This window comes from Saccopteryx bilineata, chromosome X (genome assembly GCF_036850765.1).
Source record: "Saccopteryx bilineata isolate mSacBil1 chromosome X, mSacBil1_pri_phased_curated, whole genome shotgun sequence".
In the NCBI taxonomy this organism is placed as follows: Eukaryota; Metazoa; Chordata; class Mammalia; order Chiroptera; family Emballonuridae; genus Saccopteryx; species Saccopteryx bilineata.
The window spans coordinates 117,216,068-117,288,156 of record NC_089502.1 but is presented as its reverse complement, the minus strand read 5'-3'; the positions used below and the strand labels follow the sequence as shown (position 1 = coordinate 117,288,156).

Sequence of the window (72,089 nt, the reverse complement as noted above, 5' to 3'; positions counted from 1 at the left end):
AGTTGAATTTTAGAATTACTGTGGACTCTTCTTCCTTGAATAGAATTTTCACTTAAGGCTATTTCATAACTATTTTAGTACTGTGTATGTTAGATGTGAGGAGGGCAGAATAACTTGTCTCTTTATGCCACAGATCCTCTGATTACGAGGAATGAAACTCGAGGAACCTGTACCTGAAGAGTCTGTTTTGTACTTAGGCCTAATTAAAATAAAAAGGTCCTGAATGTTCATACATTTTTATAAGGAAATAAACTTTTTGGTGGGGCCCTGGTCAGTTGCCTCAGTGGTAGAGCACTGGCCTGGTGTAAGTCCCAGGTTCGATTCCCAGTCAGGGCACACAGGAGAAGTGACCATCTGCTTCTCCACTCCTCTGCCTTCTCCCTCTCCCCCCCTTCTCCTCCTACAGCCATGGCTCAAATGGCTTGAGCAAGTTGGCCCCAGGGGCTGAGGATGGCTCCTTGACCTTGCCTCAGACACTAAAATAGCTCAGTTACTGAGCAACAGAGCAAGCCCCAGATGGACAGAATATCACCCCACAGAGGGCTTGCCAGGTGCATCCTGGTTGGGGCACTAACAGGAGTCTGTTTTTCTGTCTCTCTGGCCTCACATAAAAAAATAAAATAAAATAAAATAAAATAAATTTTGTTGGTCTTAGAAGGGGGTGAATGTATTTTTTTATGTGAGAAGAGTGTAAATTTATCTGTTCAGAAGACTAACTGTGGTAGATTAAAGATGGCTGCAAATTCTTCACATTTTTTTCATTGAGAAATTTTTCCCTCCCTTTGAAACTGATCTGGCCTATGGTTACTTTGAGCAATGGACTATCCTAGAAGTGATACAGAACTGATTCTATATAATGGCCTGGACTTAGACTTTAAGAAGACTGGTACTTCTACTATGTAAGCAATCTCACTAGACTAGAAATCTGCCAGGTTAACTACATGAAGTGGTTCTGGAAAAGGGGGGGGGTATAGATGGGAATCTGTTGACACTCAGCAGTTCCAGAGGAGCCACCTGTCACCTAATAATTCAGCTGATATAATGGAGAAGCAAGTCTTACTGTTCCATCTGAATTTCTGTGCCTTATAATTGTAAGATAACATAATGATAAATCATTATTCTCAGCCACTGAGTTTTGATGTAGGTTGTTATGCAACAGTGGTCAACCAGAGCTCCTACTAATTATATGCAGAAAACACTGTGGCTTGCAAAAAGCACAAAATGTTCATTGAAGATGAGAAATACTTAATAAAATATTATTTCTTATGCCCTATCATTGTCAAGCTCATTTACTGTAGTGCAATGGCCATTATTCATCAGAAAGGATGTCAACAATTTGATGAAATATAATTATTAATCCTGAAAGTAATTTTTAAAATGAAAGCTACATCAAATGAACTTACTCCATCAGATAGTAAAATGGGTCAGTTAAAAGGAAGCAGTAAATTCTAACAATCTGCATTATATTCAGTTATATACTTTGGGACCACAGATTATGAAACCTTTGCCTCAATTATTTTTTTCAAGCATAAAAGGGGACCCATATTGAGTTTCTCATTATAATTCGTGCCTTGTTGGTAGCTCTTAATCTCTCTTTGCCCATTAGTATTATTGGTTACCCTATCTGTTCATGATTTATTTTGGTTTTTTGTTTGTTTCTGTATTCAAGTAGACAAATAGTTCCAGCCTATATGAATTAGCATTGCAAAGTATTTCAAGTCATATAATTGTATCTATATAGATATACTTTTATCCATAATTACAACCAGGTGTTTAGCTATATATACTGGAAATGTTACAAAATGATAAGTTGCAAACATTCATTCTGTTTATAAAATTGTATGGAACTGTTTTTCACTAGATCTCAGCTCTGGTGATAGGTGGAGCTATGTACAATATTATTTTGTTGCAATTGCACCCCTGTACAGGAGCAGAAGGCAACTGAAGGAAAGAGGAAAAAACAAGATCAAAGAAACAATTACAGCTGTTGGCACCATACTTGCCACCTTCCCAGACTACCAATTTCTCAGGGCTCGGTTTGGCATAACCAAGACAAACTTTCAAAGGCCATGAGTTACTGTGCCCTCTTCACACTGTGGTGGGCGTGGTCTCTGTTAAAGTGAATAATCTGAACTATTGCACCGCAGCCAACAGCCTGTGGCACATCTTCCAGAATTATGGGGAGACTGGCAATGCGTATATCCCACGAGACTGCTTCACTAAAGAATCTCAGAGCTTTGCCTTCATTCTTTTTCACTGCAAGGGCCATGCTGAGGAGGCCATGGATGCCCTAGACAAGGTCATGCTGGATGACTATGTACTGCAGGTGCACATGACACGCTATGGCAGCCTCCCTATACTTCACCGTGGCAGCCACGGGAAGAAGGCTGCCTACAGGTATAGACATCGGAGCTGCAGTCCAAGGGGGCCAGGCCAATCCGGATCTCAGAGTAGATACCGCTCCTGTCACAAGAAATCTTCATCTCACTTCCATGATACATCTCCATCAACCTCTAAATCCACATCTACCTGCTATTTCAAATCCAAACTCTACTTGGTGCTGAGATCTTCCTCACTAACAAGGTCCAGGTTGAGATCCAGAATACTTCCACCGGAAGAAAAGTCCAGAATGCCATCCAAAAATCCTCCAAGTCTCCTGAAGGGAAAGGGGCTGTACAATGTTAGGATAATGAATAATTACCAAGTAACCTGACCTACGCCTGAGGAGAGAAGAGGAGAAAACGGAATCAGTCTTTGGAACAAGCTACTAGCTGTTGAAAAGGTTATTCTTGGATATGTCTAAGGTTTTACGTGTTTTAAGTTTTGCTTCAAATGGTAAAATTCATTTTATGTAGTACTTTGTTGCTGCTATTCAAACATCTAAGTTAGTGAAGTGGACAACTTCAAATTATTATCGGTGGAAATATTTTAGGTGAAATTTCATTTTTTGTTACATACTACTTTTTGCTTGAAAGTGAACAGATAGTTAATCTAATTTGTAGCCTCTTGATTTTAAGAAAATATGTGAGCAGCCTTTTCTTCAGTAGTCAAAAAGTATCTAGTGATTGACTCATCATTGCCATCATTCTTGTAAAAACAAAGACCTACTAAAATTGCTGTAAATTTATTTACATGTGCTATTAACCTTCAGACAAAGGGTAATCTGGACCTGCATTTGTATAAAAAACACCTCAGGAGGTAAATATTTTACTTTTTAAAGGATTATTTATCAAATACAGTTCTAACCTCTTACGTATTTTTGTGTACTAGACGTAGTTTGTATGGCAGTTAAGTAATGTTGGCTAGCTGTTAAGGTGCTGTTTCACAGGACAGAATGCTTGGCTATTTCATGTTTTATCCTAATTGCTTCTCTGTAAGGGTGATGTGCTGCTCTGCAGAAAGAAGTGACTATCCAGTTTATTAAAAAGTCTGACAGTTGTACTTCCTGTTACCCAGACCTTGTATATATACAAAGGAGCAGACAGTAAACATATCCAGCAGATTATAAATAAACCTTTATGTGTTCCTCTTATCCCCAAAGTGGTAAAGCTCATCATCATCTCTGAACTTAAATATATAAAATATTAAGGAGCAAATGATTTATAAATTTTTAAGTACCAATAACATGCTGTATCTTTTTGCTTATGTATATACAATACTATAACCACTTCCTGAAGTTTAATTAAAACATATTTCCTGGTGTTTTAAAAAATTAAAAATTGGTTGCTGGGCAAACCAATGTGTTCTAAGTGTGAAACGTGTGTTAGGTTTGCTCACTTACATTTTGTCTAATTATTGCATTGGCATGGGGCAGCCACCTGTGTATGTAGTCTGTGAAAGGCTGCAGTGCTTGCTCTCAGGGCAGCAGATTGCAAATTGCAGATTGCCTTCCTGCTTGGGAGGGGCAAATGTTTGCTTTTGTTTGCTGGAGAAGGGGTTTTCTCCCCAGCCTGTTTTTGCTGGAGAATGCAGAGAGAGAGAGAATCCAGATGATGAGTCCAGAGAAAAAGCCGGGTTGTGGAATCAGAGACCAAGTCAGAGCTTTGGGAGCCCTGATTTCCACATGGTCTGTTTGGCTGGGGAATGCAGAGACTGGTGAGGTCCTGAGATGAGAGAAGGGGAAGTGGTCTTCCCTGCCTGTTTGCTTATCCGCCATTATGAGACTCTAATAAATGAAATGGACCACCCTCTTCTGACTCCACAGTTCCTTTAGCATCTGCCAGAGTCCAAAGGGAACCTGCATGATGACGGCCACTGGCTTTACAATTGTGATTATATTTTCATTAATAAAATAAAACAAAAGATACGGAGGTCATCTGTCTCAAATATTTTATAAATATTAAATATCAATTTATAAATAAAATAAAAATATCAAGACAACTGAGTAAGAACCTTCAGAGATTCAAAGTGTAAATATTTTAATTTATCAAGCTAAAATCAAAATCACATACATCTATTTCTACCTCACACCTTTGATCTTCACTCTTGTCATGACCTTACCCTAGCTCTGCTCTGAATCTTCTTGAATTGCTTTCTATGGTTCAATACTCCATTTCAACTTATTGGCTCTGAATTAATGATCTTGGAGACAGTTATTTCCATCCTGACTTTGGAATTTCGATCTGCTTTGATTCCCTTGCTTTTAGCTCAGCATTGCTGATACTATTTCTAGCCCCACTCAACCTTTCCTCTTTACTTCATGATTGCCAATCCACAACTCTGGTTCAGGCATTATTTTCAAATTGCACTGTCCACTTCTCTTTGAGCAACTGACTGAATTAAACTTTAAAAAAGAGCTTTGGCCCTGGCCAGTTTGCTCAGTGGTAGAGCATCAGCCAGACATGTGGATGTCCCGGGTTTCATCCCAGTCAGGGCACACTGTAGAAGCAACCATCTGTTTCTCCCCCAACCCCCTTCTCTCTCTCTCTTTTTCCCTCCTGCAACCATGGCTTGATTGGTTTGAGTGTGTCAATCCCGGGTGCTGAGGATGGCTCTTGAAGCCTCTGCCTCAGGCACTAAAAATAGCACAGTTACAAGCATGGCCCCAGATGGGCAGAACATTGGGTCAAGATGAGGGTTATCAGATGGATCCCAGTTAGGGAGCATGCAGGAGGAGTCTGTCTCTCTATTCCCCCTCCTCTCACTTAGAGAAAAAAGAAAAAAGTAAAAATAAAAAAACTAAAAAAAGATTCAATTTTCTCATAATAGAATTTTAAAAAATCAGAATTTAGAGACTAAATTATTGGGCAAATAAGGGATCAATGATTGGACTTTAGCTTGGTCCTCTAAATTCTCAATCTAATCCACGTTCCTGTATTGAATATCCCCAGTATATTCTTTTTATTTCATCTGTTTTGTTTTGTTTTGTTTTGTTGAGAGAGAGACAGGAAAGGGGAAGAGGGAAGAGAGAGATGAAAAACATCAATTTCTAGTTGTTTCGCTTAGTTGTTCATTGATTGCTTCTCATACATGCCTTGACTGGGGGGCTCAAGCTGAGCCAGTGACTCCTTGCTCAAGCCTATGACCTTGGGCTTCAAATTAGTGACCTTGCTCTCAAGCTAGTAACCTTGGGATCATGTCAATGATCCTGTGCTCAAACTGGTGACCCTGTGCTCAAGTTGGCAAATCCACACTCAAGCTGAAGAGTTCACACTCAAGCTGGCGACCTTGGAGTTTCAAACTAGGGACTTCAGAGTTCCCTGTTGATGTTCTATCCACTATATCACCGCTAATCAGGATATATTACTTTTAAATACATTGACTTGAAATGATTTTTCTGCAGTATCAATTGTAATGTTTGGGGAAAATATTAAAAACAAGTCTTTTAAGTAGACAATCACTATAATGTAGGAAGTAGATATTTGAGACAAAGGACTTACATTCACATTATACAAAAAATTTCAAAACAAGTGAAAAATTGTGTAGGTTTTAGGTGCACACTTCTATAACACATGTCTGTATACCATATTGTGTGTACAGCCCCCCATATCAAGTCTCCATTCATCACCATTTATCCCCCCATCCTCTGTCTCTTTATGTTGATTTTCTTCATTTTCACATACATAAGATAGCCATGAGCATCTTTAGATTAACATCCTACCAGTTTAGCAACCACTTGGAAAATAACTTCTCATTTTCAGTAGTTTCAGCTAACCTTTCAAATTAACTCTTAAATGTACTTTTGCTCACATGCCCATGCTTAAAACAATTACCATAACCAGCAATTTGGGATTTGTTAATTGGATATGGATGTATCACATGCCTTTCCTTTAGTTATGACAGTGAATTCAGTTAAATCTAAACCAAATGGGCTAAGATTGGAGAATGGATTTTCCCCCCAGAAAAATCAGGATGCTATTATCATAAATATGTTAGGTGGATGCTAAGCAGGTAAAAATAAAACCCACCACTTTTTCTCAAAAAATAACATCTTAACCAGTGTCCTCTCAAAAAATCAAAACTCAATTTATACTCTGTGTCAATTATTCCTTATGAAATTAATTTCACAATATTTCTATCCCAAACCCAAAACTGTGGCCAGAGTAGCCCATACTAGCCAAGGTATTTTAAGTCTATTCCTTCTGTCTGACATAGTGTCTGTTTACCAAAACATACCCAACTGCCACTTTCTATCTGTAGAAACTGATAATAATATTTAAGGATTCATATTTAATATAATACCTCTGAGAAACATTCCCTAACTCCCATTAAATAAGCATCACACAGTTTTCACACTTATACAATACCATAAATATCTATCTATCTATCTATATCTATATATATTATAGCATATAATATATTGTATTTTGATAGTTTCTATGTGATGGTTCCCTCAGCTGAAGTGTGGATTACTTGGGAATACAGAGGGATGCAACAGTTAACATATCTTTAGTGTCTAGGGCAGTAACTGGCTCAGTTTATGATGAAGGAAATAATTAAATAAGTCAAATTCAATAATACTGTATCTCAAATTTATTAGCCAATCTCATCTTTTTTATTTTATTAATTTTAATGGGGTGACATTAATAAATCAGGGTACATATGTTCAGAGAAAAAATCTCCAGGATATTTTGACATTTAATTATGTTGCATACCCATCACCCAAAGTCAGATTGTCCTCCATCACCTTCTATCTGGTTTTCTTTGTGCCCCTCCTCTCCCCCCTTTCCCTCACTCTCCTCCCTCCCCTGCTCCCCCCCCCATAACCACCATATCCTTGTCCATGTCTCTTAGTCTCATTTTTATGTCCCACCTATGTATGGAATCATGGAGTTTTTAGTTTTTTCTGATTTACTTATTTCACTCCGTATAATGTTATCAAGATCCACCCATGTTGTTGTAAATGATCCCATGTCATCATTTCTTATGGCTGAGTAGTATTCTATAGTGTATACGTGCCACATCTTCTTTATCCAGTCATCTATTGAAGGGCTTTTTGGTTGTTTCCATGTCTTGGCCACTGTGAACAATGCTGCAATGAACATAGGGCTACATGTGTCTTTACATACAAATGTTTTAGAGTTTTGGGGGTATATACCCCGTAGAGGGATTGCTGGGTCATAAGGTAGTTCTATTTTTAGTTTTTTGAGGAACCACCATACTTTCTTCCATAATGGTTGTATTACTTTACATTCCCACCAACAGTGGATGAGGGTTCCGTTTTCTCCACAGCCTCTCAAACACTTGCTATTATTACCTGTCTTGTTCATAATAGCTAATCTAACAGGTGTGAGGCGGTATCTCAATGTAGTTTTGATTTGCATTTCTCTAATAGCTAATGAAGATGAGCATCTTTTCATATACATGTTGGCCATTTGTATTTCTTCCTGGGAGAAGTGTCTGTTCATGTCCTCTTTCTATTTTTTTATTGGATTGTTTGTTTGTTTGTTGTTGAGTTTTATGAGTTCTTTGTATATTTTGGATATTAGGCCCTTATCTGAGCTGTTGTTTGAAAATACCACCTCCCATTTAGTTGGCTGTCTGTTTGTTTTGTTGTCAGTTTCTCTTGCTGAGCAAAAACTTCTTAGTCTGATGCAGTCCCATTCATTTATCTTTGCCTTCACTTCCCTTGCCTTTGGAGTCAAATTCTTAAAATGCTCTTTAAAACCCAGGTCCATGAGTTTAGTACCTATGTTTTTTTCTATGTACTTTATTGTTTCAGGTCTTATATTTAGATCTTTGATCCATTTTGAATTAATTTTAGTACAAGGGAACAAACTGTAGTGGAGTTTCATTCTTTTGCATGTGGCTTTCCAGTTTTCCCAGCACCATTTGTTGAAAAGGCTTTCTTTTCTCCATTGTGTGTTGTTGGCCCCTTTATCAAAGATTATTTGACCATATATATGTGGTTTCATTTCTGGGCTTTCTATTCTGTTCCATTGGTCTGAGTGTCTATTTTTCTCCCAGTACCATGCTGTTTTGATTGTCATGGCTCTATAATATAATTTGAAGTCAGGTATTGTAATGTCCCCAGCTTCTTTCTTTTTCCTTAGGATTTCTTTGGCTATTCAGGGTTTTTTATAGTTCCATATAAATCTGATTATTTTTTGTTCCATTTCTTTAAAAAAATGTCATTGGAATTTTGATGGGAATTGCATTGAATTTGTATATTGCTTTGGGTAATATGGTCATTTTGATTATATTTATTCTTCTTATTCAAGAACAAGGAATATTTTTCCATTTCATTGTATCTTTTTCGATTTCTTTAACAATGATTTGTAGTTTTCATTATATAGAAACTTTACATTCTTTGTTATGTTTATTCATAGGTATTTTTTGTTGTTGTTGCAACCATGAAGGGGATTATTATTATTTTTCTGAGTTCATTTTCTGATGTTTTGTTGTTGGCATATAGAAAGGCTATGGACTTTTTTATATTAATTTTGTATCCTGTGACCTTACTGTATTGGTTTATTTTTTCTAGTAATCTTTTTGTGGGGTCTTTGGGGTTTTCGATGTATAGGATCATATCATCTGCAAAAAGTGATACCTTTACTTCTTATTTTCCAATGTGAATGCCTTTTATCTCTTTATCTTGTCTGATTGCTCTTGCTAGAACTACTAGCACAACATTAAATAGGAGTGGAGAGAGTAGACAACCCTGTCTCATTCCTGATTTAAGGGAAAAAGTCCTCAGTTTTATGCCATTTAATATGATGTTAGCTGATGGTTTATCACAAATGGCCTTTATCATGTTGAGATATTTTCCTTCTATACCCATTTTGTTGAGTGTTTAAAACATAAAATTGTGTTGTATTTTATTGAATGCCTTTTCTGCATTATTGATAAGATCATGTGGTTTTTGTTGTTTTGTTTTGTTGATATGGTGCATTACGTTAACCATTTTACATATGTTGAACCATCCTTGAGATTCTGGGATGCATCCCATTTGATCATGATGTATTATTTTTTTAATATGTTGTTGTATTCGATTTGCTAATATTTTGTTTAGCATTTTAGCATCTGTATTCACTAGAAATATTGGTCTGTAGTTTTCTTTTTTTGTGCAGTCCTTGCCAGGTATTGGTATGAGGGTTATGTTGGCCTCATAAAATGTGTTTGGAAATATTGCTTCTTCTTCAGTTTTTTGGAAGACTTTGAGTAGAATAGGAACCAAGTCTTCCTGAATGTATGATAGAATTCACTATTATAGCCATCTGGCCCTGGATTTTTATTTTTGAGGATATTTTTAATAGTTTTTTCTATTTCCTCCCTGCTTATTGGTCTGCTCAGGCTTTCTGCTTCTTCATGACTCAGTCTGGGAAGTTGCATTGTTCTAGGAATTTATCCATTTCTTCTAAATTGTTGAATTTGGTGGCATATAGCTCTTCATAGTATTCTAAAATAATTCTTTGTATATCTATGATATCTGTGGTGATTTTTTCCTCTTTCATTTTGGATTTTGTTTATATGAGTCCTTTCTCTTTCTTCCTTGGTGAGTCTTGCCATGGGTTTGTCAATTTTGTTCATCTTTTCAAACAACTAGCTCTTTGTTTTATTAATTTTTTTCTATAGTTTTTCTGTTCTCTATTTCATTGATTTCTGCTCTGATTTTTTTTTAATTTATTTTTTATTTATTCATTTTAGAGAGGAGAGGGAGAGACAGAGAGAAAGAGAGAGAGAGAAGGGGGGAAGGAGCTGGAAATATCAACTCCCATATGTGCCTTGACCAGGCAAGCCCAGGGTTTCGAACCGGCGACCTCAGCATTTCCAGGTCGACGCTTTATCCACTGCGCCACCACAGGTCAGGCTCTGCTCTGATTTTTATTATTTCCTTTCTTCTGCTGCTTTTGGGTTGTCTTTCTTCTTTTTCTAGTTCCTTAAGATGTGAAGTTAAGTGGTTTACTTGGGTTCTCTCTTGTTTGTTCATTTAGGCCTGTAGTGATATGAATTTCCCTCTTATTACTGCTTTTGCTGCATCCCAGAGATTCTGATATGTTGTATTGTTATTTTCATTTGTCTGTATGTATCTTTTGATCTCTGCGCTTATTTCTTCTTTGACTCACTCATTTTTTAAAAGTATGTTGTTTAGTTTCCACGTTTTTGTGGGTTTTTTAACCTCTTTTTTGCAGTTAAATTCTAGTTTCAAGGCTTTATAATCAGAACATATGCTCGGAATAATTTCAATTTTTCTGAATTTGATGATGTTATTTTTGTGGCCCAACATATGGTCAATTCTTGAGAATGTTCCATGTACACTAGAGAAAAATGTATACTCTGTCACTTTGGGATAAAATGTCCTGTAGATGTCTATCATATCCAATTGCTCTAGTGTTTTATTTAAGGTCAATATTTCTTTATTGATTTTCTATTTCGATGAACAATCTAGAGCCATCAGCAGTGTACTGAGGTCTCCAAGTATGATTCTATTTTTGTCAGTTTTTGTTTTTAGGTTAGTCAGTAACAGTCTTATATATTTTGGTGCTCCTTGGTTTGGTGCATATATATTAAGAAATGTTATGTCTTCTTGATTCAGTCTCCCCTTAATCATTATGAAATGACCATTTTTGTCTCGAATTACTTTTGCTGTCTTGTAGTTAGCATTGTTAGATATGAGTATTGCTACACCTGCTTTTGTTTGGATGTTATTTGCTTGTAGTATTGTTTTCCAGCCTTTCACTTTGAATTTGTTTTTATCCTTGTTGCTTAGATGTGTTTCTTGTAGGCAGCATACAGTTGGATAGTTGGATTTATTTTCTAATCCATTCTACTACTCTGTGTCTTTTTTTTTTTTTTTTACGGAAACAGAGCGAGAGTCAGAGAGAGGGATAGATAGGGAGAGACCGACAGGAACGGAGAGAGATAAGAAGCATCAGTCATCAGGTTTTTGTTTTTTTTTAATTTTTTTTAAATTTTTTTATTTATTTATTCATTTTAGAGAGGAGAGGGAGAGACAGAGAGAGAGAGAGAGAAGAGTCAGAGAGAGGGGGGGAGGAGCTGGAAGCATCAACTCCCATATGTGCCTTGACCAGGCAAGCCCAGGGTTTCAAACCAGCGACCTCAGCATTTCCAGGTCGACGCTTTATCCACTGTGCCACCACAGGTCAGGCTTTGTGTCTTTTTATTGGGGAGTTCAATCCATTTACATTTAGTATAATTATTGACACTTGAGGGTTTCCTATTGCTATTGTATATATTGCTTTCTGTTAGTTTTGTATCTTGTTTGATTCTTCTCTTTTGTTTTTCTATCATTTGTTTTTTGTATGGTTGTAATCCATACTTCTTTCCTCTGCTGCTTCTTTTTTAAGTCATGTGCTTCTGTGGTGGTTTTTTCAGGGGTGGTTACCATTAAGTAATGGAAAATGTACCTACCATGTTCATTGTAGTACACTATCTTATGAGTGCTTCTGCACTCTATCCTCATTTGCTACTGTTAAACTTCATCCTTTATTGTTTTTGTTGTCACAGTTTAAATTTGGTTTTATTGTGTTCTTGGTGGAGCTTTTACTTGTGGTTATGTTTTGTTTTGTTCTTTGTTTCTGGTTGGAAAACCCCCTTTAGTATTTCCTGAAGTAGGGGTTTTCTGATGATAAATTCTCTCATCTTTTCTGTATCTGTGAATGTTTTTATTTCTCCTTCATATTTGAAGGATAGCTTTGATGGGTATAATATTCTTGGATGGAAGTTCCTCTCTTTCAGAACTTTAAATATTGGGGTTCACTCTCTTCTAGCTTGTAGAGTTTCTGCTGAGAAATCTAGTGATAATCTAATAGGCCTTCATTTATATGTTGTATTCTTCTTTTCCCTGGCCACTTTGACAATTTTTTTCTTTGTCGTTGGTTTGTGCCAATTTCATTATGATGTGCCTTGGAGTCAGTTTGTTAGGGTTAAGATAACTTGGTGTTCTGTTTGCTTCTTGAATTCGAGGCTTTAGTTCTTTCCACAGGCTTGGGAAGTTCTCATGTATTATTTGTTTGAATATGTTCTCCATTCCATTTTCTCTCTTTTCCCCTTTTGATATACCTATTATTCTTATGTTATTCTTTTTGATGGAGTCAGACAATTCCTGTAGGGCTTTCTCATTTTTTTAAATTCATGAGTCTCTCCCCTCTTCTCTGTGTTGTGCCTCAAGTTGCCTGCCTTCTATGTCACTAATCCTCTCTTCTATCTGGCCTGTTCTATTAGCTAAGCTTGTTACCTCATTTTTTAGTTCATGAATTGAGTTTTTCATCTCTGTTTGATTTGTTTTCATAGTTTCAGTTTCCTTGGTTATATATTCTTTCTGTTCATTGAGTTGTTTTTTGAGCTCCTTAACTTGCCTTTCTGTGTTTTCTTGTATATCTCTGAGTATTTTTAGAATTTCTATTTTAAATTCTCTGTCATTTAACTCCAAGGTTTCCAATCTATTAAAAATTTTTTCTATAGATTTTTTTCTCATCTATTTGTGCTAGTTCTCTGTCTTTTGTATCCATGATATTTGATTTCCTTTTCCTTAATGGCATTGAGGGTGGTTTTCTTAATAACACTAATAAGAATTGATAAAGAATAAAAAGTAAAAAACAAATAAATAAAATAATTTAATTAGTTATTATTATTTCTTTTTTTTTTGAGAAAATACCATGAAAAACTGAGAAATATATTGTGCTAAATGGAACAAAAACTACCTAGAATGGAGGGCCTGAGTTAGGGAAAAATGACAAAGGGGCAAAAAAAATGAGGTAGGGACCCACAAAATGCAAAATGAAAAAAATTTGGGTCAAGAATAAAATAATTTGCTTGTAAATGATGGTCTAATGAAAGATATAGTGAAAGAGATAAAAAAAATACTATTGTACTAAGTGGAACAAAAATTACATAGACTGGAAAGCTGGGGTTGGGGGGAATGCTAATGAGTTAAAAAGCAAAGGAAAAAGCACACAAAATGCCACAAAGAAAAAACTTTGAATCCAAAATAAAATAATTTGTTTGTGAGTAAGGATCAAATGAGAGCAAAAGTGAAAGAGAAAAGAAGAAACTAGGAGAGAGGAAGAAAAAAGAAAAGGAAAAAAAAGAAGAAAAATGAAGGGAGAGAGTTAAGGTTTTTGGAGTGTGATCCTCATAGAGAGAGAAAAAAAGAAAAAATGGTAAATGTAACACCTATGGTAATGTAATTCAAGACGAAGAGAAAAGAATAAGATGAGCAGAGGATAAAAGGACCAAGGTGGAAAAAAAATAAAGATAAGAAAATGAAAGAAACAAAAAAAGTGGAAAAAATTATAAAGACTGTGGATTATTCTTGATTTTGAGAAGTTATCTTTTTCCTTTTTCTTTCTTCTCCTTCTTCCTGGTCAATGACTCTGTACCCCAGGTTCTGCCCCGTGGCATGCTTAGGTAGAGATTTGCAGTTGATGTGTTCTTATGGATATGACATATAGTAGACCTCAGTCTCGTTGGTAGTCGGGGCTTGTTAGCATTTGCAGTCTCCAACAATGGGAGAGTCCGTTTTCCTGGAGCCTGTCTCCAAGTCTCACCTTCCTGAATTAGCAGCCTGGTGATCCAGCTATGAGGTTGCCCCTGCCACTGCCTGGAGAGTAAGAGGCTCAAAGTGCTGGCAAATCCCCACTCTATCCCCACTCTGCGCAGGGCTCTGGGTAAGGCTCTGTCTATCAGAGCACCAGTGTAATCAGGCAGGGCTGGGAGCCAATTTCTCTCAAAGTGTCTTTCTATGAGCCTCCAGGCATGTTTAGTATATCTTAGCACACTCTGTGGGACCACTCTCCCCAGGCTTTTTGCACTTTGTAACCTGTATTGGCTGGCAGGAAGATGCCCTAGTCGCTGCCTGCAGAATAAGAGGTCTTAAAAGCTGCCAAGTCCCTCCTTTTAGCGCACAGCCCTGAGTATAAAAGCTCTGCCAATTAGAGCCACCAGCTTAAGCAGGTAGGGGGGCGTGTTGACTTCTGTTCCGGCTCCTTTCTAAGGTTCCCCTGGTATATCTAGTTAAATTTGCCTTAGAGTTCCTGGGATTGCTCTCTGCAGGCTTCTTCCTTGTTAAAAAGCCTACAGCTTAGCCTGTCCAACTTTTGCAGTGTTCTGTGAGGTCTGTTCCATAGGAATGTGTTTTTCACCCTGTATCATCTGGCAGGAAGTTGCCCCAGCCACTACGTGCAGAGCAAGAGGCCCTAAAAAATATCTCATCTCTTCTCTTAGATTGCTGATCTTTGTTCAGTGTGTGGGACTTACAGATGCTCCTGGGATCGTTTCTCTGTCTCTAGTTGTAGAAGTTGTTGAAATTTTGGGGAGAGGTATTGGGAGCACTCCTCATGGTGCCATTTCTCTCAGCCAATCTTGTCTTTACATGAACAACTTGAATGAAGGATTTCCAAGCCAGTGTTAAGTGGGTAATATTAATGAGCCCAGAAACTCTTAAGAGGTCTCCTTCAGATAGGATTGCAAATTAGAATCATTTTTAGGAAGCCATCCTGGCTGCACCAACATACATGTATAGGGAACAAGATCATCCAAGTCAGCACCCATTACGGTAGGCAAAATAACTGTTATGGATCTATTTAAAAAGTGCCTATGACGTTCTGAATAGTTCTGTTTAAGCAATATTTATAACACTTTGAGAAAGAGAAACAAAAATGAAACTGGATGGCTTTGTATAGAATTCCTTAAGAGATTCTCTGGGTGAGAGAAAACTTGCCAAATTTTTACTTAGTGTATTTCATATATTTTTTAAACAGAAGCTTTAAGGATTGTATAATGCAAGATGAAACCATTAAGAGTTGAAAGGGAGGGGACCCAATTAAACAGATTCAGCCGTGGCCCTGTGAATTATCAAAAACTGTGAACTCTCTTAGTGTCTATGATTTAAAGAATTTAGAGGAGAAAAGAGGAGGTCTCTGGACACCTGAAAATGAGAATTGTTGCATTTAACTAGGATGACTGACTTGGAATTTTGAAGAAGGCAGTCATTTATAATGTAACTAGCTGTGTTTGTGTTCTGCGGTTTAACATAGAAATAACTAGAGCATATCAGAGCCTGAAAAAGTCTCCTGAACACATGATAACAGGCTCATGTAGGTTACCAGAGGTAAAGGTCTTTGCTGTGCATGGTACACAGTAAGTTCTCATCAATATTTGCTGGTTTGGAATGAATTGAAACCTAACCTGAATGCAGTCCCTATTTGGTAACCCTGGGGAAAATCATGGTTACCGAGGCAACAATGACTTCGTATAAAGTGTGTGTGGGTTCTCAACAGTTGACTCACCTGAAGCTGCAGAACTGCTTTGGTGGAGACCAGGGAAACATAAGCAGAGGCAGGTCCCACCAGATAGTATCCTGGACACTGAAACAGAAAATATTTGTTTGTATTTAAATGCCTTTTTGTAAAACTCAGATGATTTTCCACTTGTTCATCAAGATGGAAAACTCAGATTCTGGCGATAAAGGAGATGAATCTGTGGCCCAGCACAGAAGTCAGATGGACCAATTGGTTCTGGAAGATTTCTATCAATCTGTAAATAAACCTGAGTAAAGAAGATTATAAGATTATCACAGATAACAGTTTGCTAGGCAACCCAGGTATGAAAGTGTTGCTAAGAAGACAAACTAATTTAAAAAAAAAAAACACTGGGAAACTCAGAAGAAAATACAGCTATATTTTGCTTGTGAGGGGAATAGGATGAGGAAGTTCATGCCAGTAAATAGTAAATGTCAGGCAGAGATTATGCAGGGTGGCACAAGTTAATTTGGTGCTGAGTAACTTCTCATAAAAAAAGGATCTGGCATTTACTTTTTTGGGGGTGAGAATGTCAAGGTACATTGTTTTTCTGATTCATATTTGGGTTGCTTTAATTGCAAAACAGGTGAAATAACCTATTGATATTTTCCTTGGTTTTCCATTGTGATTTAAAGTTCCTTCAATTTTCTGATTTTTTTTTCTATATAGACATTTGACTTCCTCACCAGCAAAAAATAACTATTTCATATTATAATCAAGTAGTTTTCAACTAGGGAGGCATTTGACAATGCCTAAATGTACTGCTCACAAAAATTAGGGAATATTTCAAAATGAATATGCAGTGATAAAAAAAAGAAGCATTTGATTTTTTTTTTTATTAAACAAGAACATTAGAAAAGCAAACAATAAGTCAAAGAAAGTTAATTACACAAATGAGATGCAAAATAAACTTTTATTTCATTGGTGAAAATGCACTATACAAAGGGCTGAAAGTACTGGAGTATCTGCATGTTCTCTGATTCCCTAATTTTTGTGAGCAGTGTATAATTTTAATTGCCACAGGTAGGGGGTGGGTACTACTGGCATCCAATGGGCAGAGGCAAGGAATACAGTCAAATATCCCACAATGCACAGGATATTTCCCCAAAACAAAGAATTGCACAGTGCCAAAATGTCAACAGTGTTAATGTTGAGAAACCCTGCTCGAACCTCAGGTCTGGTGCTTCTTTTCCAGTGTGAAGTAGAGACTTTTACTATGTATTGAAGAGAATACTAAAATTTTTTCTTGAATATGGTCTTATATATACTATGCTAGGTTTAGTTTATTCATTTGATCTAACCTTCAATTTTATGTCAATTCATAATCTTGGTAACATTAAGAAGTACTCAAATATTTTTAAGCCTATAAATCTTCTTTGTATTTGGGTAATGGCTATAATAGTCTTATATTTTAAAACAACTTTATATATTATCAAAAGCACTTAAGTCAAAAGCCTGGAAGTAATGTTGTAGACTAATGAGAATTTAACAGTAATGTAAATTGAATTAATGTAGATTAAAGCACTGTACTTTAACTGGTGTTTGCCTTGTTTAACTTCATTAGTGTTTTGACAGTGGAGTGAAAAAAATGTCTCTTGACATTCTTCCCACACTTGTACACAGAACTGTATATATGATAAAATATTGAACATAGGTTTCCTCCAGATTGCTTATTTTAAAAATCTTTTGAGGGAGAGAGAGATAGGAAGGTGAGAAGCATCAACTTGTAGTTGCTTTCACTTTATTTGTGCATTAATTTCTTTTCATACATGTCTTGATCAATCGGGGCCAAGTCACTATGCCCTTGCTCGAGCCAGAAACCTTAGGCTTTTCACTCCAGCAACCTTTGGGCTCAAGCTGGTAAGCTTTGTGGTCATGTGGACAATTCCCCTGCTCAAACCAGCAACACCACACTGACAAGATGTGCTCGGAGCTGGTGACTTTCAGGTTCTGAACTGGTGACCTCAGCATTGCGGGTCGACGTTTTATCCACTGGACTACCACCAGTCAGGCTCTTGAGATTCCTTTTTTTAAAATTTTTTTATTTATTCATTTTAGAGAGCAGAGGGAGAGACAGAGAGAGAGAGAGAGAGAGAGAGAGAAGAGACAGAGAGAGAGAAGGGGGGGAGGAGCTGGAAGCATCAATTCCAATATGTGCCTTGACCAGGAAGCCCAGGGTTTTGAACCGGTGACCTCAGCACTTCCAGGTCGACACTTTATCCACTGCGCCACCACAGGTCAGGCGAGATTCCTTTTTAAAAAAACAATGTTCTAATTTTTTCTAGGATTATTTCACTATTTTCAGGTGGAATAGAAACTTTCCTGCCTTTACTTGTCAATCTTCAGCATAGTTTACAAAATATTAACTTTATCGATATGAAGACACTTTATAACATCTGAGTATTTATTAATCATTTTTTGATTTGTTTTTGAAAGAAAGTTTCAGTATGCTATTTTATGATGGCTCTGATCTTGGTAGTTCCTTTCTGTGTTTCCCCCTTTTTTTGTTAACAAGTGAAGGAGAATCTTTGTTGATGCTTCTAGCAGTGACATTTTAATAGTCTGGCTTATCTCTTTCAAATAAACTGAAAATGTGACAAGTGGGTAAAGAGAATACCAATCTTGGAGAGAAGTAAACAAGGTTAATCCACACAGTAATTTCAGATTCAGTTCAGAAATACATTTTAATCCTAATAATCAGAGTCCAAATGCAGAGAATAAATATGCACCATCTGCCAGACTTCCCAGATGAGAAAATATGGAAAACTGCCAAAGTCCTGTGGAAAATCCACAGTCTGAATCAAGATTTACAAGACCTTCTAGATCAGAATGAAGTACTACTGTAGCATTAATGGAAATCTCACCTACCAGAGGTCAGCAAATAGCAAAAAGCAAAAGGTCAGACCACAGTAGAACCAGAACAAGAACTGAAAGCAGGTCACCTCCACATTCACTGGGTAAACTTTTACAAAGACTTCATCATAGTATAGCATCTCCAAATTATGAGTAACCTTTGGCAAATGAGACTGAGACTGTTTTAGAACTCAGCACCTAGAAACATTAAAACAGCAAAAACTAGACCTGAATTGCAAAATAGGGTTTTTTGTTTTTGTAAATTTTTTTGCAACTTCTGGACCAAGGATTGCCATTCAAGGAAAATCTTCTTCAGACACAACGAATGATGGTGTATCTTCTGGACTGAGACAGAAAAATCCAATCATCTCCTTGAATTCTGAAATAGGGTAAGGACATCCTGTTGCACATTTTGAGAGACACAGCATAATTAGAACTCAGATAACAGCAAAGATACCAGACAACACTGTCACTTTAAAAAGTGAACATACACAGGTGATGAGGTGGCCGAGTGGTTAAGGCGATGGACTGCTAGAAAGTGAACAAGGAGAACTTAGGCACATGTTTTCAACTGATGAACATGCATATATAAGAGCTTATGTTAGTACCATCAGAATTCCCATTAGTAGAATTATATTTTATTTATTTGTTTATTTATTAATTTATTAAGTGAGAGGAGGGAGAGAGTGAGACAGACTCTCACATGCACCTCGACCAGGACCCACCCTGTAACCCCTGTTTGGGGCTGATGCTTGACTCAAGAAAGCTATTTTTAGCACCTAAGGCTGACGCTTGGATGAACTGAGCTATCTTCAACGTTCAAGGCTGACATTTGAACTAATTGAGCCACTGGCTGCGAGAGGGGAAGAGGGAGACTAGGGGGATAAGAAGAGAAAGAGAAGCAGATGGTCACTTCTCTTGTGTGCCCTGCCCAGGGATCAAACCTGGAACTTCCACATGGCAGGCTGACACTCTATCCACTGAGCAAACTGTCCAGGGCCTATTCGTAGAATTGTAAATACTGGTTTAGATGATATAGCATCTGGTACAATTCAAAGCATGTTAAGACAGACAATGACAAATATTTAGTGACTAAATTAACCTTATGGACAGTGACAGTGATTTAGAGCCTAGGTTCTCAGCCTCAAGTCAAAATATGGAAAGGGCAGAGTCATCCAATGGAAAATATAGTTCTTATGGTAGTAGGAGTTCTGGTTCAAATTCAAATTCTAGTTGTGATTGCTATTTACATTCCATATTGATTTTTATTTCGAATTCCAATTACATGTCAAGTTCAAGTTCTGTATCCAGTTATAGCTCATGATGAAAATTCAGAAATTAGCACACTCTTCTCTGAAGGTATTGATGAAAGATTATCACCACATTATTCATGAGAAACCAGAAGAGACAGTAGATCTCTAATCCAAATAACATTTGATAAAAGTGATTCTTATCCCTCTGTTGATCAGTTTTTTCTCATGATAATCAGAACCATCCCTCAGGACTCAGTAGAGCACATACTGACAACTTGGCTAGAAGATCTTTTGTTGTAAATGACCCATTAGTCTGACCTGTAGTGGCACAGTGGATAAAACATTGACTTGGAATGCAGAAGTAGCCAGTTTAAAACCCAGGGCTTGCCCAGTCAAGGCATATGTGAGAAGCACTTTCCTCTCACCACTTTCTCTCTTTCCTCTCTCTCTAAACTCAATAAATACATTTTGTTTTGTATTTTTATGAAATGAGAAGTGGAGAGGTGGAGAGAAAGACTACTGCATGTGCCCAACCGGGATCCACCCTGCATGCCCACCAGGGAACAATGTTCTGCCAATCTGTAGCATTGCTACATTATAACCGGAGCCATTCTAGCACCTGGGCCAACTTTACTCCAATAGAGCCTTGGCTGCAGAAGGGGAAGAGAGAGACAGAGAGAAAGGAGAGAGGAAAGGGTAGATAAGCTGATAGGTGCTACTCCTGTGTGCCCTGGCCAGAAATCAAACCCAAGACTTCCACACACTGGGCCGATACTCTACCACTGAACCAACTGGCCAGGATAATAAATATAAATTTTTTTAAAAAGTCTGTAGCGGCCCTGGCTGGTTGGCTCAGTGCTAGAGCGTTGCCTGGCATGAAAGAGTCCCGGGTTTGATTCCTGGCCAGGGCACACAGCAGAAGCGCCCATCCGCTTCTCCACCCCTCCCCCTCTCCTTCCTCTCTGTCTCTCTCTTCCCCTCCTGTAGCCAACGCTCCATTGGAGCAAAATTGGCCTGGGCACTGAGGATGGCTCTGTGGCCTCTGCCTCAGGAGCTACAATGGCTCTGGTTGCAACAGAGCGATGCCCCAGATGGGCAGAGCATCACCCCCTGGTAGGCGTGCTGGGTGGACCCCGGTCAGGGGCATGCGGGAGTCTGTCTGACTGCCTCCCTGTTTCCCACTTCAGAAATAAATAAATAGCCTGACCTGTGGTGGCACAGTGGATAAAGCGTCGACCTGGAAATGCTGAGGTCGCCAGTTCGAAACCCTGGGCTTGCCTGGTCAAGGCACATATGGGAGTTGATGCTTCCAGCTCCTCCCCCCTGTCTCTCTCCCCCCGCCTCTCTGTCTCTCTCTCTCCCCCCGCCTCTCTGTCTCTCTCTCTCCCTATCTCTCTCCTCTCTAAAATGAATAAATAAAATTAAAAAAAAAAATAAATAAATAAATAAATGAAAAGTCTGTAGTAGCATTACAGAGACAGAGAAAATAACAAGCATCATGTCTTTGCTTGCTCCCATGAATATCATGTACACTGCTTTGATCACTGGCTGTCTGACAACTCTACCTGTCACAGGAAAGTAGTAGATCCTGGTAAGAGAAAATGCTAATTGAGATGTGGATTCTTAGCTATATAAACTCATATAGCAATGGACAAACAATAGTTATCCGTCTTATATCCACTTTTGGAGTGATACTTAAGTACACTGCTCACAAAAATTAGGGGATCAGGGAATATGCAGATACTTCAGTATTTTCAGCTGTTTGATTAGTGCATTTTCACCAATAAAAGTTGGTTTTGCATCTCATTTGCATAAGAAAACAACATTCTTTGAGTTGTTTGCTTTTCTGAAGTTTTTTTTTTTTTTTTTTTCTGAAGCTGGAAACGGGAGGCAGTCAGACAGACTCCCGCATGTGCCTAACCGGGATCCACCTGGCACGCCCACCAGGGGCCGATGCTCTGCCCATCTGGGGCGTCACTCTGTTGCAACCAGAGCCATTCTAGCACCTGAGGCAGAGGCCACAGAGCCATCCTCAGCGCCCGGGCCATCCTTGCTCCAATGGAGCCTTGGCTGCAGGAGGGGAAGAGAGAGACAGAGAGGAAGGAGAGGGGGAGGGGTGGAGAAGCAGATGGGTACTTCTCCCGTGTGCCCTGGCCGGGAATTGAACCCGGGACTACTGCATGCCAGGCCGACACTCTACCACCGAGCCAACCGGCCAGGGCCTCTGAAGTTTTTATTTAATAAAAAATCAAATGCTTCTTTTTTATTGCTTTAGATTCATTTTGAAATACCCTCTAATTTTTGTGAGCAGTATATAAGAATCTGAATCTAATCTATTATAAATCCAAATATAAAAATATAAATAGAATTATTGGTTCTTGAAGAAATTATTCTATTTTCCCTAATTTCTGTTTAGAAATAAAAAGAAATGTTAAAAAATCAAACAATATTGCCTTTTCTGACAGAAAAAAACAAAGTTCACACTATAGAAAGTCACTGAATTTCAAGAAATAGACTCAGGTACATTGGGCTGGGATGATCTTTATTCTATAAGAGAAACGTCTTAATATGATATAATTAATCTACATAGATCCCGGTAGTCTTATCAGTCTTATAAATCCAAGACATCTATTTCATAGTCATGTCTTATTTTGGGTGTGCAAGCAAAGAAACAGAAACCTAGCCACAATAATTAAGCAATTTAAGAATTTACTGGCATAGCTTAAGAAGCTGAAAAAAGCTCAAATAAACAACTTAGCACTGCATCTAAAAGAACTAGAAAAAGAACAGCAAGTAAAGCCCAGAGGTAGTAGAAGGAAGGAAATAATAATGATCAGAGTGGAAATAAATGACATACAGGCTAAAGAAACAATACAGAGGATCAATGAAACCAAGAGCTTGTTCTTTGAAAGGGTAAACAAGATCAATGAACCTTTAACCAGACTCACCAAGAAAAAAAAGAGAGGACTCAAATAAATAAAGTTAGAAATGAGAGTAGAGAAATAACAACTGACACAACAGAAATTCAAAATATTGTAAGAAAATACTATGAAGAACTGTATGCCAAAAAATTAGACAACCTAAGTGAAATGGACAAATTCCTTGAAACATATAATCTTTCAAAAATCAATCTGGAAGAATCACAAAATCTAAACAGGCTGATTATAACAAATGAGAATGAAACAGTTATCAATACATCCCCAACAAATAAAAGCCCTGGGCCACATGGCTTCACAGGTAAATTCTACCAAATATTCAATGAAGAACTAACTCCTATCCTTCTCAACCTATTTCAAAAAAATTCAAGAGGAAAGAAGACTTCCAAGCTCCTTTTATGAGGTGAGCATAATTCTGATTCCAAAACCAGGCAAAGACAAAACAAAGAAAGGAAATTATAGGCCAATATCCCTGGGGAATTTAGATGCTAAAATCCTCAACAAAATTTTAACAAACCGGATTCAGCAATACATGAAATAAATCATATATCATGATCAAGTGGGATTTATTCTGGGAAGGCAAGGATGGTACAATATTCATAAATCACTCAATATGATTCATCGCATAAAAAAGGAGAAAAACCACATGATAATTTCAATAGATGCAGAAAAAGCATTTGATAAAATCCAGCTCCCATTTATGATCAAAACTCTCAGCAAAGTAGGAATACAAGGAACATACCTCAACATGATAAAAGCCATCTATGACAAACCCACAGCCAACATCATACTCAATGGGCAAAAATTAAAAGCAATCCCCTTAAATCAGGAACAAGGCGGGGTGCCTCCTTTCACCACTCTTATTCAACATAGTTCTAGAAGTCCTAGCCAGAGCAATCAGAAAAGAAGACATAAAATGCATCCAAATTGGAAAAGAAGAAGTAAAACTATCATTATTTGCAGATGATATGATATTATATATAGAAAACCCTAAAGTCTTAGTCAAAAAACTACTGGACCTGATAAATGAATTCAGCAAGGTGGCAGGATATAAAATTAATACACAGAAATCAGAGGCATTTTTATACACTAACAATGAACTGTTAGAAAGAGAAATTAAGGAAACAATCCCCTTCACTATTGCAACAACAAAAAATAAAGTACCTAGGAGTAAATTTAACCAAGGAGATTAAAGACTTATACCAGGAAAATTATAAAACATTGATAAAAGAAATTAAGGAAGATACAAATAAGTGGAAGCATATACCATGTTAATGGATAGGAAGAATGAACATCATTAAAATGTCTATATTACCCAAAGCAATTTATAAATTCAATGCAATGCCAATTAAAATACCAATGACATACTTCAAAATATAGAACACATATTCCAAAAATTTATATGGAACCAAAAAAGAACTGGAATAGCCTCACCAATCTTAAAAAAGAAGAATAAAGTGGGAGGTATCACACTTCCTGATATCAAGTTATACTACAAGGCCATTGTACTCAAAACAGCTTGGTACTGGCATAAGAACAGGCATATAGATCAATGGAACAGAACAGAGAACCCAGAAATAAACCCACACCTTTATGGACAATTGATATTTGACAAAGGAGGTAAGAGTATACAATGGAGTAAAGACAGTTTCTTTAACAAATTGTGTTGGGAAAATTGGACAGCTACCTGCAAAAAAATGAAACTAAACCATCAACTTATACCATTTACAAAAATAAACTCAAAATAGATAAAAGACTTAAATGTAAGTCATGAAACCATGAGCATCTTAGAAGAAAACATGGGAAGTAAGCTCACCGACATCACTCGCAGCAATATATTTGCTGATTTATCTCCACGGGCAAATGAAATACAAGACAGGATAAACAAATGAGACTATATCAAACTGAAAAGCTTTTGTACACCTATAGACAATATGAACAGAATAAAAATACAAACAAAAATACACAATGGGAGAACATATTCGACAATAAGTCTGATAAGGGGTTAATAACCAAAATTTATAAAGAACTTGTAAAACTCAACACTGGGAAGACAAACAATCCAATCAAAAAATGGGCAAAAGAAATGAATAGACACTTCTCCAAAGAAGACATATAGATGGCCAATAGACAGATGAAAAAATGTTCAACATCACTAATCATTAGAGAAATGCAAACTAAATCCACAAGAGAGATCACCTCACACCAGTCAGCATGGCGCTCATCAACAAAACAACACAGAATAAGTGCCGGCGAGGATGTAGAGAAAAGGGAACCCTCCTACACTGCTGGTGGGAATGCAGACTGGTGCAGCACTGTGGAAAACAGTATGGAGATTCCTCAAAGAATTAAAAATGGAACTGTCTTTTGACTCAGCCATCCCACTTTTAGGAGTATATCACAAGAACACCATATCACAAGAAAAAAAGAAAGAATTTACTAGATTCACTTGTTAAGCCTAATCCGGAGGGACCCGAAACATTGAAGACATGAACAAATTCCGTCGATTACACACCAAAGCTTTATTGTCTAGCTTGGCCAAGTGGCAGCTCCTCCAACAGTGGTCTGAAGGAGCGCGCGCCGGCCCTTTGCTCTACTTGGTTTTTATAGTTTTGTAAGTGGGAAGTACAGAAGCAAAAATTGTAATTAGGAGCCCTTTACCACTATTGGTTATAGTCATATGTCCTTTAACATGATAGGACCATGTTCAATTTGCAAGCCATACATCCTTTTGGAGAAAACAAAATTTACAAGTCAACACAATGGCAGAAAGATATCTTTTTAGATATTAAAAGGTATTCCCATATTATCTAGTGTTTATCTGCTAACTCTCTGTCCAGAGTCACATGTGTTAACCACACACATTTACATAGGAGAGGTAGTTTCTGTGGGGACAAATGCCCGCAAATGGCTCACAGTTATAAGAAAGGGTTTATTTTGGCTTTTCTCTCCCTGCACCTGGCTAGCCATTCACCCCTTTCCCCACAGGTGTGGTGGAATGTCTGGGGATCCATGTTTTCCTCCCCTTTGCATTTACAATACAATGCCAACGGCCATCCTGACTATGCCAATCACACAGTACAGAGACTATTCTCACAACTTCTCTGCACACCTTAACCCAAATTAATAAAATGTTCTCCAAGCCTCTTAAAATATTAATATTAATTCTGTAGTTTTTGGTACCTTCAACACCTGTGGGTGAAGTGGCTCAGTGGCTCCTCACACTCATATAAAGAAGGCACAGTATATTCACTGAATGGTGTAAAAAGCTTTGTAGGCCTTCTCTTCCTATCTCTCTTTCCAGCAGGTTATTGCAACCTAGTTCTCCCATTCCCTACTACCAATGTGTCTATCAGAGTTCAGGCTGAAAATTAATGACACACTTGAAAAAGGTAACAGAATAGCATTTAATGAAGAGACTACTTAGCAAAATGTGTAAGGAATGAAAGGAAATCAACACAGGATGGAGTACCCTGAGGCTATCAACTGTAGGAAGCCAGTTTTATCATCACTAGAGCATAAAGACTGCAATTCAGAATATCCTACAATTGTAATAGAAGGCTACCCAACAAGAGACGTGACCTTAAATAGGCAAAAGGCAGCCAATGCCAACCTAAAGTTTGAGGAGGTTCATGAAAATAAATATCTTTACCTTGCTTTCCTCCTGACCTCTAATCTCTCGTTGGTAGTCCACATATGCCAAACCTAAACTAAAGAGACAGAACAAGAGAGACTGGTTGACAAAGCTATTCAAGGCCAACCTCCTGCAGTCAGTCATAAATTAGGGTAGAGAAGGATGCTGAATGCAACTGAACAGCAACTCAGGTACCATAAACCATGACAAGCATTCCCATCTCTTCAAACACAGTCTGCCTATGCTCTCTTGTCTGTTCGTGTTATTCTTCATTTTCTGCTCTTTGATTCAACTCTTTAACAACCCTTTTAAATATTCATATCTTCTATGATAAATGAAAGTAAGTACATTTCATCTTTAGAAATAATAACAATGCTTTAAAACTTAATTATTTCTCTTAAACATGTCACATTTTGGTTTGCAGTGATTGTAAACAACTAAAGAAAAAGGACACTATAGATATTTCTTTAATTTTTGCTTTATGAGTATATTCAAGTTTCAGTATCCTTTTCATAGGTTTAGTTCATAAAATCATTTTTAAGTAGGTTATTATTTCTTATAAAGGGCTTCATGGTTTATATATACCCTTAATCTTTGTGTGAATGATCCAAAGCAACTAGTTGCTGCTTGAAGCCTCCCAAGTTGCGATGTGAAAGACTTAAAAGTAAAACCTGAGGCCCTGGCCAGTTGGCTTAGCAGTAGAGCATGGGCCAGTATGTGAATGTCTCAGGTTCAATTCCTGGTCAGGGTACACAGGAGAAGCACCCATCTACTTCTCCACGCCTCTTCCCTCCCCTTCTCTCTCTCTCTCTCTCTCTCTCTCTCTCTCTTTTCTCTTCTCGTAGCCATGGCTCACTTGGTTTAAGCAAAGTTGGCCCCAGGCGCTCAGGATAGCTCCATGGCCTCAGCCTCAGGCGCTAAAATTGCTCAGTTGCCGAGCAATGGAGCAACAACCCAGACAAGCAGAGCATTGCCACCTAGTGGGCTTGCTGGGTGGATTCTAGTCAGGGCACATGCAGGAGTCTCTCTGCCTCCCTGCCTCTCATTTAAGAAAAAAAAAAAAGTAAAACCAGAGTTAAAACATGTCTACCTAATTCAGTTCTAACTGTTTTCAGTAAAAATAAAAATATCACTGAAAAGCATGACTATCAAATTTTAGATTATGCTTGCTTTCCAATCCAAACATAATGAAGTATTTTTCCCCTAATGCAGCCTAGAATCTTAACTCCTTCTTTTCTATGGGGAGGTATATTGGCCAGCCCAGCAAATTTGGCTTAAATTTTTTAATCCTGGTTTAGGTGAAAATACATTATATAAAACTTAAAGACATAATCATAACAGTAATAATTTTTGTACAATATGCAACCTTTATAAATGTGGACATGTTAAGTACCAACCTGCTCTAAATATTTAAAGTCAGAATCATCACTGACTTTTATTTCCTATCGCAGCCACGGTAGTTGCAGAGAACTATAAAATATACATGAAGAATGGTGGTGAAGTCTTTTAATACATCTTTGAGCTAGCTCAAGATATTCACAGAGAAGGTATTTTCATAGCCAGAATGTAGACTCAGATCAATCCTCTAAAATTTCACATTAAATTTGGAAAGTTCTGTGAATATTCTAGTTTTTATTATTTCTGATACCAGATGTACTTCATTTAAAGTAAGTGAAATAATTATAATGGTAGTTGGCTTTCTTACTATTCTAACAGGTTATGACCTTCCAAAGGATGATAACTGCCTAATTAATTATTCAGTACAACCATATACATGTATGCTTTCTGTGGTACACAGAATTCTAAAATGACCCCTAATGGCCCTTGTAATAGTTCTTCCCTTTGAGTATGAAATCTATGAATGTGATGGAATATACTTCCCATTATTAGGTTATGATATATGGCATAATTGATTAGGAGATTATCCAGACTGGGCCTGATTTAATTAGGCAAGCCCTTAAAAGGCACAGAAAGGACTTCTAGTCCAGATAAGATAGTTTATACTCCGCTCTCCCTGCTCTCCCTCTAAAACTATACCTATATATCCTAGAAATAACATAAGGCAACCAAAGGAGATCTCTGAAAGGTTTAAATAAGAAGGTGAATTGGCTAGGGACAATTAGAATTGATAAACAACTTCATGGCAGGCCATCTTATGACTCCTAAACAGGAAATGGTGACTTGAGCTGACATTTCCTAATTTCCAATTTAGTAACAGAAAATAGCTCAAGTAGATTCTTCCTGTACAAGATCAAATGTGAATCCCACTGAAAACACCAGGTGACCCCTGCAGAAGCTACAAGGAAGAAAAATTAGATGTTCTATTGAAAATAAATGACCAGGGAAAAGTGCTGTCCTTTCTCACCAGGGCCAAAACCCTCCTTCCCCACCCAGACATACCAATGTGGCCAAAGGTACCAGTGAACAATGAAAGTGATCCTACTACAAAAAGCTCCCACCCGGAAAATGCTCTTCTTCTTTATTTATTAAATTTATTGGGATTCAGGTGTACAACTCAATAAAACCCCATCAGCACACTGCATTGTGTGTCCATCACCCAAGCAAAGTCTCTTTCTCTCCCCATCCCCCGCTCCTTTGTCTACCTCCACCTAATCCCACCTCCCTTTGCCTCTTGCTATATTCTGTGTCTATGTGAATATATATATGCTTTTTTTAAATGTTTTTTTGTTTGTTTTTTTGGGGGGTTTTTTTTTGTATCTTTCTGAAGCTGGAAACAGGGAGGCAGTCAGACAGACTACCACATGCGCCCAACCGGGATCCACCCGGCACACCCACCAGGGGCTGATGTTCTGCCCATCTGGGGTGTCGCTCTATTGCAACCAGAGCCATTCTAGCGCCTGAGGCAGAGGCCATGGAGCCATCCTCAGCACCCGGGCCAACTTTGCTCCAATGGAGCCTTGGCTGCAGGAGGGGAAGAGAGAGACAGAGAGGAAGGAGAGGGGAAGGTGTGGAGAAGCAGATGGGCACTTCTCCTATGTGCCCTGGTCGGGAATTGAACCCAGGACTTCCACACACCAGGCCGACGCTCTACCACTGAGCCAACCGGCCAGGGCTGCTTTTTTGCTTAATCCCTTCTTAGCTAGACTTAAAATTTCTTATTCCTACCCGGACACACTAGGTAACTTGCTGGTTCCAGCAACAGATATTCCACCATAAAAGCTCTTAACCTGGTGAGCACCAAGTGCCTGGCCTAGAGTACTCTTAATCCAAGTGGATTTATGATTCCTTTTCCCCACCTAGAAGCACCAGGTACCCTTTCCTAGAGAAGCTTCTTCTGAACCCTTAAGCAGCATCAGCAGGAACAAGTGGTCAACTAACCTGCATAATATAAATCAAACACACCAAAATAACACCACAAAGGTTCTGAAAACTAGATTGTCATTGAACCACAGTCCACAAAGGTAGAGGAAAAACTGTGTGTCAAACCTAAGCAGAGTGAATGCCTGCTAAAATAAAATCACTTAAAAAAGTATCCTAATATAATAGCCAAAATGTAAAATAGACAATAATATATCACATTTATACCAAGAACAAGATAAATGATAACCTGAAAGAGAAATGATAGATCATGCCAACCTCCAGATAAATTAGATGCTAGAATTATCTGACAAGGATTTTAATGCTGATTTCAGACCTTTAAGTCCTTGAACAGAGGAGCCAGTAACCCCATGATAGTTTTCCAACCTAAATGCAAGCTAATAAAGGAATGTTTTAAACCACTATATTTGTGCTAATTTCTAATGCAGAAACAGAAAATTAATACAACTTATCTAGGATTCATCCTGTGTCCAGAAAGAGATTATAATGTGTCCTAGACAAATAAATGGCTCAATGTCCTGGTTCTAGGCCCACGATGACTTTATTATATTTTTGTTCCTACAGAAAATGCAATTTATAACTTACAAGCACCATTTTCCTTTAGAATGGAAGCCAATATCCTTCCTATCTAAACAACCACTATTATCAGTCTAACTTTGCTGATATAAAGCTTTCCCACTCTACCAATGTATGCTGCTTATATCATAAACCTAATTTACTACCCTGACTTTCAAACTATGTAGCCACTTATTTTTATCTCAAAGCAACTGCTGTATTAAATTGATCTCCCAAATCACATTCCTCAATATCTACCCTGCTAAATATCAGACTTTGGAAAGATTTTATCTGAACCTTCCAAACTCCACCTAATCTCTAGGATTTTTCCCCCTTCTTTTGCAAGTAAAAGGAGGGGAAATACATAAACAGACTCCTGCATGCGTCCGGACAGGGATCCACCTGGCAACCCCTCTCTGGGCCGATGCTCTGCCCATCTTGGGTCATGCTCAAAATCGAACTATTTTTAGCACCTGAGGTGGAGGATCCACAGAGCCATCTTCAGTGCTGGGGGCTGATGTGCTTGAACAAATCAAGCCATGACTGTGGGAGGAGAAGAGAGGGTGGGTGTAGGGAACCACCCATCTAACCTTGAATCTTCTATGACTTGGATTGAGGATCTTTAGTTAAAAGCCCTGAGTGAATGTCTCTTGGATGAAAACACCAAGGAACTGTGTGAGTGAGAGACCTTTGTGCAGACATAAAGGAATGCATAGGAATGAGCTTTAGAAAATTAGCCTAGAGGTTCTAGATTGTCCCTTTTTTGCGCTTGTTAATTAGCAAAAGAAAAAGAATGTACTGACCAAATTAGCCCTTTCTCTATGTCAGCAAGAAAGTCATTAATTATGTTTTCCCTTCATCACCTGATCTCCCTCCCCTGTAATCCTGCTATCTTTGTTCTACTTCTGATTAATAAAAGCTAAGGAAGAAGGAAATTCAAGAGATCTTTGCCTCCCTCGACAAGCCTCCCCCTCTTCCTGTTGACATAAGTTTGTGTTTTGAGTAGGTTTTATCCACGTGACACTGGTAGTTCCCAGTGGGCTGGAGTACTACAGCGGGAGGGGAGAAGGAGATGGTCATTTCTCCTGTGTGCCCTGGCCAGGAATTGAACCCAGGACATCCAGTCATTGGGCAGATGCTGTACTACTGAGCCAACAGCCAGGGTGATCTCTGTTTTTTACATTACAATCTATCAGTTTAAATCCACAGCATCAAACATACTTGTGATTTTGAGCACAAATAGTTCCATCTTCTGTATTTTCTTCCTAGATTTTTAAAACTATTGATATATTCTAGTCTATTTCTAAAAAATAAACCTTATATAATAAATTCTTTTTGAAAGCAGTTATAGCCAATAGATAGGTCTTTGACAGCAATATAAAGTATATCATTTTTGGCTAAGCATGAGAAAAAGTTTTTCTCTCAATCTTCCATGAAGAATTAAGTTTAAATCTGAAAGCACAAATAAGCTTGAGCCTCCAACAATATAAATATCAAAACACTGCTTGTACTAGTAATTTCACAAAGAAATGTGATGTTTCTATTGGAGTAATGTTACCTGTTATCTCTATATTTTGAGATCATCCATATATTTATCTTTAGTATCTTCTTTACAATAATTAACTGAACATTTTACATATTTTATTTATATGAGAGCTGAATATGTAGTCCCTTCTTTTTTTTTTTAAATTTTTTTTTCATTTTTTTCTGAAGCTGGAAACAGGGAGAGACAGTCAGACAGACTCCCGCATGCGCCCGACCGGGATCCACCCGGCACGCCCACCAGGGGCGACGCTCTGCCCACCAGGGGGCGATGCTCTGCCCATCCTGGGCATCGCCAGTTGCGACCAGAGCCACTCTAGCGCCTGAGGCAGAGGCCACAGAGCCATCCCCAGCGCCCGGGCCATCTTTGCTCCAATGGAGCCTTGGCTGCGGGAGGGGAAGAGAGAGACAGAGAGGAAAGTGCGGCGGAGGGGTGGAGAAGCAAATGGGCGCTTCTCCTGTGTGCCCTGGCCGGGAATCGAACCCAGGTCCTCCGCACGCTAGGCCGACGCTCTACCGCTGAGCCAACCGGCCAGGGCTGTAGTCCCTTCTATGAGAAGCTTTCTGGTGTGATAAATTTCAATGAACATCTGAGCTATATTTCACTTCTGGGACTTAAGATTTAAACATACTTTTCCATAGGAATTCAGGCTTTTTCACTATGAAATAATAAGAGACTTTCCTGTATGAAATATTTGAAACTCTCCATTTTCAGTCATTAAACCAGCATCTCTGACATCACTGCAAAAATGTGGGGACTTAGAAAAGCACTTTCTGGAAATTCCTTTTTCTCTCATTCACCAGTCATACAGAACGGACCCTAAGCATCAGCCAACTCTGGGTTCTGGGTTAGCCATTCTACCACCACCAGTCATAACACAGTTTTCTTCCATTTCTGGACTTATCTTCTATTCTGGCAGTATATATTGTTTTTCTTTCATAGTACTTCTGGCTATTTAAAATAATTCTTATTTATCTTGTGCTTGTTTTCTTCCCCACTTTTACCTCAAAATAGAAGTTCCAAAAGATCTATAGCTCTCTTTTTAAAATTACTACATTTCTAAAACTATAACAGTTACTGGCATATATATTATATTCCACCACCTTCAAATAAAGGTCTTCATTCTGATTGAAAATTTTTGGCCAAGCCCTGGCCGGTTGGCTCAGCGGTAGAGCATCGGCCTAGCGTGCGGAGGACCCGGGTTCGATTCCCGGCCAGGGCACACAGCTTCTCCCATTTGCTTCTCCACCCTTCCGCTGCGCCTTCCTCTCTGTCTCTCTCTTCCCCTCCCGCAGCCAAGGCTCCATTGGAGCAAAGATGGCCCGGGCGCTGGGGATGGCTCTGTGGCCTCTGCCCCAGGCGCTAGAGTGGCTCTGGTCGCAACATGGCGACGCCCAGGATGGGCAGAGCATCGCCCCCTGGTGGGCAGAGTGTCGCCCCCTGGTGGGCGTGCCGGGTGGATCCTGGTCGGGCGCATGCGGGAGTCTGTCTGACTGTCTCTCCCTGTTTCCAGCTTCAGAAAAATGCAAAAAAAAAAAAAAAAAGAAAGAAAGAAAGAAAATTTTTGGCCAATGTCAGCACCCCAGATCTATTTTCCACCCTTTACTCTCTAAAGAAAACTTATAATAATATTGTTACTTAGCATCCTGGATTTGATCTGTTTCCATCTAGACCTCTCTCAATTAACATATTTGTATAATCTTTCTTGCCCGTTAAGATATAACATCTACCAAACCTTTTCCAAATCATTATTCCATGCACTGAACACATATACAGACTTTTCTTGACTTACAATATTTCTACTTTAATTTTTTTGGCTTTACAATGGTACAAAAGCCATAAGCATGCAATAGAAACCATATTGCAAATCTAGAAGTTGAGGAGCATCTGTATATTTAAGCAGAATGTGCCAGGTCCAAGGCTGCATTCTAGAGTTATAGTTAAGAAATTCAGCTCTTATCATTAAGAAATATATTGAATGTTAAAGAAAGTACTTGAATAAACACATGGTGACACTCTATATGATTGATGCCCTGATAGAGATTCAGATATAAGGTATAATGGAACAATCTAGAAGAAGCAATCTATACTAATAAGTCAAACTCCCTAAAGTTAAGTGATATCTGAGTTGTATATTGTAGGACAAGTAGTAATTAGCCAATGAAATGTGGTCATTAATTTTATCCACAGCAAAATAAACACTGAATGCAACAGTACTGACACATAACAGAGCATTGACTATTCAGGGATCAGTAATCAGTACATTGTAACTAAATCATCATACTATGGGATAGAAAAGGGAGAGGTCTGATTACATAAGCAAAACATAAAATGATGAGGTCAAAGAGTAAACAAGTTGTCCTGTGTATCATACTGAAGAGTCTAACTAGATCTTCTAAAGCAATTCACAGTCAATGTAATTTTAGTAATAGGAATACAATTATTCAATTTTCAGAATGGTCACACTAGCAGGTGCATGCAGAACAGACTATAGAAAAGTTATACTGTTCCACATATGGAGTTACGGTATTAATTGCATAAAAAATGTATACAAGATCCTGAAATTTTGGTGATGTGGATATAATATGTAAAAAGCACAAAGTTTGTAGCTGCTTGGATAATTTATGGAGGACCTCAAATTTCTGGTTTAGGTGGCTGAATGGCTGTTAAGAAGTTCCACTGATAAAAGAAAAGCAATATAGCAGGTTTGTCAGTTTGTCATGGTAGAGGTATAGATGATAATTCAGTTGGGACTTCTGAGACTTGAGATAGCTGAGTCATTATACACACACACACACACACACACACATGCACAGACACACACTTACTGGCAGTGTTTAGCTGTCATGGAATATCAAGTAAGCTTCTAAAATAAGAACAAAAATGCTAACTGAAGTAAAAGAAGTACATGGTATTACCTGTAAAAAGTTATAGCAAAAATAATTGACACTTAAAAGGACAAATAAAAAAATAATCATAAAAATATGATGTGACACAAGCCAGGAAGAAAAAACATTTTCCAGAAGAAGAGAATGCCAAGAGTCCACTTGAAAAAGTTTCTCTAGCTCAAAAATACTTACATACATTTTTAAAAATTAAAATATTTTATTTAAAAACATGATTATATACAAAAACTCAGTACTTGTATATGAATAATGATTATGATTCATTACAAATTAAAATACTGTTTAACAGAAAGAATGCTTACATATTTCTGTTATCTATGTTAACAGTAAAAAGTCTTTCCGTTTATATCTATATATTTATTTAAAAGAAATTTATAGATGTGGAAATTACCAGGTCAAAGGCTATAAACTATTTTAAGACCATTAATATATAATGCCAAAATGTCAAAAAATTGTAGCAATTTACATTCACTCCAACAATTTGCTAGAGTTAGCAAGCAAGTTACCAAGTAAGTATATTACTACCAACATTGCCTTTTATCATTACAAACAATTACAAAGCACAGAGAAAACAATTCTTGTCAAAAAAAAAAGGAAGGAAAAATGAAGGAAAGAGGATGGGAGAAAGGAAGAAGGAAGGAAGGAAGGAAGGAAGGAAGGAAGGAAGGAAGGAAGGAAGGAAGGAAGGAAGGAAGGAAGGAAGGAAGGAAAGGAGGGCGGGAGGGAAGAAAGGAGGGAACAAAGGAGGGAACAAAAGAAACAAAGAAATAGCCCTTAGTCGAATGACAGGTAAAAATGCCCACTGTTTTCATTTGGACTCACTAGTAATCAAATAAATTATTTTTTTATGTCATCATTGGAATTCATGAATTGTCTGATCATACTTGCCACCTTTTTAAATAATGATAATTTTTCTTATTTTGTATGAGATCATATCAATTTTAAATACATATTTTACACATATATGTACTCAAATATAATACACGTACCTTATCATAGAGCAGGAGTCCCCAAACTACGGCCCCGCGGGCAGCATGCGGCCCCCTGAGGCCATTTATCCGGCCCCCGCCGCACTTCTGGAAGGGGCACCTCTTTCATTCGTGGTCAGTGAGAGGAGCATAGTTCCCATTGAAATACTGGTCAGTTTGTTGATTTAAATTTACTTGTTCTTTATTTTAAATATTGCATTTGTTCCTGTTTTATTTTTTTACTTTAAAATAAGATATGTGCAGTGTGCATAAGGATTTGTTCATAGTTTTTTTTTATAGTTGGGCCCTCCAACGGTCTGAGGGACAGTGAACTGGCCCCCTGTGTAAAAGTTTGGGGACCCCTGTCATAGAGCTTAGTCACATGTTGCAGTCTGTCACCTGTCCTTCTAAGTTTATGATTTTGTTAATGGTTACAAGTATTATAGTATAACTTAAATATGTAATTTTTCCATTATTTCTTCTATATTTCACAAACACAGAAGGTAATTCCTTATTTAGAAATCAGATATTCTCTTGGGAGAAGTGTCTGTTCAGGTCCTCTCCTCATTTTTTAATTGGATTGTTCGCTTTGTTGTTGAGCTTTGTAAGCTCTTTATATATTTTGTAATATTAACCCCTTATCAGAGCTATTGTTTGCAAATATCATCTCCCATTTAGTTGGATGCCTATTTGTTTTGTTGTTCAGTTTCTTTTGCTGTGCAAAAGCATTTTAGTTTGATATAGTAGTCACAAATGGCCAATAGATATATGAAAAGATGCTCACCTTCACTAGCTATTTGAGAAACGCAAATCAAAACTACAATGAGATACCACCTCACACCTGTTAGACTGGCTATTATCAACAAGACAGGTAAGAACAAGTGTTGGAGAGGCTGTGGAGAAAAAGGAACCCTCATTCAGTGCTGAGGGGAATGAAAATTAGTATAATCATTATTGAAGAAAGTATGGTGGTTCCTCAAAAACATTAAGAATAGAATTATCATATGACCCAGCAATCACTGTATTGGCTATCTACTCCCAAAACTCAAAAACAATGGTATGTAAAGACACATGCACCCCCATGTTCATCACAGCATTATTCACAGTGGCCAAGACATGGAAACAACCAAAGTGTCCCTCAATAGAGGACTGGATAAAGAAGATGTGGTACACATATACAATAAAATACTACTCAGCCATAGGAAATGATGACATAGTGACATTTGTGACAACATGGATGGACCTTGAGAACATTATACTGAGTGAAATAAGTAAATCAGAAAAAGCTAAGAACTGTATGATTTCACAGATAGGTGGGATATAAAATTGAAATTCATGGACATAGATAAAAGTGAAATGGTTACCAGGAGGAAGGGGATGGGGGGGACAGAGGAGGACATGGGGGGAAGGGAGTAAAGAGTGATAAATATAAGTTGATGGAAAATGACTTGACCTTGAATGATGGGTATACACCAGAATCAATAGTTCAAATGCTATAGAAATGTTTATCTGAAAACTATGTACTCTTATTTATCAATGTTACCCTATTCAAGTTAATTTTCTAAATAAAAATTAAAAAGAAAGAAATCTGATATTCTTTTTATTTTTAATATATATTCATTTAACTCTTTAATTTGTCTGAAATATATACATATTGATTTTCATATAAAACTACCCTAGGTAACACTGTATAATATTGAAAATCATATCTAGGCCCTGGCCAGTTTGCTCAGTGGTAGAGTGTCAGCCCAGTGTGTTGATGTCCCGGGTTCAATTCCTGGTCAGGACACACTGGAGAAGCAATCATCTGCTTCTCCACCTCTCCTCCCTCCCATTCTCTCTCTCTCTCTCTCTCTCTCTCTCTCTCTCTCTCTCTCTTCTCTCACAGCCATGATTTGATTAGTTCAAGCTCATTAGCCCTGGGCTATAAGGATGACTCCATGGAGAATCTGCCTCAGGTGCTAAAAATAGTCCAATTGCAAACATGGCCCCAGATGGACAGAGTATTGGCCCCAGACTGGGGCTGCTGGGTGGATCCCGGTCGGGATGCATGTAGGATCCTACCTTTCCTCCTCTCACTTGGAAAAGAGGGAAAAAAAATTAAACAAACAACAAAAAAGAAAATCATATCTAGCATTCTCTTAATGCTTCTCTTTAATAGTAATTCAATCAATGTACTAACATTAAATGAAAATTTGTTTGTTTAAAGCACACATTATTCATTATCTTAAAAAAGTTATCATTTTCAACTTAAAACTTGGAATTGATGTTGAAATTGGCAAAATAACTTTTGAGAATGTAATAAGGCTGATTAAATTAGTTGTATTTTTACACCACTGAATGACCCGTTTGGCTTTACTTTTTCTAGACTTTGAGCTTAGCTTTCAATTTTAATTCTTATATTCAAAGTAAGATGCTAATGTGACAATTATATTTCTTCTGTAAAATTAACTTAAAGCTTTCCTCCAAATCCCAGGAATAATTTATATTGAGATTGCTCTGCTTTTTGAACATTATGTATTTCTTGCTCACTAAACAAGAAATTGGTTATTTTTATGGATTTACTGAATTATTTTTCAGTTTTTTTCATGGCAATTTAACCACTGATATTTTCTATTCTAGGAGTAAGTGTAGTCAATATTTTTTCCAAAAGAAGAAATATTTTGAAAATGTTTTTAGATTAATAATCAGCTTCTTTTTTTATTAATTTTACTAGGGTGACATCAATAAATCAGGGTACATATGTTCAAAGAAAACATGTCCAGGTTATCTTGTCGATCAATTATGTTGCATACCCATCACCCAAAGTCAGATTGTCCTCCATCACCTTCTATCTAGTTTTCTTTGTGTCCCTCCCCCTCCCCCTTCCCCTCTCCCTCCCCCCTCATAACCACAACACTCTTGTCAATGTCTCTTAGTCTCATTTTTATGTCCCACCTACATATGGAATAATGCAGTTCTTGGTTTTTTTCTGATTTACTTATTTCACTCTGTATAATGTTATCAAGTTCCCACCATTTTGTTGTAAATGATCTGATGTCATCATTTCTTATGGCTGAGTAGTATTCCATAGTGTATATGTGCCACATCTTCTTCATCCAGTCTTCTATTGAAGGGCTTTTGGTTGTTTCCATGTCTTGGCCACTATGAACAATGCTGCAATAAACACGGGGCTGCATGTGTCTTTACGTATCAATGTTTCTGAGTTTTGGGGGTATATCAACTTCTACATGAAATTTTAAAACTTTGTGTTTAAGCAAGTTTGTATTTAAAAGTTGGTTTAGTCCTGTCCCGATAGCTCAGTTGGTTAGGGCATTGTCCTGATATGCAAATGTTGTGGGTCTGATCCCTGGTCAGAGTACATGAAGAAACAATTTAAAATTTCTCTCTCAAATCAATAAATAAATTTTTAAAAAATTGAGTTTAAACAAGAATGACGAGTGAATACTTTTTGATCATTAAAAATAACAAATACAAATAAATTAGTCTTTCCTATGATTAGTTTCAACTCCAGTTCTAGTTTCATTTCTCCCACTTTTCCCTTTCACTAACAAAATTACTCATTGTTACTACTTGGACATATGTCCATCTCAAACTTTTTAAACTATAGGAATTTATTTTCAGTATACTTTTCTAAAACTTGCTTTTTTCAGTTCATAACATCTAAATGAAGATCACTCTTTCATAATATGGATTTCTTCTTTTTAGTGAGAGACAGAGAGAGGGACAGATAGGGACAGATAGACTGAGGGGAGAGAGATGAAAAGAATCAATTCTTCGTTATGGCACCTTAGTTGTTCAATTTTCTCATATGTGCCTTGATGGGGGGGTGGAATCCAGCCAAGCCAGAGACCCCTTGCTCAAGCCAGCAACCTTGGGCTCAAGCCAGTGAGTTTGCACTTCAACCCAGTGACCTTAGGGCTCAAGCCAGCGACCCTAGGGTCATATCTCTGATCTTATGGTCAAGCCAGCGATCCCCATCTCAAACCAGATGAACCTGTGCTCAAGCTGGCAACCTCAGGGTTTTGAACAACTAGTGGATATTTTTAATGGATATGTTGCTTTCATAATGCTTTTGAATTTGAAATCGTACAATTTCCGCTTTCTCATTCATATTCTTTTTATAGCATCATTTCCACTTGTTACCCATGCAATATTTACTCATATTTACCTGACATGCATTTTTCAAGTTCCTTCTTATTCCATGAATTATTCCTCTTTCTCCTAGGATTTATTTTCTATTTTTAATACTTATCCGCTTTTGTTATCATAGGTAGCTAGTTAGGTATTTACAAAGAGAAAGGAGTTAAACTGGCTAAGTCTGATTAAGTCTGAAAGCTACAGCTTCACAGACACCCAGGGGCCAGCAGAATCCTCCACCAAAGGGACATTAATTTAAGCAGGCAGGACAGATTGGCTTTCCAATTTCCTGAAGGGGGGGACAAGAGGCCCAGTTACTTGGATTACCTGGGTAGGGGGGTGGGTAGAGGGAGAACCAGTGAGGGGAAATTCCTCTGCTGAGGCACATGCACAGTAGAAATCAAGAAAGCACAGAGTGATGTCCTTCTACTAAAGGCATGTGCAGTAGAAGCCAGATGATGAAGCAGAATTTGAGGCATGTGCAATAGGAACCAAAGTGGTGACCATAAAGGGGAGGAGTCTAGGCTTGGAAAATCTGGGGAAAGGATCAGATGGGATAAGACTATGAAATGCTGGAAGACCCAGGAAAGGGATTGGATAGGTTGAGGGCCCAGCACATCCTGGAAAGAATCAGGAAAGAGGCTGGATAGTTTAAAAGACAGCCAGCTTGTTTCTGAAACCAAGAAAATATCTGGAGGATTATCAAGGAGCTTGGGGCAGCTGCTACTAGAGCCTGCCTACTCTTCACATCTCCAAGGATGTATTATTTATTTTACCCCAATAAATCTTGCCATTATTCTTAAACTTCTTCCACATGTGTGTCCTGGAATATTTTTTCTTGCAAATCCATATGAAACCATTTTTCTCCAGCAATACTTTTATGTCACAACATTCTCAAATATCTCAACAAATATTTATGGAGTACCTACACCAGGCAAGGCAGTTTTCTGGGTGCTATGAATATTGTAGTAAAAATTTTAAAATCCATCCATCCTAGATGTTTACATTTGTGTTAATATCTGGTGATAATTGTTTTCTATCCATATTCAATAAGGACTGAACTCTGTGTGTGTGGTTAGGGTTTGGCTTCTGAAAGGCTTAACTTCCTCATGAACAGATGGAGGAGACCTGCTACTATTCTGAAGACCTATAAATGTTAAAAGAATGAGGCTTTGATCTGGAAAAATAACAATCATACTGGCCACTATAGTTCACCCTAAAGACAGTATTTTTGTTTCTTTAAAAAAAAAAAAAAACAACCCTCAGGCCTGACCTGTGGTGGCGCAGTGGATAAAGTGTCGACCTGGGAATGCTGAGGTCGCTGGTTCGAAACCCTGGGCTTGCCTGGTCAAGGCACATATGGGAGTTGATGCTTCCAGCTCCTCCCCCCTTCTCTCTCTCAGTCTCTCTCTCCTCTCTCTCCCTCTCTGTCTCTCTCTCTCCTCTCTAAAAATGAATAAATAAAATTTAAAAAATCCTCAGTTTTAAAATAATTGGTAAATGGGTGGCAATGCATTTCTGCCAGTCATTTGGCTTGTGAGCCAAAATAAATTTACATGTTTAAGGAGACTTTCCATTTTTAAGAGTGTCTCCCCCTCTGTACCAGGAAGAGGAGGATGACTTTAAATCTCTAGAAACTCTATCAGTAGAGAAGGTATTGACTTAAATCTACATAAAACCATAGCCTCATTTACTGTATTTTTCCTGCTAACCTACCATAATTGACTCCCCACCCCAGCATCTTCTTTTGTCTTTAAGCTGTAGATCACATTTAATATGATGGCTTGGGCCATTTCCAGTAGTTACTCAGTTTTCCTGGGTCTCTCCCATGTATACAGGAAGTATATATGTTATTAAATTTCTTTTTATTCTCCTGTTAATCTGTCTTTTATTACAGGGTGTGTCTGTGGGGGGGGAGTCTTAGCCAAGACCTAGAAGAGTAGAGAAAAATTTATTTTTCCTTTCTTACAATACTAAAACTTTCCTCATTTTACTCATAATGTGCTATTTAGTTGCTGTTTTTCCCATGATTCAAATTCATGCTGTGTATGTAGCTAGAATGGCTCTTAATAAGTCTTTCATGATCTAGAAGAGTTCATCTTTGTCCTCTACTTTTAATGGCATTGTATGCATTGCAGAGTCAAGGACATTTGTTCTTCAGTATGTCTCACATTCAGAATTCATCTTAATGTGTGCCCATGTTTAGATTCAGATAAAATATTTCTCACAGGGACACTACATAGAAGATGTGTAACTTCTTCTGCATCTCATCAATACGCACATAATAGCAGGTCATAATATTATTAGTGATTTATGAGGTGACTACTAATATCTTTGTTATAAAGGCATATTTCCCATTTCTAAATAATAAGTAATCTAAGGGATTGTGAATAACCCATTCTCCACTTTTTTTTCTTTTCTTTTCTTTTCTTTTTTTTTTGCCACATGGTTTTAGCCATTGATCCTTATCTGGGTATATTATACCAGGTATTACAAGGTATTACAGAACAGTGAGTTTCTAACTCTGAAATTATTTTTATACTTATTTGCTGAGATCATTAGTTATGATCTGAATTCCCATTTTTAAAAGATCATTTCCTATTTTTGTATCTCCCTTCTTTTTAAAATTATTATGAATATTTCTTATTCATAGGTATTTACTATTTTTAATGTATTTTAATTCTCTACTGTCATCATTCTCTTTAATACTCATGCTGCATCAAATTTATCCATTGGATCCACCTTCAAGCTATCTCCAGAATCTTTTTGACATGGCCTCATGTCAAAAAGACTTATACTTTCTCTGACCTTACAAATATTAGGTCTTATCTCAAAGGAGCCCTGGCTCCAATTAGCAAGAAATGATTTTTAGAAACCAAGATCTTAGTGTTATTTATACTTTTTGGTACTGGCAGATCAACACGTAAAAAGCCTTCAGTCATATCTAACTCTTTTTTTTCTAATTATTTTCTAGTCAAAATATAATTATTATATTGAAGTCTAGTTTCTTTAAGGATTGACACGATTAAGATAGGGTTATATATTTTGACTCTGCATCATTATTTGGTTTCTTTAGGACTAGTCTTCTCTATTTACTTTACCTCTCTCTTCCTCTCTCTTCTCTCTCTCTCTCTCTCTCTCTCTCTCTCTCTCTCTCTCTCTTTTAAGAGAGGCAAGGACAGAGGAACATTGAGTTGTTCCTGTATGTGTCTTGTCCAGGGATCCAACCAGCAAACTCCATGTCTTGGGATGACGCTCCAACCAGCTGAACTATCCGGCCAGGGCTTAATTTTTTTCTTTTATTGATTGACTTTTAGAGAGACAGAGAGGGGAAACGAGAGGGAGAAGAGAGGGAAGGGAAGCATTCTTTTGTTGTTCCACTGAGTTGTGCATTCATTAATTGATTCCCATATGTGCTGTGACTAGGGATCAAACTCACAACCTTGTACCTTGTCATTTTAGAACTAAGCTCTAACAGACTGAGATAACCGACCAGGACCTCTCTTCATTTTCAAAGTCCAGGGAATGCTCACTCCGTTCTAAGTTGCTCCCTTCCCCACAGAACCAGTGCCTTCCTATGACTGTTACCTCTGGGCTCACACTTTTAGGTCACTTCCTCTGGATTCTCAGTAGCCAATATTCAGATCCATGTTGTCTCATATTTGTTCTTTTCCCCACTCAAAGTGAGACCTCATTTTTCTAAGAGAAATTAACTGAGGTCTCATACTGGTATTTACCTGATGCATGTTCTTGATTTTTAAACAATGTCATCTGAATTTCACATTCAGCCTGTACTCCAAACCAGGTTCTGTTGGTTTCAAATGTTTCCCTAGTATAAGCATGTGTCACATGTTTCAGTGGACTACATATACGATGGTGGTCCCATATGGTTATAACAAAGCTGAAAAATTCCTATCACTTAGTGACTTTGTGACCATTGTAATGTCATACTGCAATTCATTGCTCACATATTTGGTGATGCTGGTGTAAACAAACCTACTACTCTGGCAGTCATATAACAGTATAGCACATATAATTATGTATAGAACATAACACTTGAAAATAATAATATATGACTATGTTACTGGTTTATACATTAACTATACTATAGTTATTACTGTTGTTTTAGGGTATACTCTTTCTGCTTGTAACAAAAAAAATTATTTTCTATAAAACAATATGCTGTACACCAGTAGCAGCTTCATACACCTCATGTTTACTGCGTCTCTTGATTGTATCATTTTCTTCTGTGCTCAATTTAATCTCCTGTGGGTTTATACAGTAACATGCTTGTACAGGCTTGGAGCCTCAGAACAATAGACAATGCCATATAGCTTAGGAGTGTGACAGGCTATACCATCTAGGTTTGTATAAGTGCACTCTTTGATGTTCACACCACAAATTTGCCTAATAATGCATTTCTTAAGACATATCCCTTTCATTAAACAATGCATAACTGTAGACATAAACTCAATTTGTAATATTCTTTGACTTAGTTATTTTTTTGGCATGAGTTTTGTGTGGTTTTATTTTCTTTCCTTGTTGATCTCTATGGGTTTCAGAACATGTGAAAATATTACGATTTAAGAAGCTGCTATTATGCTATAGACAGTCAGAGATCAGAAACAATCTCTGTATGTTTGAAAATATTTTATGTTTTATTTAAATAAATCTTATTTTGCCTTCTGAGTGATTCCTTATTCATAAAGGGGAAGGGCTTTAAAATACAACCTCATTTTACTCAAAGATTCACGGTAACTTTAGGCTTAATTCTAGCAGGATTTATGCCTCTGAACCAATTTGCTTGTCACTTTTGAGGTTCACTTGCATGCTATGAATGTTTTGAATATGAAAACCAAATTTGAAAAAGAGTGGAGTTTTTTTTTTCTTTAACTCTTGGGTCTAGCACTTCAGAGTTAACTAAGAAAATAATCACTTGCTTATGTGCCTGCTGACTAATGATGTGCTAGACATCAAAAATTCATTTTAATCTGTTTCTCATTTCTTTTCCTGTTTGGTCTGGTGTTCAGATGGTTAGGCTGTCTGAAATAAGATGCTTGCATTCTTTTTAACTAAGAAACAGTAAATCAAGTGAGAGCACAAAAAGGAAACAAATGGCATTGGGTAATGATGAGAGTATCCAATTAAATAGAAAAAAAAACCCTAGGAACTTATCAAATTTATTTATAATTTCCAGACATTGCCAGTGTCCTCTTACAGTTTGATAAGTGTGTTTTCCATTATGTTAGCCAGATCATTAATGATCAATTGTCCCCTCCCCCAAGTCATTTTCAAGCTATAATGTTATTGTAGTGCTTGTTGGTAAAATTACAAAAAGAATAATCAAAATGATCTTATCCTTTTTGTGGACCACAGCCATATCTTTCCTTGGGAGTAGGGGTGGGGGTGGTTGTGCTCTAAATAGATAGGTGCAAGAGGAACAATGGGAAGTTAAAGTTACAATAAGAATTTTTATCAACTTGAATCTCTGACCCCATTTCCCAAACAGGTGATCTCTAGTAAACTTAAAAGGAAACACATATAAAATGTTTCACTTTTTTCTAAAGTAGCTAGACTTAAATACCTTTGTTTCAAAGAAGACCATACTCTGTTTCAATCGTTTTCTAACTTATACAACACAATTTTTACTGAAAGTTTAAAATGTGACTGGTTCTGCTATAAGCTAAATATACATTCTGAAATAAATTTTGTACCTACCTTTCCAAAGTTTACAGTCTAGTGGGAAAGCAACATTGAAACAACAATGATACTTCAAACATGCAATCATATATATCAACAATTGTTTGATATATTTTAAAGAATGGGCTATTGTGAAACAATATAACACTGGCCATGATTCAGATGGAAGGTTAGAGAATATCTCTGTGAAGAAGGGACAATTGTATTAGGTCCTGATAACAGGTGCAGCCAGAGAAAGCTACCAGGGGAGTACAGAGAAGCAGAAAGATAGATAATATGGCACGTCCAAACTTAAGTCTCTTTACTTTCTACATTCTAGCTGAGTGGCAAGAAAAGGCAGAAGAAAGTCAAACATAAAAAGAAAAATAGTCCTATCTAACACAATAGTTCATTGGTTTGCATTATGTTCTTGCCTTTTGGGTAAAAAAGAAAGAGCCACGTTGATAGACCAAAAATTTAAAGTATCATCCACTTACAAAGGAAGTAGCAAGGCTTATTCATTCTAACCAATTCATAAACTATCCTCCTCCCTTGGGAGGTGGTATCTGAGGAATTAGGGAGGGTCAGAGAGTGAGTGGCCTTGAATTACTTCTCATGGAAGCAGCATACCTGACTTCAAGCAGACGGTTTTTCAGCAAGAAACATCTAGAGGCAGGGCTCACCTTCCTGATCTCAACCCTAATGTATCTGCAATCCTACCCGTTTCTCCTCCCCATGTCATAGAAGGAAGTATTCTTCCCCATGAGTATGACAATTCTTCCACCTGTGTTCTAGATTTGATATGTTTTCATTTCTTCAAGCATCTTGTTTCATTTGATTTATACATCATCATTATCTACTGTCCTTCCCCTACCGCTTTTACCCTCAGCATTTAAGAAAATATTGATTTAGGTCACTCATATCTTCAAAAGCAACTCTCCATCTATTCTGCTTTTTTTTTTTACCCTCCCACAATCATCACTAGAGATCTTACAGTTCCTCTCATAACTCTCATACCTGGTCCTTTTGAAAAGTTACCTCAGTTCTCTACCTCTACTTCTTAATCCCCATGCATTTCCCAACTCACTGTAATTTAGCTTATTTTCTAGTCTCTCTGCTAGAAGCAGTCACTTAAATCACAAAAAGCCTTAATTTGTGAAATCCAATTGAAACTTTTTGGAAATCATTCTATACTAATGGCCACCTCTATTTCCCTGAAATGTCTTTCTTCCCTGATTTCTGTAACTCCTTTCCAGATGTCCTTTGCTTATCTTTATCCTGTTGTAATGAATTCTTTTGGTGTTTTCCAGAACTTCCTTCTCAAAGCTTTTTAAATATATGTATATTTGGAAAATAAATATTATTCTGTGAATACCCCCAAACTTTTATCTCTTCCTATAAAAAGGTTCTGAACTTCTTTCTCAGTGTTTTTGCTGATAGTTATTCTCTGAAAGCATCTGAGCATTCACAGCCTAATTCTTTCAGCTTTATGAAACACTAAATCAGGAGAAGTAGTAGTAAACAAGAGAAATATTATTGCTTAAGAAATAAATATCTTGGCAGAGTTTGTAAAGAGAATTGCAGAGAGGGTTGAGGTTCTAATGAAGAGTCTGGAAAGGATCATCTGAGAAATTTTATGGGTGAAAGGAAGTGTAAGGGAAAGAAAATGGAATTTTAATAAGGGTTTCTCTAAACTCCAAATATCTTTGCCAATGTTTTTATAAACACAAGAACTCTAATTATTGTGAAGTTATTTAGTTTATGATCTGTATTTCTATACTAAAACACCCCTCTCAGACAAGAAAATATGTTTCATGTATTTGAGTTATCTGTAGTTTAAAATATAGTGGTGAGATAGGTGTTTCATTTTGTGAAAATTCAACTGTGCACTTACGATTCTTACATTTTTCTATAAACTATACTTCAAAAAATGTTTTCCAAATTTTTTTTCATGATGACTACTCTTTTCCAAATCTAAATGTTCTAATTAGATTCAGCTTTAAGCTCCAGACACATATTTTCAACCACTTACAGATATCTCATAGACAACTAATCTCAACGTGTTCAAATGAAAACCGTTTCTATTCCCCCACCCTGCCATTTTCCTAAGCAGAAACCACAATACAGCCAGCTTTTCATAACAGATTTTTCTTCTGAATATGGTAAAGATCCTGAGTCAGACACAAACTACACCCATGACCTTTTCCCCATACAAACATCTACCATCTTAACTGGTATGTTTTCCCTAAGGGCAGTTATCTATCCTACTGTCCATTCTTCTCCCTTCTTCCCCTGGGATCCTATTAAAATAAAAGTCTAAACATATCCTGGCACTTTCAGCTTCTTCAGCAGAGCATAATAGCAGCAATACTCATAAATCTTTGAAGCTATTAACTGGTTTAATCCATAACAAAACTTCATAATAAAAAGGGTTATAATAATTTCCATTATAGAGGTATAAATCTAAGTCACAAAAAAATTAAATAAAAGGTAAGAGTAGAACTTGGTTTTGAGCCAGGGCTGTAAGATTTCAAAAACTCATTACTGAATTTTTGGGGGTAATCACTTCACAATATATGTATATCAAAACATCACATTGTATTTCCTAAATTTACACTGAGTTTTTTGTCAATTATACCTTAATAAAGCTTGGGGAAACAAAAAAATTCTGTTAGCCAGCCCTCAATATCTGGTACTTACTGGGTTTTTTTCTTTCCTTCCCTCCCTTTCTTTCTTTCTTTTTCTTTCTTCCCCTCCCTTTCCTCTCTTCCCTTCCTTTCCCTTCCCTCTCCTCTCTTCTCCTTCCTTCCTCCCTCCTTCCCTCCCTTCCTCCCTCCTTCCCTCCCTCCCTCCCTCCCTCCCTTCCTTCCTCCCTTCCTTCCTTTTCAATGTTGTACCATTTTTACTTAAGTAAAAAGACTCTTCCAATTACATCACTTAGATCTCATTTCACCCACTGCTCTGTTTGGCCACTAGTCTCTTATCTTTCTCTTTAGCAATAGTGAGGCAGATACACTTTTACAAAGAAGGGAAATCCATGTTTAGTTGTCTTTACCAATAAAAATAATGTTGGGAGAACGGGGTGGCAAAGCTGTTGCCACTGGCATCTTTCACATGAACTATGTCAAAAGAACCAGGATGTCTCTGTTGGCTATCATGACAATTCTTCCCAGGTTAGCACCTCTGGTCACCATACACAGGTTACCAGCATCAAAGTTGATGAAATCAGTAGTAATCTTGCTAGTCTCCAAATCAATCTGAATGGTGTTCTTCACTTTGATGAGGGGATCAGAGTAGTGTCTGGTGCAAGCATCATAGGTCAAGAGATGAGGGATTCCTTTTGTGCCCACAAAGATCTTACTCAGATTGCACAACTTATATTTGGTCTCCTTAGGTATAATACGATGAAAAGCAAAGCAACCTTGATGTCCTAGAACAGATTGAAGTTCTCTCTCGTCTTGTAAATGCTGATGGCATCCATAAAACTAAGAGGGTAGGTTCTATTGGTTTAGAACTTGCCCGATCTTATTAAAAACTACAGCATAGTAGTAGTTTCTTTACTTCATCTCCTGTTAGGACATACTTAACTTTGTTCCTTAGGAAAATGAGAGGGAGACATTCTCTTAGCTTGTGAGGAACTGTAGATGGCCGAGAAGCAAACACACTGGTGAGTTCATCCAGCATCTAATGCTTTGGAGATTTTACATTCTTCAGATGTGTCTTGGCATCATGAACCATGGATACACTAGGCACAGAAGGACTTACTGTTCTTTCTGACCTTCCTTTCATTGACTTTCTTTGAATTTCTCCAAAATATCATGTTTTATGTCTTTTACATCTTTCATAATTTTTTTTCTATTCACCCGGGATACTCTCCCCATTGCCATATCCACACCAATCTGGTCTATCGGATTAACTCCTCTTTCAAAAAGGAATGCATATTAACTTATTCAAAATATTCTCCTAATATTCTTATCTTTATCTTATGAGATTCTAAGGATATATCTCTATCACTGAACTTATTACCTACTATTATAATGGTTTTCTTATTTGCTGCCTTTATTAAAAGATCATGAGGCTAATCACTGATTAACAACAGTAGTTTATACATTGCCTATTACAAAATGGACAAAACAAACTATTTGTTTACTAAATTGACAAATTAATAAAAATCCAGAGAAATAATATTTATGGGACCAATGGTAAAATAACAATAATTCTGCTTTGATAATTGTTTTCTTATTGAGGTTAATATATTCAAAGCATGTCTTAGTGTCTGGCACATAGCATGAGCTCTCAAAATAATAGTAATATAGTAATTATCATAACTTTGAAGTAGACCTCTAGGTTTCTTAATTCTACTTTGCTTCCTGACAAAGCCTTTACAGAATGAATTAATGGAAAGAAAATGAGAAAAAGAAAAAAGAAAATTAGAAGCATATATGTTAGAGATGGGAAAGAAAAAAAATTCCAACAGAGAAAATTCAAAGTATGAGCAATAATAAAAGGATTAATTTTTGAAAAATGAATGCAAGCTACAAGAAAAAGAAAAAAAATCTCAAACATCAGAATTTAATATTCAGCCCCAAAATTATATTATACCCCCTTGCATTTAGTGAGCATTTAATAAATATTTGATTAATTGATTGCTTGATTATTTGTGATTAAGTACTAAGCTCTTTATTTAGCAGATAATTTGCAGTCTTGTTCTTCTGACAGTGTATGGGCTGAGAAAAACGGTCTTCTTAGGGTCTTCTGAATAAGGCTAGAGAGACAATAAAACAGATGCTTTTCTTTTTCTTTGTGTGTGTGTGTGTGTTTCCAAAGTTAGAAGCAGGGAGACAGTCAGACAGACTTCTGCATGCGCCTGACCAGGATCCACCTGGCATGCCCACCAGGGGGCAATGCTCTGCCCATATGGGGTGTTGCTCTGTTGCGGCTAGAGCCATTTCAGCGCCCGAGGTGGAGGCCATGGAGCTGTACTCAGAGCCTGGGCCAACTTTGCTCCAATGGATCCTTGGCTGCGGGAGGAGAAGATAAAGAGGAAGGAGAGGGGGAAGGGTGGAGAAACAGATAGGCACTTCTGTGTGCCTGGGGCCAGAAATCAAACCTGGGACTTCAACACGCCAGGCTGATGCACTGCCACTGAACCAACCAGCCAGGGCCCAGATGCTTTCCTTTCTGTCTTTCTCTCTTTTACCCGCCACCTGTGTGTGTGTATACACCCAGAGGTTTTTGTCAATACCATTTGTTGCTTAGCAAAAAAAAAAAAAAAAACTGTTGAAATTCTTCCTTAAATGCTTAATACTTATATTTTCACCCATGAACGTGCACATTGACCTCTTTTTTTGAAAAGCAGGCACCTGCCTTGGCTGGTTGGCACAGTGATAGAGCATTGACAGGCATGTGGATTTCCTGGTTCGATCCTGGTCAAGGCACACAGGAGAAGTGAACATATGCTTCTCCACCCCTCCCCCTCTCCTTCCTCTCTCTCTCTCCTCCTCCCACAGGCATGGCTCAATTCGTTTGAGCTATCAGCCTGGGTGCTGAGAATGGCTCCATGGAGCCTCTGCTACAGGCACTAAAAATAGTTCAGTTGTGAACATCAGTCCCAGATGTGCACAACATTGGCCCCAGATGGGGGTTTCCAGGTGGATTCCAAAAGGATCCTGGCCAGGGCATAGGTGGGAGTCTGTCTTTCCATATCCCCTCCTCTCATTTGGAAAAAACAAACAAACAAACAAACAAACAAAGAAATGCAGGCACCTGAGTGCACATGAATCTAGTCTAGATCCATTTTCATCACTGAGGAAAGAGGGAAGCTTCTTGTGGAAGATAAGGAAAGGTGTTGGTTTATTTGGAATCTGTTTTTCCAGCACCACTTCAGTAGTTGGCTATTCCATGATCACTGTAACACAGTCTACCCAGTTTTGAATTTCACCATCCTATCTTCACAGCATCTTGAGTGTTTCTAGCAGTTTCCCAAAGCCTGTGCAGGGAAAAGAACATCAGCCATTTTAAAAAGCTGCTCCAGGAATGCAAACAGCATTTTAAAAAAAAGAAAGTTTACTTGGTGATAGAGAGTACTAAGGTTCAGGTTGCTTTTAATTTTTTTTTTTTAGCGAGCGAGGGACAGACAGGCAGAAAGGGAGAAAGTTGAGAAGCATCAATTCTTCGTTGTGGCTCCTTAGTTGTTCATTGATTGCTTTCCCATATGTCCCTTGACCAGGGGCTACAGCTGAACCAGTGATCCCTTGCTCAGGCCAGTGACCTTGGACTTCAAGCCAGAAACCTTTGGGATCAAGCCAGCAACCATGGGGTCATGTCTATGAACCCACACTCAAGCTAGTGAGCCTGTGCTCAAGCTGGAGACCTTAGGATTTTGAACCTAGGTTTTCTGCATCCCAGGCCTACACTCTATCCACTGCACTACTGCCTGGTCTGGCTGTTTTAACTCTTTTTAAATTGAGGTATAATTGACATATAACATTATATTAGTTTCAGATGTTCAACATAATGATTTGCATATATTGCAAAATGATCACCCCAGTAAGTCTACTTAATATCCATCATCACACATAGTTAAGAAAATTGTGATGAGGACTTTTTAGATGATCATTTTATTTTAGTTAAATTAATGACTATTTGAACTAGTGTGAAATTCATCTTGTTAAAGATTTAAGCTTCCAGAAGAACACAAGTGGAGCAGTGAAAAAGAAAAAAACAGCAGTTCTAGCCAGGAAATTCAGTCAAATAAACCTAGGAAATGAGGAAGTGACAGAGGCAATAAGCAAAATTTCCCTCATATTAGATACTAGGGGTTCAAAGAGGTACAACTCTACCAATGTTGCATCACTTCCAGTTCTCTTGTAAAAAATATTACAGACATACTTATAAATACAAAGATAAACAACATAATTTATTAGTACTATTAATTATTCATTTTTTAAAGTGAGAGGCAGAGGTAGAGAGACAGACTCCTGCATGTACCTCAACTGGACCCGGCAAGTCCACTAGGGGGAAATGCTCTGCTCATCTGAGACTGCTGCTCCAATGCTCCAAGAAGAGCTATATTAGCATCTAAGGTGAGGCTGTGGAGCCATCCTCAGCACCCGGGGCCAACTTTTTCGAACCATTCAAGCCATGGCTGTGGGAAAAGGAAAGAGAAAGAGGAAGGGAGAGAGAGAGAGAAGGAAGGGGCATGAGTGGAGAAGCAGATGGTCGCTTCTCCTGTATACCCTGACCGGAATTGAACCCAGGACTTCCTTATGCTGGGCTGACACTCTACCACTGAGCCAACCAGTCAGGGCCCACTATAACTTATTGTAAAAACATTTAGAAATCCTTTTAAATAACTTATTGTTTTAAATTGAAATCAGAGCTTTACCAGAGCCCACTGATGTTGCTGCATTGTATTTCTGGATGACATATATAGCATGTGTTACTATAAACAATCTCGCTTGATTTATAAAGTCACAATTTTAATCATTTTATAACTCATTTAGATGAAACAAATAAAAATTACCAATTCTAGAAAGGCAGTCCTGGGAATGTAAGTGAAACAATTTTCATAGGACATTAGATTTAAAAAATAATATTATCCTATCTTAAAGAAGTAGTCTATCCTATTTGATAAATTTGTTCAAGTGCAGATTTAGGTTGGAATGGGAAAGATGACTTTAGAAGAATATAAGAAAGACCTTAAGGGTTTTCCCTATTTTATTTTCTCTTATTTGTGTTTCTCTCTCAGTATGTATATTTATACACCCAGTCATAATTCTTGGTCAATATATTCTAGTAGATGGAAAAAAAGAAAAACAAACTAAAATAAACAATATGAAAGAATGTTTTAAAACACATCATAAAGTATAACATAAATTTTAAATGAATTATGCCTTACCACAGAAACTAAAATGTGTGCAGATCAAAAAACAAGTCTATAAGTTTGTGCAAAAATAATACTCAAATTGTCCATTATTTTTTGTAATAAAGAAAAAAAAATAGATTCTATGTTGTCTCATGGCAAATAAAAGAACTGTTAACCATCAGGTTCAAATCTCATCTGTTTTCAATTTCACATTTCCAGATAGCTCCAATAAAAATCTCTAAATGACTATGAATGTTCAAAATATTTCTCAAACCAGATTTCATACTGCTAGAATATCAAATCAAGGCAAATCAGTGTTTATTAATACTAGTTGTTCCTTGGAAATTTTACTTTTTCATAAATATTAATTTTAACCAAAGTAAAAGTGAATGTGATCTGTTAGGACTCTAAGAGGAAAGTATTGTACTTTCCCCTTAACTCGGTGAATCCATTGCAAATAGAAGCAACATTGTGACCTAGTATGACTAGTAAGTGGAGTATTTACAGTAATTTTAACTAGTCCACAAGTTTCCATTTACTTAGCAGTAAATTAATGTAATCTACACTTTAAGCCATGGTATTCCTGCTGTTTAATAGTGAATACTGAAAGGCCAGCTTTGTTAATTTTGTTAGATTATCTAATGAGAAGTAAAATAATTACTAGAGAACCAATTTTAATTGCCCTATGATCAATTCTCAATATTTTATGATTTAGAATTCTTTAAGGAACACAAAAGCTGCAAAGTATTCTGAGACAGAACACTTATTCACTTACATTCAAAAGAAACTTTAGATCCTATTGAAGGAATTGTTTTTAAACATTGTGTAAATGTACCAATAAAGAGTAGAAATCTTGTTTACAAAGAGCTCGCAGAATAGACTATTTATAAAGTATACATAAAATGACTCTAAAGCACAATTTTTTCTCTTTTTTTTTTTGTATTTTTCTGAAGCTGGAAACGGGGAGAGACAGTCTGACAGACTCCCGAATGCGCCCGAGCAGGATCCACCCGGCACGCCCACCAGGGGCCACGCTCTGCCCACCAGGGGGCAATGCTCTGCCCCCTCCGGGGCGTCGCTCTGCCTCTACCAGAGCCACTCTAGCGCCTGGGGCAGAGGCCAAGGAGTCATCCCCAGCGCCCGGGCCATCTTTGCTCCAATGGAGCCTTGGCTGCGGGAGGGGAAGAGAGAGACAGAGAGGAAGTGGGGGGGGTGGAGAAGCAAATGGGCGTCTCTCCTATGTGCCCTGGCCGGGAATCGAACCAGGGTCCCCCGCACGCCAGGCCGACGCTCTACCGCTGAGCCAGCCGGCCAGGGCCTAAAGCACAATTTAATGGGATAAATGCTATGGAAGAATTTCAAATTGCTAATATAGGTGATGATGTAAATACTTCTTTTGCTTCCTCATATTTCAAAGGGATTCGCAAAGAAGAAGGGGGTGTTTGAAGGATCTTTCAAACAGTAACAACTCATGACAGAGTGAAGGAAAGAACAATGTAGAAAGATTAATTTTAAAGGTATAAATACTAAAAGGTACAGGTGTTTTCAGGCCATAGAGCATCATTAACTATGCCTAGATTATCATGCGAGGAAAACAGAAAGCAAGACTTAAAAGGCAGATAGCACATCATCATATTTAGAAGATGATAATTAATTGCTTATAGAATAATAAAAAAACAAATAATTCAAGGAAGAAAGTAATATGATCAGACTCACCCCCAAAGTAATTCTCACACTAGCACTTACAGAATGGTGATATGAAAAGTGGACCCGATCTTCAACAAAACAATCAAAGCTAATGTAAATTATTTTTTAAAAATAAACATAAAACCCCTTGTATAGCAGCAGTTCTATCCTAAGCATAGCAGGCTAAGAATCCTGGGGCCCAGGAGCCTTCACCCCAGCTCGCTTATTGGGTGGAAATTGCACAACAGGAGAAACAAATGGGAAAGATCAAAGGCCACTTACTGTCCCACTCATTGCCCTGCTTGTAAAGCAGGGCTATCATTCTAGTCTCTAGCTTCAGTGTAGTGGCCTAGTAGTAGAGATTTTGCCCGGTGGAGACTGTCTGAAAAAGGAAAAAAAAAAGAGAGATTTTCAAAGCTTTCCCCAAAGGAACTGACTTTATTTAAAACAGAGATTGAGCAAGGTTATGCCTAACATTGTTCTCAACAACAATGGAGATTCTGGTGGTAAACATAAAGAATAATCTGGTAGCTTTATGAAAACTTCAAGTTAGGGTCTCAGCCACAGAAGCCAGATGATGAAGGGAACATCACTCTTTGGAAAGCATTACAATAAGATGCACACATTGTGTGGCTGCTGTAGCTCAAAGGCCCACCACCTTCAGAAGTCAACCTGTGGAAAGTGTGGCCACCCTTCCAAGCAGAAGAGGAAGTATAACTGAAGTGCCGAGGCTAAAAAGACAAAATACAACTGGGACTGGTCGAATGAGACCCAAAAAAAATGTGTACCATAGATTCAAGCATGGATTCTATGAAGGAACAGCACCTAAACCCAAGAGGGCAGCTGTTGCAGCATCTGCTTGATCTTAAGGACTTATATGATAAGTAGTACAATAAATTTTCTAGTTTACAATAAAAAATAAACAATCAAAACAAACAAATAAACATCAAGCAAACCATACAGCAGCTAGTTTACCAGAAGAACCGGGAAAAGAGACACCTAAGAAGAGCCAGAAAAAACCTCAAAGACTAGCCTCAAAAACTACCCCTGGAAAGGTTCTTCTATTTACCCCTGAGAAACAGGTAAAGGCATCCAAGTTGGAAAAAAGTAAAACTATCCCTACAGATAATGTATTGAAAATCCTATGGAATATAATAAAAAGTAATTTGAACTAATAAATGATGCCACTCAGGTTGCTGTGTATATGATCAATTATAAAAATAGCAACTGTGTTTTTACATACTGGCAATAATAAACCATTCTAAGATAAAGTTTATGTAATAATTTTATTTTCAATAGCATCCAAAAGAATAAAAATATTACCAAAAGAGGCCCTGGCCGGTTGGCTCAGCGGTAGAGCGTCGGCCTGGCGTGCAGGGGACCCGGGTTCGATTCCTGGCCAGGGCACATAGGAGAAGCGCCGATTTGCTTCTCCACCCCCCCTCCTTCCTCTCTGTCTCTCTCTTCCACTCCCGCAGCCAAGGCTCCATTGGAGCAAAGATGACCCGGGCGCTGGGGATGGCTCCTTGGCCTCTGCTCCAGGCGCTAGAGTGGCTCTGGTCGCGGCAGAGCGACACCCCGGAGGGGCAGAGCATCGCCCCCTGGTGGGCAGAGCGTCGCCCCTGGTGGGCGTGCTGGGTGGATCCCGGTCGGGCACATGCGGGAGTCTGTCTGACTGTCTCTCCCCGTTTCCAGCTTCAGAAAAATACAAAAAAGAAAAAAAAGAAAAAAAAATATTACCAAAAGAAGTATAAAGCTTATGCAGGTCCTACTGTTTGAAAGTTTTCTTTATGTCACTTGGCTTTTACAAAAATCTATATTAGAACCTTTTTTCACTAACTGAAAGATATCTGAAGAAGATTTCCACTTCTACAAATAAGTCTTAAAAGTGAAAACAGCATTTAGTGTTTGCAGTGAGACCTTACGGAGGCAGAACATACCCTAAGAGCAAGAGTGTCACTGCCAAGCTTCTTCCCTGGAAGCTATACACTCAGAATCTCAGCATCAAGCTGCCATAAGCTTTGAATTGTATCTGTAAGTATCTGTGCTATATCTCTATTTTGTGCATAGGTTAGTGTAAAGTCAGTAGGCAGGGCTACCATCACAGCAGCCCGGCCCATGCAGGTTCGCACTGGATTCGGACAGTCGGTAAAGAAACAACGGAGCCAATAACTGATGGGCCATCATCTTTAATCCTAGCTTGCACCCAGCGGGCAAGTAAAAACACAAACTGGGCTCCAAAACCCAATCACATTCAATGCTCACAAAGCTACTGACTTATCCGAGTTTCCTAGAATCAAAGGTTTCTAGCTCACCAGCCTTATTCTCCTCAGTTCCCCATCTCCTTCCTTCTCCCTGCATAAATTCTGCACTAACTGACTTCTCACTCAGCACTCCTCCATCTTGGCTGCTTCTCCTGGCCACGTGGCCTCTTTCTGCTCTCTGCTCTGCTCCCTCTGCTCTCTCATGCTAATCTCAGGAACCAAGAGAGCAAACTCCCGCTCTGCCCCCACTTTATAGTGTAAAAATCCAAACCTTTAATCCAATATACAAAATAGGGAAGTCTCTCATACAAAGTCACCTCTCTGAGGCATGATTGCATTGCACCACCCCACATCAAAAAGGGTGGGAAAGGCTTAGTCCCAAACCAAACCCCAGGCTACAAAGATCCTGCCTGCCCCCAACACACAGTAATATCACCTGAGTGACAGCCTCCACGTGGGCAGCGCCATCTTTAACAAAGTGAGCATAATATATTTTATTTGCCCAACAGTTAGCAAGATGTGTCCTCAGATATCAGAAAAGCCTAAGACAACCCATAAGGTTGTTACACTTAGCATAAAACTGGATGTAATTAAGCATTTCAATCACAGTAAGCAAAATAAAAACATAAATTAATGACAATTGCTTCTTTGCTTTATGCTATTTTGGCTTACAAAATGTTTTATAAGAACTCTCTACTTTCCAGTAGCAGGGGAAACATGTACTCTGAAAGAAATTGAAGACCTAAATAAATGGAAAGACATCATAAAATAGAAGACTTCATATTCTTAAAGTAGCATCAGTCCCCCAAATATATCTACATCTTAAACACAATTCCTATCACAATTCCAGCTACCTCCTCTGCAGAAATTGACAAACTGATTGTACAATTTCACATGGACAGTCAAGGGATCCAGAATAGCAAAAACAATCCTGAAAAGAAACAAAGTTTAAAGACTTACAATTACTTATTTCAAAACTTAAAGTTACAATAGTCAAGATAGTTTGTTATTGGCAAAGCTAGACATATAAACCAAAGGAATATAATGAAGAGTACAGAAATAAATCTTCACATTTACATTTACATTTCCTTTATTTTCAAAAGGGCTGCCAAGACAATTCAATGGGGTAAGAATAGTCTTCTCAAAAAATAGAGCTAAGACAACTGAATACCCACTTTCAAAAGAATGAAATTGGAATCATTCCTCACGTCATACAAAAAATAATTCAAAACGGAAATGTAAGTGCTACACCTATTAATGTATTAGAAGAAAACATGAGGTAAATTCTTGTGGCCTTGGACTAGGCAATGGTTTCTTAAAGAGAACAACAAAATCAAAGCACAAGAAACAAAAAGAAAAAATAAGTTGGACTACATCAAAATAAAAAATAAAGACTTTTGCTTCAAAGGATACCATTAAGAAAATGTAAAGATAACCCACAGAATGTGAGAAAATATTTGCAAATCATATACAGGAGTGGGCAAAAGTAGGTTTATAGTTGTGAGTACAATTTATTCTTGTATTATCATTTATTCATTATTGTATTATTTATTTGTATTATAACTGTAAACTTACTTTTGCCCACTTCTGTATATAAGGAGCTTGTAGCTACAATATATAAAGAACTCTTTGAGATCATTAATAAATACAGTCCCTGGATGGTTAGCTCAGTTGGTTAAGAGTGTTTTCCTGAAATGACAAGGTTGGGGGTTCAATCCCTCAGGGCACACTAATGGAAGCAACCAAAGAAGGCAAGACTGAGTGGAGCAACACATGAATGCTTCCCTTTCTCTTCTCTCTCTCTCCCTTCATCTCACTGTTTCTCTAAAAAAAATCAATAAAGCCTGACCAGGTGGTGGCGCAGTGGATAGAGCATCAGACTGGGATGCGGAAGGACCCAGGTTCGAGACCCCAGGATAGCCAGCTTGAGCACGGGCTCATCTGGCTTGAGCAAAAAAGCTCACTAGCATGAACTCAAGGTCACTGACTCGAGCGCGGGGTTACTCAGTCTGCTGAAGGCCCACGGTCATGGCACATATGAGAAAGCAATCAATGAACAACTACGGTGTCGCAACGAAAAACTGATGATTGATGCTTCTCATCTCTCTCCATTTCTGTCTGTCTGTCCCTATCTATCCCTCTATCTGACTCTCTCTCTGTCCCTGTAAAAAAATAATAAAATAAAATAAAAAATAAAATAAATATAAAAATAAATCAATAAAAATTAAACACTGACTGGGTAGTTCAGTTGGTTGGAGTGTGGTGCCAGAGTGTGGAGGTTGCCTGTTCAATTCCCCTGTTGGGGCACTGTTGGGCAGATAAAATGTATTATGCTCACTTTGTTAAAGATGATACCAGGAGGCTGTCGCCCAGGTGATATTAATGTGTGTTGGAGTGGGCTAAAGGCAGGCAGAATCCTTGTAGCCTGGGGCTTGGTTTTGGGATTAAGCCTTTCCTACCCTTTTTGATGTGGGGTGGTACAATCCATCATGCCTCAGAAAGTGACTTTGTATTAGAGACTTCTCTATTTTGTATATTGGATTAAAGGTTTTGATTTCTACACTATAAAATGGGGCAGACCAGGAGCATGCTCACTCTCAGTTCCTGAAATTAGCATTACAGAGGAGAGCAGAGAAGGGCCACATGGAGGAGAGGAGAAGCAGCCAAGATGGTGGAGTGCTGAAGGAGAAGCCAGTTTGTGCAGAGTTTGTGCAGGGAGAAGGAAGGAGATGGGGAACAGAGATGAATAAGGCTGGTGAGGTAGAAACCTTTGATTCTAGGAAACTTAGATGAGTCAATAGCTTTGTGAGCCCTGCATGGAAAGGGAAGTGTTTTCCCACTGTTGGTCAAGTGGGTTTGTGGACGTGATATATATGTTTGCTCGCTTGTGACTTATAGTGGGTGTGGGGGACAGGCTGTGGGCAGGCCAGGTTTTTGTAGCCTGAGGTTTGGTTTTGGGACTAAGCTTTTCCCCACACCCTTGACTGATTGTATGATCTGGGTGGTGCACTATCATGAGAAATCCAATTATGCCTTGGATAAGTGACTTTGTATCGGAGACTTCCTTGTTTGTATATTGGATTAAGGGATTTTGGTTTTCTACACTATAAAGTGGGACAGACCAGGAGCTCAGACACACAGTTCCTGCTATCACAATTGCAGGGGCTCCCCTGATCCCTTGCCCTTCATGGGAAGAGCTGGTTTTCTGCTTTTCCCTTGTCTTCTTTTGTGGTTTGCCTGTCTTGGTGAGACACCAATAAATAGGATGGCCCCCCATCCTCTGACTCCGCCATTTCTTTATCGCCTGCCCGAATCCAATGGGAACCTGCATGTGAATGGTCACGATGACGGCTCCTGGCCTTACAACTGGCGTAGTTTCCGGCAGGATTCAGAGATTGGTATGGAGCCACCACCCTTGATGGGTGGGATAGAGTACTGGTTGCTGCTCTGGCTCCCCATGGCTGTCCTTTTAGGGGCCATGGGCTACATGTTTTTTACTCAAGAGGAAACTGCCCGAGGTCAAAAGCTTCAGCATGAATTGCAAACAGAACGGCAGAAAAGGCTGGAACTGGAGCAAGCACTGGAGAAGGAATTACGGGTTCGAGAGTTGCAGTTTACCCTGGAAGCTGAACGTCTTCACCGGCAGTTGTTGGAGAAACAACTCCGGATTCAAGAGCTCGAGTCTCAGCTTCTGGCCAAAAGCCAGCAGCCACAGGAGCCTAACGGTCACCAAAGGAGCAGCAGCATCCGTGCCGGTGGATTGGCTTTGAGTCAGCGGGAGCAGGCGCTTGCGACTCCTCTTCTGAGGATGAGAAGGCTCAGGCTGAAGCTGCCATACGCACACTGAGAGCCCGACCAGTTGTCGCCAAGAAGGTAAAAACCCAGCAACAAAGAGTCCCTCAGGGGCAGCCACAGCCTCCTGCCCAGGTAATGGAACACTCTGTGGTCCGGCCCTATACCCAGGCAGAGCTGATGGAGTTGGGGGCACAATTTAGGCAGAAACCTACTGAATCCCTGGTAGCCTGGTTACTACGATTATGGGATATAGGGGTGGATGGCATCATGCTCTCCGGAACAGAGATGGAGAAATTGGCCGCCATTACCACACACTCTTCCTTGAGGCAGCGTCTTCAGAACTGCCATGGCAACCCAGGAGACCATACCCTATTAGAATGGGTGATGGCTGCCATTCGTATGGTCTGGCAGAATGCTGGAGAACTGCCGGGGGCAATGAGTCGGTGGCAGTGCTACAGTGAGTTAGTAAAGGTCCTTCGAGAACTAGGTATGAAGAATGCTGTTTTCAACCCTGGGTCTCGTGGGCCAGACGAAGAAGTGTTTACGGCCAAAATGAGGGAATTTGTCCTTGCTAGCGCCCCGTCAGCCCTTTTTGGGTCACTTGTGGCTATCTTGGGCCCCTATGTGGGGCAGCCCATCAATGCAGTTACACAGATGGTAGCAGATTTGGGAGAGCTGGAGGCCGCTCGGGATCATAAAGCAGTGAGGGCTGCTGCCTATGTTTCTCCCCCAACTAACAAGGGAAACGGGCCTGTAAAGGTTACCCGAACGCAGATGTGGGTAGACTTGATTGCGGCTGGAGCAGATAAGGGGAAATTGGATGGCCAGTCTAATAAAATTCTTTTGGAGCTTTGGCGGCAGCTTAAACCAGAACAGAAGTTCCAGCCACTGAGACGAAAGGCCCCAGCAGCTACCAATAAAACGTTTGGTGCGCGCACAGCTCGGTTACAAGATTATATGATAGAGACAGCCAAGGGAGAGGGGAACTCCCAAGACCCATTGTACCAGTTTGAATAGGAAAAAGGCCGAGGGACCCGTCTAACGGGGATGGGCGGGGACCGGAGGCCACATGTGGAACTGGCTATCCACTGGTCCCCTTCCAACGTACAACAGGTGTTGGCCTTGGTGGATACAGGTGCAGAATGTTCCCTTCTCTATGGAAACCCAGAGCGGTTTGCTGGGACCCCAGTGGCCATTGATGGTTATGGGGGCCAAACTGTCCAAGTGAAGCCAATAACTATTCCATTGGGGATAGGGAGACTGCCTCCTAAGCCATATAAGGTGTATGTATCTCCTATTCCTGAATATATTTTGGGGGTAGATGTCTTGCAAGGACTGTGGTTGGAAACTACAGCTGGGGAGTTCCGGCTGCGGATCAGGGTTGTGAAGGCAGTATTGCAGGGACATGCATCACATTCCCCTTTGCAATTACCCATCCCTCGGCGTGTGACTAACACCAAGCAGTACCGCCTGCCAGGTGGTTATGAAGAAGTCACAGGGACAATCCTTGAACTAGAAAAGGTGGGGATCATCCGGCCAGCACACAGTCCTTACAACTCCCCAGTATGGCCTGTGCGCAAAGCGGATGGAACCTGGAGAATGACAGTAGATTACAGGGAACTTAATAAAGTTGTTCCCCCTTTGCACGCTGCTGTTCCCTCGATAGCTAACATGATGGATCGGCTAAGCCATGAGTTGGGGACATACCACTTTGTGGCAGACTTGGCCAATGCTTTTTTCTCTATTGATATAGCTGCAGAGAGTCAAGACCAATTTGCCTTCAGTTGGGAAGGGAGACAATGGACCTTTACAGTGTTACCCCAGGGCTATTTGCATAGCCCCACCTTGTGCCATGGGCTGGTGGCTGCTGACCTGGCTAAATGGAAACAGCCAGAGGTAGTCCGCATGTACCATTATATTGATGATATTATGCTAACTAGTGATTCTCTTTCAGAATTGGAGCAAGCAGTCCCTACCCTGCTATCCCATTTGAAAGCATGTGGCTGGGCAGTTAACGAGAACAAATTACAAGGACCTGGGTTATCTGTTAAATTCTTGGGAGTTGTCTGGTCGGGTAAGACAAAAGTTATCCCTGACGCAGTTATAGATAAGATGCAAGCATACCCCGTGCCCACTACGGTAAAACAGTTACAGGAATTCTTAGGTTTGTTGGGGTATTGGCGAGCATTTATACCGCATTTGGCTCAGTTACTACGCCCCTTGTACAACCTTATTCGAAAGGGGGTTCGCTGGGATTGGACTGAGCAGGCGCAAGGTTCATTTGCAGCTGCTAAGAGAGCTGTCAAGGTGGCACAGGCCTTGAATGTGTTTGATCCTGCCAGGCCCTGTGAGCTGGATGTTCATGTAACCTCGGAGGGGTTTGGATGGGGCTTGTGGCAGCGGACAGAGCGCCTACGGCAACCTATTGGATTTTGGTCCCAATTGTGGAAAGGTGCTGAAGTTCGTTACTCATTAGTAGAGAAGCAGCTGGCAGCTGTGTATGCTGCCCTCCTGGCAACTGAGAGTATTACAACCACAACACCAGTTACAGTCAAAACAACATACCCTATAGCTGGATGGGTGAGAGATTGGGCAACTAAACCACGTAGTGGTATGGCCCAAATGTCTACCCTGGCCAAGTGGGGTGCCTATCTGCAACAACGCTGTGCTCTTAGCACCAGCCCATTGAGGGCAGAACTGCAGGAGGTCTTGGGTCCAGTCACCTATGCGACCTTAGAGTCAGGTGCAACTGGGGCTCAGGAGGCAGAACCTGAGGTCAGTCCTTACCAGGAGGGGCGGGTGCCCATCCCCGAAGATGCCTGGTATACTGATGGTTCCAGCAGGGGCCAACCTGCCAAATGGACGGCTATCGCCTTCCATCTGGCCACTGAGACTATTTGGATGGACACGGGTACAGGCCAAAGCAGCCAATGGGCAGAATTAAGAGCTGTTTGGCTAGTTGCCCATAATGAACCTTCACCTCTGGTCATCTGTACTGACAGTTGGGCTGTCTATCGTGGACTGACCCTTTGGATTGCTACTTGGCACATTAACCAGTGGATGGTAATGCACCGTCCATTATGGGGTCAGGCCATGTGGCAGGACTTATGGGAAATAGGACACCAGAAGCAGGTGACAGTATATCATGTCACAGGGCATGCCCCTCTAGCCCATCCTGGGAATGATGAGGCAGATACGTTGGCAAGGGTGCGATGGTTGGAGACTGCACCTGCAGGTGATGTGGCACAGTGGCTCCACCGGCGCCTGCTCCATGCAGGACAGAAAACTATGTGGGCTACGGTTAAGGCTTGGAACTTGCCTGTGTCCTATGCAGAGGTACTTGCAGCCTGTGAGCAATGTGCAGTATGTTCCAAGGAACACCCTCGGAGACCACTGGTGTCACCTGGACAGATCCAGAGGGGTCATGTCCCACTGACACGATGGCAGATAGACATCATTGGACCCTTACCAAAGTCAGAAGGGTACCAGTATGCAGTCACTTGTGTAGATACTGCCACCGGGCTGCTCGCTGCTTACCCCGCTCGTACCCTGACCAGAGGGCAGTCATACAGGCTCTGGACCGCCTGAGTGCTGCATACGGGCGACCGCTGGTCCTTGAAAGTGACAATGGTACCCACTTCACTGGTTCAATGGTGAGGCAATGGGCTCAAAAGCTGGGGGTGGACTGGAAGTACCATGTTCCCTACCACCCCCAGGCTGCTGGCATCATTGAGCGTTATAATGGACTCTTAAAGCAGGGACTGCGACAGGAGGGGGGCACCGGCTCTCTTACTGGATGGACACGCCGCTTATGGACAGTACTTCGGATTTTGAATGAGCGACCTCGACGGGGAAGCCCAGCTCCAGTAGAGGCCCTCCTGCATCGGACAGCTGCCCCTATTCAGTTGCAGATACGCACCAAGGACATTTTACTCAAGCCAGGTTTCGGACAGCAGGGCAACGTGCTCTTGCCTGCTCCAACAGCCCTTCTTAAAGGACAACGGCTTCAATGGACTTGGCCCTGGACTGTACAGGCCTCCCGGGTGGCCTTGTTGGCACCATGGGGAAAGGGGTTAGAGGTGAACCTCCAGTTAACTCCTTGGGTAACCAGCACCTGGCCACCTAAGGTAGAAGTGTATTATCCCTTGAGTGCTCAAGGGGACAGCATTTTGAAGGGCACCTTTGTAATTTCTTTATGGCCAATAATGAGTTCCCCTATTTTACTACACATAGAACCAGCAGATGCTGGTGTATTGGCCAATAAGGTTTGGTATGCCCGCTCAGGGCGGCCTCTGGTGCCAGCTACAGTGCTGTCTGCAGATAAAACTCTGGCCTGTATTCTGCCAGAGGGAAAAGATTTGCCTCTCTTGGTGCCACTGACAGCTCTCTCATTTCGCCCATAGTTTTTGATCTGTTAATCCTATTGCTGTAGTTGGTACTATTTCTGTTTATGCAATGTATCCTACTCTTTGCACAGTGACCATCATGGAAGATGCCTGTGGTTTAGATTGTAAAGCGAGCAAAAGGGGTGGAATGTTGGTCAAATAAGTTTGTAAACATGAAATATATGTTTGCTCGCTTGTGACTTATAATGGGTGTGGGGGACAGGCTATAAGCAGGCCAGGTTGTTGTAGCCTGAGGTTTGGTTTTGGGACTAAGCTTTTCCCCACACCCTTGACTGATTGTATGATCTGGGTGGTGCACTCTCATGAGGAATCCAATTATGCCTTGGATAAGTGACTTTGTATCGGAGACTTCCTTGTTTGTATATTGGATTAAGGGATTTTGGTTTTCTACACTATAAAGTGGGACAGACCAGGAGCTCAGACACACAGTTCCTGCTATCACAATTACAGGGGCTCCCCTGATCCCTTGCCCTTCATGGGAAGAGCTGGTTTTCTACTTTTCCCTTGTCTTCTTTTGTGGTTTGCCTGTCTTGGTGAGACACCAATAAATAGGATGGCCCCCCATCCTCTGACTCCGCCATTTCTTTATCGCCTGCCCAAATCCAATGGGAACCTGCATGTGAATGGTCACGATGACGGCTCCTGGCCTTACAGTAATGAAACAACAGAGCCAAGAACTGGTAGGCCATTACCTTTAATCCTAGCTTGCACTCGGTGCGCAAGAAATACACACAGTGGGAAAACACTTCCCTTTCCATTCATGGCTCCCAAAGCCACTCACTTATCCGAGTTTCCTAGAATCAAAGGTTTCTACCTCACCAGCCTTATTCATCTCTGTTCCCCATCTCCTTCCTTCTCCCTGCACAAACTCTGCACAAACTGGTTTCTCCCTCAGCACTTCACCATCTTGGCTGCTTCTCCTGGCCTCCTCCACATGGCCTTTCTCTACTCTCCCCTCTAAAGCTAATCTCAGGAACCTAGAGAGCAAGCTCCCGGTCTGCCCCACTTTATAAAGTACAGAAATCAAAACCTTTAATCCAATATGCAAAATGGGGAAGTCTCTAATACAAAGTCACTTATCTGAGGCATGATGGGATTGCACCACCCCACATAAAAAGGGTGGGAAAGGCTTAGTCCTAAAACCAAGCCCCAGGCTACAAGGATCCTGCCTGCCCACAGCTCGCCCCCAACACGCATTAATATCACCTGGGCGACAGGCTTCCACGTGGGCAGCACCATCTTTAACAAAGTGAGCATAATATATTTTATCTGCCCAACAGCCTTGAAAACATTAGGCTAAGTGCAATAAACCAACCACAAAGGACCATGTTACCAATTACTACATTTACATGAAATGTCCAGAATACACAACTCTATGGACAAAAAGCAGATTTGTAGTTGCCAAGGGCTGAAGGAGTTGGAAAAAGTAGGGAGTGGCTAGTAAAAATTACAGTGTTTGTTTGGGGAATGATGGCAATATTCTAAAATTGATTGTGGTGATGGTTGCACAACCATGTGAATATACCAAAAACCATTTGTAGGGCCAGGAGCCACTGCCACTGTGGCCATACACATGCAGGTATTCATTGAATTCAGACAGATGGTAAAGAAACAGTGGAGCCAGAAAATGGTGTTCCTTAACTTTATTAAAGTCTCTCACAGGGCAATGAGCAAATGACAGGGAAGACGGTTTCCCTCTCATTCAGAGCTCCCAAAGCCTGACACATTCTCTGGTTCCACACCCAGAGAATCTTCTCAAGTTCCTCCTGGAAACAAAGGCCTCACAAGTCTCAGTAGGGGTTCCCAAAGCCCCTTAGCTCTGGTTCCCCATCTGCACACCTTCTTTCTCTCTGCACAAACTCTGTAAACATGGCTTCCTTCTCCTTCTTCTGCTCTCTCTTTTCAAAAACTTTCTAGCGCCATGATGGCAGGGGGGAGGGGGAGGCCTGAAGCCCCATGTGCATGGACTGACTCTTGGACTGTGACCAGAGTGGGCACCAGCTCCATTATCGGATGGACATGTGGCTTTTGGACAATATAAAAGACCCTGGTGTGTGGGGTGGGGGGCGGCTCTGTTGGAGGCCCTCCTGCACTGGGAAACTTTTCATCCAGTTGGAGAGAAGCTCCAAGGACATTTAGCTCTTTGGGCAAAGTGCTCAGAGAGACATGGAGAAGGGAACCTTTGTAATTGTTGAAATTGTATGACTTGTGCTGTTACTACAGTTTGTGTAATGTACCTCATTCCTTGCACAGGAATGCCTACAGTGTGGATTGCAAAGTGAGCAAAGGGGGTGGAATGGTGGTCAAATAAGTTTTTAAATTATGATTTTTATGTTTGCTCGATTATAGTTTACATTGGGGAAACAATTTAGGCAGAAACCTACTGAGCTCCTGGTAATTTGGTTACGATTATGGGACTTTGGGGTGAATGGTATCATGCTCTCTGGAACAGAAATGGAGAAATTGGTCACCATTACCACACTTTCCTCCTTGAGATAGTATCTTCAGAACTGCCATGACAACCCAGGAAACCATACCCTATTAGAATGGGTAATGGCTGCCATTCGTATGGTCTGGCAGAATGCTGGAGAATTGTGAAGGGAAGTAAGTCAGTAGCAGTGCTACAGTGAGTTAGTAAAGGTCCTTCAGGAACTAGGTATGAAGAACGCTGTTTTCAACCCTGGGTCCCATGGCTAGACAAGGAAGTGTTTACTGCAAAAATGAGGGACTTTATCCGTGATAGCACCCCCTCAGCCCTTTTTGGGTAACTAGTGGCTAACTTGGACCCCTATGTGGGGCAGCCCATCAACGCAGTTACACAGATGGTAGCAGATTTAGGAGAGCTGGAGGTCACTCTGGATCATAAAGCAGTGAGGGCTACTGACTATGTTGCCCCTTGTAGGGCCAGTAGTCACAGCCATAGTGGCCATGCACATGTAGATTCTCATTGAATTTGGGCAGATGGTAAAGATACAGTGGTGCCAAAAAATGGTGGGCCATTCCTTTATTAAAGTCATACACTGGCTTATGAGCAAACAAGCAGGGAAAACACTTCCCTTTCATTCAGGGCTCCAAAGCCCTGACGCATTGCCCAAGTTCTACAACCTGGAGAATCTTCTCTGGTTTCTCCTAGAATCAAAGGCCCCCAAAACCGCAGTAGGGCTCCCAAATCCATTCAGCTCTGGTTCCCCATCTGCATACTTTCTCTCTCTCTGCCAAACATGGCTTCCTCTTCAGCAGTCTGCATCTCTCTCTGCTCTCACTCTGCAAACATGGCTTCTTTTCTGCCTCCTCTCCTTCTCTCCTTTTCAAAACTTTCTGGCCCAAAAACCTCTCTTCCAGCAAACATTAGCAAAACAATGGCCTTTCCAAGAAGAAAGGTAATTTTCAATTTCACACACCTGGTTGTGGAACCAGAGAATGTGTCAGTGGCATTGGAAGCCCTGAGTGAAAAGGAAGTGTTTTCTCTGTGTGTTTGCTCGTTGGCCAGTGCGAAACTTTAATAAAGGAATGACCACCAATTTTTGGCTCCACTGTTTCTTTACCATTTGTCCAAATTCAGTGAGAACCTGCATGTGAATGGCCATGATAGTGGTCGCCCCTGGCCCTATAGCATTGAATTATTCACTTTAAATGCAGTAATTTAATGATATGTGAATTATATCAAAATAAAGCTGTATATTCTATATCAATATAGAAAACAGAGGGGATAAGCTAGAACAAGAGTACATTTTTCCCTGATGAGACATATTGAAAATCTGACCTATGCAAATGTAAGCAAAGTAACTTGTTTCAGACATATTTTTAAAGTGAAAAAAGATGTTTCTCTTTTGAGAAATCAGAAATGACTTTGTATTCTAGTATTTGTTTCCTATACAAAATACTGCTTTATTACAGGAAAGAAGCTGTGCTTCTCCTGATAGTTTAAAGCTGAATTATATCTTTTAACTTTTTTTCTAAAATTTACAAAGTTTTGGTCTGTGAAAATTACCCTATACTTGGAATGTTACAGTGACTGATTTTTTTTTTTTTTGCCTATAATATTGCACTCTATACAACACAGCATTTTGGTTATGTTTCCTTTTGCAAGTCCAAAAATAAACCTAAAATTTCACAGTAATGTTCTTTCTATTTGATTATTCAAGTAAAATTGAACTTTCTTGATATTTCAGCAAGAACAATCTCTGCATGTTTCTTTAGGAAAAATTAAGGTAAAAATTAGATGAAATTGAAGTTCAGAGAAGATGAACGAAATTATGCATGCCTAGAATAACTTATGAAGAAATATTAAATAAAAGACACTAAATTTGGAAAATTGGGCATAGCAGATGACTAAGTGGAAGCCTAATTATATACAAATATTTGATAGATGTCAGAGAAGAAAGAAATGACACATAGAAATTAAGAATTCAGAGAAATAATTAACAATGTCCTTTTGATAATAAAGGAAATTCAAAATGAAAACTAAAAGAAGCTGGTAGAATAATCTGATATTGAAAAATTTTGTTAGATTACAAATTATCAGAAATGTTTTATCATTTATTGGTATAAAGGACCAATTATGGTAACAATTTTTAAGACATAACATTCAAATGCTTTCTACTACTTTAAGAGAAAAAAAGGGAGGGGAAATTGAGCAAAGAGATAAGCATTAAGGATTCTACATTGATAATCACTTTTCAGATATGTGTGCTTTGGGAGATGTTAACCACAGCATGCTCTTTTTCAATAGCCATGCCCTCTAATATTGACTTTCATAGCCAGAGTAGAATGGATACTTGGAAAGTGCTCATTTTATAATATATATAATCTCTTTTATATAAGAGTGAAGTGAGCTCTGGAAGCATTCCTCAGAACACATGATACTCATTCATTGCATTCCACTTGATAATTTTAATATTGGATACATGCAATTTCTGTTGTACATCTATCTTTCCTCTTATGGAAAAAGTATATGCCAAAGTGGGACAATAGTAAATTTTCTTCCTTTTTTTAATTTTAATAATTTTATTTTTTTAATAGGGTGACATCAATAAATCAGGATACATATATTCAAAGATAACATGTCCAGGTTATCTTGTCATTCAATTATGTTGCATACCCATCACCCAAAGTCAGATTGTCCTCTGTCACCTTCTATCTAGTTTTCTTTGTGCCCCTCCCCCTCCCCCTTTCTCTCTCCCTCTCCTTCCTCCCCCCATAACCACCACACTCTTATCAATAGTAAATTTTCAAAGGTGTTTGAATATCAGGTGTTTTCCTATACTGGGCATTAACTTTAGGCTAATCATCTTTTATATAAAAATGTCACTTTAACTTTGACCTAAAATGGAGATGTTCTGCCTGTGCTTCATACTTCAAAAATTAATAATGATAATAACAATAATAATAATAAGTTACAAGCAACAATTGTTAGACTAGCCCAAGTTTTGACTGAATCACGGTCACTGAATTTTTATTCCTTTGCTTCATACTTTAACTTCTGACACCAACCAAGTTGTATTAATATATTTAATTCTATATTATTTTTTTAAAAGAGATAGAGAGTCAGAGAGAGGGATAGATAGGGACAGATAGACAGGAATGGAGAAATGAGAAGCATTAATCATCAGTTTTTCGTTGTGACACCTTAGTTGTTCATTGATTGCTTTCTCACATGTGCCTTGACCGTAGGCCTTCAGCAGACCAAGTAACCCCTTGCTCGAGCCAGTGACCTTGGGTCCAAGCTGGTGGGCTTCGCTCAAACCAGTTGAGCCTGAGCTCAAGCTAGTGACCTCGTGGTTTTGAACCTAGGTTCTTTTGTATCCCAGTCCGACACTCTATCCACTGCACCATCACCTGGTCAGATTAATTCTATATTATTGATTTGCAGTCTTAACCTGCCTTATTTAACACTTACTAAGAAAGGATATATTTCAAGGGTGAAGTTAGAACAAAATCTTTAAAATAATTCATATGGGAAAACTTATTTTCTCCAGCAAAGAACTGATGGAAATTTTATTGTAGGGAAAATATAGTGTTTGTATCTTTTATTGCAATACTTTGAATATCGGGCATATTGGCTCATACAAAATGGAAACTTAACCAATGTGTGCTGAATAAATGAATGAATGACAAAAGTTTATTTTAAGAAAAGATGCAGGTGACGTCACGGAAATGGCGCCGTGAGCAGCGCGTCCGACAGATCTCCCCAAAATCAAAACAAATTTATCAACTAGAAACAGAAAAATTTATCCTCGGAGCATTCCAGAGTTCCACACAAACTGAAAGTGAAAGGACTGTTATCACTTGAATCTGAGAAACGAGGGTGTAGAGGAAGCTACCGCAGGGACGTTCATTCAAGCCACGGAGAGAGTGCGCCAGTGGTGAGTCAGCCCACACTCGGGAGCGACGAGCAGCCGCTGGCGCGCGCCCGGTCCAATTACAGAGCGAGTACCGCCCACACTCGGGAGGCACGGAGGGAGTGCGCCTGTGGTGAGTCGGCCCACTCAGGAGCGGCGAGCAGCTGCCAGCGCGCACCCAGTCCGGTTGCAGAGCGAGTACCGCCCACACTCGGGAGCGGCG

The 72,089-nt window shown here is 39.2% G+C and overlaps 2 pseudogenes; one reads left to right on the top strand and one right to left on the bottom strand.

Annotated features, from left to right (window-relative positions):
* Positions 1–48,456: 48,456 nt before the first annotated feature.
* Positions 48,457–49,245, bottom strand: LOC136317814 (small ribosomal subunit protein eS4, X isoform-like; annotated as a pseudogene).
* Positions 49,246–55,634: 6,389 nt separating this feature from the next.
* LOC136316858 (large ribosomal subunit protein eL37 pseudogene) lies at positions 55,635–55,923 on the top strand (annotated as a pseudogene).
* Positions 55,924–72,089: the final 16,166 nt, after the last annotated feature.